Source organism: Neovison vison, chromosome 5 (genome assembly GCF_020171115.1).
Source record: "Neovison vison isolate M4711 chromosome 5, ASM_NN_V1, whole genome shotgun sequence".
NCBI classification, from domain to species: domain Eukaryota; kingdom Metazoa; phylum Chordata; class Mammalia; order Carnivora; family Mustelidae; genus Neogale; species Neogale vison.
In genome coordinates, this window is record NC_058095.1 from 19,678,116 (window position 1) to 19,744,707 (window position 66,592).

The 66,592-nt window shown below is 49.5% G+C and overlaps 6 protein-coding genes and 2 pseudogenes across 12 annotated transcripts; 3 read left to right on the plus strand and 5 right to left on the minus strand.

Annotated features, from left to right (window-relative positions):
- The first annotated feature begins 2,601 nt into the window (after positions 1–2,601).
- BECN1 (beclin 1) lies at positions 2,602–13,886 on the plus strand. 2 transcript variants are annotated; one of them, XM_044247857.1, is made up of 13 exons: positions 2,602–2,729; positions 2,998–3,126; positions 5,715–5,782; positions 6,861–6,919; positions 7,346–7,414; positions 7,566–7,656; positions 7,763–7,899; positions 8,055–8,249; positions 9,519–9,665; positions 11,017–11,166; positions 11,683–11,743; positions 12,188–12,330; positions 13,076–13,886. In XM_044247857.1, the coding sequence occupies exons 2-13, from the start codon at positions 3,000–3,002 to the stop codon at positions 13,242–13,244; spliced, it is 1,416 nt and encodes a 471-aa protein (XP_044103792.1). In that variant the 5' UTR covers positions 2,602–2,729; positions 2,998–2,999; the 3' UTR covers positions 13,245–13,886. The 2 variants fall into 2 exon arrangements, with proteins under 2 accessions (XP_044103792.1, XP_044103793.1); XM_044247858.1 differs by lacking the exon at positions 7,346–7,414.
- On the minus strand, positions 4,933–5,416 carry LOC122906176 (annotated as a pseudogene).
- Positions 13,887–14,348: 462 nt separating the features above from the next.
- On the minus strand, positions 14,349–21,813 carry CNTD1 (cyclin N-terminal domain containing 1). Its single transcript, XM_044247860.1, has 7 exons — positions 21,359–21,813; positions 18,373–18,448; positions 17,946–18,114; positions 16,809–16,971; positions 16,009–16,153; positions 15,281–15,377; positions 14,349–14,705 (listed from the first exon to the last, which is right to left on the minus strand). The coding sequence occupies exons 1-7, from the start codon at positions 21,525–21,527 to the stop codon at positions 14,535–14,537; spliced, it is 990 nt and encodes a 329-aa protein (XP_044103795.1). The 5' UTR covers positions 21,528–21,813; the 3' UTR covers positions 14,349–14,534.
- A 29-nt stretch (positions 21,814–21,842) lies between these two features.
- Positions 21,843–22,966, plus strand: LOC122906175 (cytochrome c oxidase assembly factor 3 homolog, mitochondrial). Its single transcript, XM_044247859.1, has 2 exons — positions 21,843–22,104; positions 22,454–22,966. Exons 1-2 carry the CDS (start codon positions 21,891–21,893, stop codon positions 22,558–22,560), a joined length of 321 nt encoding a protein of 106 aa, XP_044103794.1. The 5' UTR covers positions 21,843–21,890; the 3' UTR covers positions 22,561–22,966.
- A 783-nt stretch (positions 22,967–23,749) lies between these two features.
- WNK4 (WNK lysine deficient protein kinase 4) lies at positions 23,750–38,736 on the minus strand. 4 transcript variants are annotated; one of them, XM_044247865.1, is made up of 19 exons: positions 38,075–38,098; positions 37,330–37,407; positions 36,469–36,641; positions 35,271–35,491; positions 34,774–34,931; positions 34,177–34,265; positions 33,874–34,090; positions 31,393–31,660; positions 31,031–31,152; positions 30,754–30,812; positions 30,539–30,656; positions 30,150–30,266; positions 26,759–26,896; positions 26,149–26,203; positions 25,437–26,044; positions 25,296–25,356; positions 24,785–25,190; positions 24,502–24,701; positions 23,750–24,131 (listed from the first exon to the last, which is right to left on the minus strand). In XM_044247865.1, exons 3-19 carry the CDS (start codon positions 36,588–36,590, stop codon positions 24,022–24,024), a joined length of 3,069 nt encoding a protein of 1,022 aa, XP_044103800.1. In that variant the 5' UTR covers positions 36,591–36,641; positions 37,330–37,407; positions 38,075–38,098; the 3' UTR covers positions 23,750–24,021. The 4 variants fall into 4 exon arrangements, with proteins under 4 accessions (XP_044103800.1, XP_044103797.1, XP_044103798.1 ...); XM_044247863.1 differs by lacking the exon at positions 37,330–37,407 and adding an exon at positions 24,239–24,336 and having other exon boundaries at positions 24,041–24,131; positions 38,075–38,735; XM_044247864.1 differs by lacking the exon at positions 37,330–37,407 and adding an exon at positions 24,281–24,336 and having other exon boundaries at positions 24,052–24,131; positions 38,075–38,736.
- A 1,117-nt stretch (positions 38,737–39,853) lies between these two features.
- Positions 39,854–44,682, minus strand: VPS25 (vacuolar protein sorting 25 homolog). Of its 3 annotated transcripts, none has more exons than XM_044247866.1 (6): positions 44,466–44,592; positions 44,106–44,251; positions 43,356–43,409; positions 42,770–42,858; positions 41,923–41,998; positions 39,854–40,499 (listed from the first exon to the last, which is right to left on the minus strand). In XM_044247866.1, the coding sequence occupies exons 1-6, from the start codon at positions 44,516–44,518 to the stop codon at positions 40,387–40,389; spliced, it is 531 nt and encodes a 176-aa protein (XP_044103801.1). In that variant the 5' UTR covers positions 44,519–44,592; the 3' UTR covers positions 39,854–40,386. The 3 variants fall into 3 exon arrangements, with proteins under 3 accessions (XP_044103801.1, XP_044103802.1, XP_044103803.1); XM_044247867.1 differs by lacking the exon at positions 39,854–40,499 and adding an exon at positions 40,507–41,259 and having other exon boundaries at positions 44,466–44,682; XM_044247868.1 differs by lacking the exon at positions 39,854–40,499 and adding an exon at positions 41,401–41,552 and having other exon boundaries at positions 44,466–44,672.
- A 3,482-nt stretch (positions 44,683–48,164) lies between these two features.
- Positions 48,165–49,871, minus strand: RAMP2 (receptor activity modifying protein 2). Its single transcript, XM_044250405.1, has 4 exons — positions 49,756–49,871; positions 49,206–49,325; positions 48,733–48,841; positions 48,165–48,604 (listed from the first exon to the last, which is right to left on the minus strand). The coding sequence occupies exons 1-4, from the start codon at positions 49,853–49,855 to the stop codon at positions 48,349–48,351; spliced, it is 585 nt and encodes a 194-aa protein (XP_044106340.1). The 5' UTR covers positions 49,856–49,871; the 3' UTR covers positions 48,165–48,348.
- Positions 49,872–58,519: 8,648 nt separating this feature from the next.
- LOC122907972 lies at positions 58,520–58,633 on the plus strand (annotated as a pseudogene).
- The last annotated feature ends 7,959 nt before the right edge of the window (positions 58,634–66,592 follow it).

Consider the following 66,592-nt stretch of genomic DNA (forward strand, 5'->3'; position numbering starts at 1 on the left):
AAAATCATCTTCCTATAAAGGTTTGATCTTCTAAATGAATTATAGGCTTATTTAAAAAAAAATCCAGCAGGGACGCCTGGGTGGCTCAGTCGGTTGGACGACTGCCTTCGGCTCAGGGCGTGATCCTGGAGTCCCGGGATCGAGTCCCGCATCAGGCTCCCAGCTCCATGGGGAGTCGGCTTCGCTCTCTGACCTTCTCCTTGCTCGCGCTCTCTCTCACTGTCTCTCTCTCAAATAAATAAATAAAATCTTTTAAAAAAAAAAATCCAGCAGTACAAACTTGCCTTAAGTAGAAGAAAAAGTCTCTGTCCCATTGTCCATGTAACACAGGTCATATCATATGTCATGTTATTTTTTATACAAATAAAATCATACCATGTATACTGCCTATAATTTTTATTTCGATTGACACCTCTTGGCTCAATTCATGGAGAAACCTCTTAGCTAATCTCCCTAGAGCCACCTTTGCCCTTCTTCTATTATCAAAGTGGCCAAATTTACCAAATAAAAAGCAATTTTAGGGGTGTCTGAGTGGCTCAGTGGGTTAAAGCCTCTGCCTTCGGCTCAGGTCATGGTCCCAGGGTCCTGGGATCGAGCCCCGCATCGGGCTGTCTGCTCAGTGGGGAGCCTGCTTCCCTCCTCTGTCTCTGCCTGCCTCTCTGCCTACTTGTGATCTCTGTCTGTCAAAAAAATGAATAAAAAAAAGCAATTTTACTTTATTCTTTTTCATGGCTACATAGTACTCTGCTGAATGAATAATACCACAGTTTATTTAAACAATCCTCTATGGCTGAAGGACATTGAGCAGTGAACATTCTTGGACGTATATATTTGTGCACTTGTATATCTATTTGGTAAATTCCTAGAAAGATATTTTATGAGTCAAAGAATATGAACATTTAAGAAATTGATAGATGTTTTGGGGCGCCTGGGTGGCTCAGTGGGTTAAGCCTCTGCCTTCGGCTCAGGTCATGATCCCAGGGTCTCCTGGGATCGAGCCCCCACATCAGGCTCTCTGCTCGAGGGGGGGCCTGCTTACTCCTCCCTCTCTCTCTCTCTTTCTTTGCCTGACTCTCTGCCTACTTGTGATCTTGGTCTGTCAAATAAATAAAATAAAATTATTTTAAAAAAAAGAATTTGATAGATGTTTCCAAACTGACCTCCGAAAAGATTATACTAATTTACATTCCCAGCTGATGTTATTTTAGAGTTTCATGAATGTTCATCAGCATTGGATGTTATCAACTGGTTTAGCCTTTACCAATCTCATAAATCAACAATGCTGCCCCATTTAACTTCCATTGACTTAATTACAAATGAAATGAAACATCTGTTTCTTTATCAACCATTTGTTGTTCTGCGAGCTCACTTTTTCATATATTTTGCCCATTTCATTACTGGTCTTTGGTGGTTTTTTTGAAAAAGTTCTGTATTTTGATCAAATAGATCTCTGTATATTGAGGAAACTCACCTGTCTTATGAGCCACAACTATTTTCTACATTTTTCTTCTGTAAATTTTTTTTACAGTTTCATTGACAGTTCAGAAAGCTTTAATTTCTAAGGAGTAGAACTCCATATTTTCCTCTTTGCTTTTGATTTTCATCATACTTAGATCTTCTCCACTCCAAGATTATAAAAAATATTCACTAATGCTTTCATCTAGTACCTTTAACTATTGTGTTTTTGATTCTTAAATTTGTCACCAATTTGGAGCTTCTTTCGGCATAAACAGGGAGGTAGAGATTCAGCTCTCTGCTCTCTACATGACTGTTTGGATCCAGTCATCACTTATTAAGTAGCTCATTTCCCCACTGATTTGAAATACCAGCTTTTACAATATACTAAAACCCCTGTAAACTTGGTCTATTCTTGAACTATATTATGTTCCATTGATTGTGGTCTATTCCTGCACCAAGATAAAATGTTTTAGTTTTATAATTTCAATAACTGGATATTTGATATCTGAAACGCTTTATTTTCCCTAATAAATAGCTAAAATTTTTTTTTAAAGATTTTATTTATTTATTTGACAGAGAGAAATCACAAGTAGGCAGAGAGGCAGGCAGAGAGAGGAGGAAGCAGGCTCCCTGCTGAGCAGAGAGCCCGATGCGGGGCTCGATCCCAGGACCCTGAGATCATGACCTGAGCCGAAGGCAGCGGCTTAACCCACTGAGCCACCCAGGTGCCCCATAAATAGCTAAAATTTTAAAATATAAAATAGAACATGATAAAATTTACCTCCTCACCTTCCCCTCCCAAGTGTGTCTACCACTTTTTCAGGGGCATTTGAAAGAGAGCCCAGCTCCCCCAAGGAGAAAGTTTTAAAACTGATACTTCAAGAAGAATTAAAGTGGTTCTGCTCAGAAGTAACAAATCTAAAGAAAAGACACAGAGTTACAGATTGGGTGAGGCTCCTCTTTCTTTCCCAACTCATCCTTGCCTCTTCCTCACTACTATTGCCCACCCGCCAACGCCTGCCGCGCTTCCCAGATCAGCCTCTAGGCGGCGCGGCGGGGCCCGTAAACAAGTACGGCCCGACCGACCACCCAAGCCACAGCAAGGCGGTCATGACGTCACGTCCGGTCCGGGCGGAAGTCCTCCGCTGGCCGATAGGGAAGTATCAGAAGGCTGTGCTATGGCAGCTCTGGAGGCGTCCCTCCCGGGGAGACCTGACGCCACGGTGCCCCCGCGGTAGACCGGACCAGGGTTGCGGGCTCCGGGTCCCGAGGTGACGCTCGGGGGCTGAACCGGGGCTTTAAAATTGAGCCTGGGAACCCTGACGGCCCCTGTCGAAGCCGCTCCCAGACTCTGGGCTGGTAAACTGGCTTTGCCAGGGCTTTCCCGGAAACGGGTCCGCCTGATATCCGACCGCTCCTACAGGGAATGGCGTGGGCGAGGATTTCCCCCCTTCACTATACCACCAAAGCTGGTGGTAGCCCCGGACCTAGAGTTCAAGGGCGCTGATTCAACCTAACATCGCCTCTCTACCGCCGCAGGGATGGAGGGGTCTAAAACTTCCAGCAGCACCATGCAAGTGAGCTTCGTGTGCCAGCGTTGCAGCCAGCCCCTGAAACTGGACACGAGCTTCAAGATCCTGGATCGTGTCACCATCCAGGAGCTCACAGGTCAGGGAGACCCTTGGAGAGAGGGTGGTCAAGATCGTGGGAAAAGGGCAGCTTGGAGATGTAGGTCTTAAGGTGGCTGTCTTTGTAATCTACCACAAACTTGCTGTGAACTTAGGAAGGTCATTTCATCTCTCTGCCTCCCCGTTTTCTAGTCGGGAACATGAAGGAGTTCTGACAGTGTGTGCTTCTGAGAGCTTCCTATTTTAAGGAAGGATCCTTAGTTTTCTGCTCTTACTGTTTCAGAGTAAAGGAATATGTATATATAATAATAAACAATTTTTGTTGAGGGCTTACCGTATAGCAAGTGCCTTCCATGCATTATATCCCTGCAACAACCCCAATGGAGGAGTACAGTCATCATTTTATAGTTGAGGAATTGAGGCTCAGAGAGGTTAAGTGACTTATCCGGTGGCCAACATTAGGTAAATGGAGGAACAGTTTCTTAAAGTCCAAGAAGTGGGATGAAGTTAGATACAAAACAAAGAAAAGACTGAATAGGTAGTTTAAATAAGCTCTTGGGTCCAGAGTCAGCCTGTTTGGATTTAAATCATAAGTGTCATTTGCTAGCTGGATGGCTTTTTGCAAGTTACTTTTACTTTTTAAGCCCTGGTTTCTTGGTTTCTTTATCTGTAAAATGTAAAATGACCTCAGAGTAATTGTAAGGATTGGGTATGACGAAAACCATAAGTACTTAGGGATATACTGGGCAAATAGTACTCAAGTGTTAGCTGTTATCATTGCTACCAATTTCTCTCTCTCTTTTTTAAAAGATTTATTTATTTATTTGACAGACAGAGATCACAAGTAGGCAGAGAGGCAAGCAGAGAGAGAGAGAAGCAGGCCCCCTGCTGAGCAGAGAGCCTGACATGGGACTCCATCCCAGGACCCTGGAATCATGACCTGAGGTGAAGGCAGAGGCTTTAACCCACTGAGCCACCCAGGCGCCCTCTAATTTCTCTTTTTGAGTGGAATTAACATATATATATATATATATATATATATATATTTAAAGACTTTATTTATTTGACAGACAGAGGTCACAAGTAGGCAGAGAGAGAGGAAGGGAAGCAGGCTCCCTGCAGAGCAGAGACCCAGATGCGGGGCTCCATCCCAGGACCCTGGGATCATGACCTGAGTGGAAGGCAGAGGCTTTAACCCACGGAGCCACCCAGCCGCCCCTCTTTAATATATTTTTAACCTTTCACTACCGAAAATTTCAGTGATTTGGTCAAGGGAATAGCATAGTGAACTCCCTCATATCCATTACCCTGCTTCAACGATAAGCCACATTCGCCATTCTTGTGTTCTCTATATCTTCAAAAATGTCATGCCTTTAAATGTACAAATCTTAACTGTGCATTTTTGACAAAATGGATACACTCGTGTAACTCAGATCATTGGGATGTAGAATGGTTTCATCTCCCAGAAAGTTCTCTCGTGTTCCTTCCAAGTTATTCTGGAGGAGAGGAAATGTTAATTTTTGTTATGGAAAACTTCAGAGTATAAAAGGAACCTCATATACCCATCACCTAGCCTCGACAGTATTTAATGCATATTTAAATCCTGTTTCATCTATACCCCCATCTATTCCCCTCTCACCCCTAATTATGTTGGAGGAAATCCCAAACATAAAGATACTGTAAATGTTTTGGTGAGTATTTTTGAAAGATAAGATGTCTTTTTGTTTTTTATTTTTATTTTTTAGGACAAAAAGTTTGCTTTAAATACTTGTGGAGGGGAAAGGACACTATACTTCTGCTCAAGAGAAACATTTTTACAGCCTTGACGTCTTTTATTTTGCTTCAATTTTTCATGCCATGAATTCATAGGGAATGGGTTCCAGCAGCGCGGGCTCCTTTCCGTTGGTTCTCGCCACGTGGGCTTCCCTGGGTGGGGCAGGCTGACGCTTCAGTTGAACCAAGTACCTTTGTCTTTGACTTCCTTCTTTTTCTGATCATTTTCCGCCACAGGCTTCAGGAAGCTATCTTGGCTCTTGAGTGTTTAATATGCTCAACACGTACATTAATTCTCTTGGCAAGAATCTTGTCCTTGTTTGTTCACAACAACACCAACAGCATGCTGAGTAGCATTGTAGACTCTTCCAGTTGTGCCATGGTAACGTTTGCAGGGCGGTCCTTTTTGAACAGCGCCCATTCCCTTGGTGTCCACTGTATCACCTTTCTTGTAAATTCGCATGTATGTCGCCAAAGGAACAACTCCCATGTTTTCTAAAAGACCTAAAGAACATACAGCGGGTACCTCTCCTCTTTCCCTTTGTGTTGGTCATTTTAGCGAATTACTGGAAGATGGCGCTTCTGCTAAAATGTCTTTTTCAAAACACAATCGTGATATTACAGTGGGAAAAATTTTTTTTAATTCCTTAATCTAAAAAGAAAATTCCTTAATCCGATTTAATGGGGGTAAGGGGAGGAAGACAAAAGGTTTATCTATGTGCAGATGGTACTTAAAGGAAAAGGTGGAGGTGGCAGTGGTGATCAGGCTTTTTTTTTCTTGTTTTCCCATACTTTCATACACACTCCAGCTTTGTTAAGACTCTTTCTAATTTCTGATATTTTCCTTGTCCTTAGCTCCATTACTTGCCACTGCCCAGGTGAAACCAGGAGAGACCCAAGAGGAAGAGGCTAACCCAGGAGAGGTATGAAACACTGGAATGCAAACTGGGTTTCTGCAGGGTACTTGGTGCTTCAGGAGCCCCCAGACTTTTGGGATTTTTGGTTAACAAGAGATACTCTACATGATCAGGCCTCTGTGGGTCATGGGGGAGGTCCAGAAGTGCTTCTGAGGTCACATGATGACAAATGAGGCATAATTTTAAAATTTGGGGAGAGGCTTTTTATTTGAAGCAGAATTACCAGCCATTATAGGTGGGAAATGACCTGGACACACAGGTCATCCCAAGGCATGCCTGGTTTATATCTGTTGTCCTAGCTAATTATTAATGTCCACTCCTCTCCATTCTCAAAAGTAGCTTAGTTTGGACTAGAATATGACTAGTCTAGCTAGAAAGGATCATCAGTATTAGAGAACATGTCATTTTTATTTATTTAAAGATTTTATTTGAGAGACTGCGTGCACATGAGCAGGGGTTGGGGAATGCAGAGGGAAAGGGAGAAGCAGACTTCCCGCTGAGCAGGGAGTCCAACTTGGGACCCTATCCCGGGACCCCAAGATCATGACCTGAGCTGAAGGCAGACACTTAACTACTGAGCCCCCCAGCACCCCAAACATGTCATTTTTAAACTGTGATAACATCAGTGATAATTTTCTTTGTCAAAGGTAGATGTCTAAGTATTTGATCACACATAAATTATATCAAAGTATCAAAAGCATATAAATTATCTACTTTGCTGTATGCCATGGCAAACTTCATTGCAGTCTGATACGGCTTTTTTCTTGTGTGGTGTTTCAGGGCATTCTTCCCCTACCCCTAACTGGGAAGTGTTGAGAAAATGTAAACTTAACTACAATGGAGTATAACATAGTTGGGAGATGTTTCCCATAAAAAGTCACATGGGACTTGGGGTGTGTCTATACCAGGGTCCTCTCTTAGTGCACATATCTGAGGATGGGCTAGGTAATACCTATTTCTTAAGTGTCTGGTTTATCAAGTCTGGCAGTTATCAATCAAGGGTAAAATCAGATAGTTCTGAGGCTGTTTGGGACTCCCACCTCCAAGCTGCCAGAGTTCTAATGCCCTCTTATTTCCTTCCCAGGAGCCATTTCTTGAAACTCGCCAGGATGGTGTCTCTCGCAGATTCATCCCCCCAGCCAGGTGCCTACCACTCCCCAGCCCCCTGTTTCTTGCCAGAGGCCAGTAGAATTTTAATGGAACCCAGAATTGAGACCTGGAGCCAGGTGGTGGAGATAAATCACCTAACCTTTTGGCTCTTCCAGAAAAGATGTATTCTCTTATACCTGCCCAGCCCTTTCCAATATTGGTTTTCCCTGTAGCCATTCACACAGTGGGAAGGGACAATGGAAAGTCTGAGGGAGTGAATGACGATAAAAGAGATGGGCTCTTGAAAAGCTTTAGAGTAGCAGGTGTTGTTAGACGTTCAGGTTCGTAGTCGTTGATGCATGTGAAGGCTGCTGGCGAGGGGTATAAGATTTAAAAATGGTCTTTCCTGATTCTCCTTCCTTTTCTGCTATAGACACACACCCACATGTCAGTTTTTGATGCCCCCTCTCCCCTCCTTAGTCCATCCAGGCCAACCTTCGAGCTGAGTGCCCCTGTGGAAGACCAGCATGGCCTTCCCTTGGGAGAGAGGTACCCTTGGGAGGTCAGTCGGGCTAGGAGTGCGTATGCGCCTTGAGACCCCTCAGCCGGTGCTTGAGAGTCCCTGCCACTGACAACAGCAGTCGGTGGAGGAGGCCTCTCTGCTCCCTCATGTGGCCCGTGGGCGGGGGGCTGTCTGCAGGATGATGTCTACCGAAAGTGCCAACAGCTTCACTCTGATCGGGGAGGCATCTGACGGCGGCACCATGGAGAACCTCAGCCGAAGACTGAAGGCAAGTGGGCAGCGTCGCAGCAGCAGGCCTGGCTCCTAGAGCGGGTGGCCCGACAGGTCGCGGGCGCCAGGCCCTACCCTGACTCTCCCCCACCCCACCCTTCCAGGTCACTGGGGACCTTTTTGACATCATGTCAGGCCAGACCGATGTGGACCACCCGCTGTGTGAGGAATGCACAGATACTCTCTTAGACCAGCTTGACACTCAGCTCAACGTCACCGAAAATGAGTGTCAGAACTATAAGTGAGTTCCTCTAGAGCTGGCGCCGGGAACCTGAGGTCTGGATGTGAGAGCTGTCCCTATGCTGAGACGGCCTGGCTCTGACCCGGGAGCTGTGCTCAGGTAAACAGCAAAACGGGCTCCCTGCAGTGAGTATATTCTGCCTGTGTGCTCGGCAGGCGCTGTCTGGAGATCTTAGAGCAGATGAACGAGGACGACAGTGAACAGCTACAAATGGAGCTAAAGGAGCTGGCATTGGAGGAGGAGAGGCTGATCCAGGAGCTGGAAGAGGTGGAAAAGAACCGCAAGATGGTGGCGGAAAATCTCGAGAAGGTCCAGGCTGAGGCTGAGAGACTGGACCAGGAGGAAGCTCAGTGAGTGGTCACCCTCTTCCTCCGTCTTCCTGGCCTCGAAGCTCCAGGACAAGTGGCTTCTAACTGAACGTGTCTGTGTACTTTGTAAGCTGCAGTCACCTGTCTTTTGGCAGCTTGTCTGCTCCAGATCCTACATACTGTTTCCAGGCCCTGTTTCTTTCTTTCTTTTTTTTAAAGATTTTATTTATTTGACAGACAGGGATCACAAGTAGGCAGAGAAGCAGAGAGAGAGAGGGAAGCAGGCTCCCCACTGAGCAGGGAGCCCAATGCGGGGCTCGATCCCAGGACCCTGACATCATGACCTGGGGGCAAGGCAGAGGCTTAACCCACTGAGCCACCCAGGCGCCCCTTTTTAAATTTTTTATTTATTCATTTGACAGACAGAGATCACAAGTAGGCAGAGAGGCAGGTAGAGAGAGAGAGGGGAGGAGGCATGCTCCCCGCTGAGCAGAGAGCCTGATGCTGGTCTCGATCCCAGGACCCTGAGATCATGACCTGAGCCAAACAAACTGAGCCACCCAAGCGCCCCTCAGGCCCTGTTTCTTGAGGTCTGTTGAGAGGGTTCTATATGAGGGGGCATGTCCACGTAAGTGAAAACAGTGTGTCGGTTAAATAGCGGAGAAACGAGGGTTCTAGTTGCATTTCCATCATGTCGGGAACCATAAGTCAGCCACCCAACGCACATCCTGCTCTGGAAAGATGAGCATGGTGGCCTACGTTCGTTCTTTCCCAGCCCCAGAATTTCACTGGTGATCCTGCCCTGAGAGAATCCTCTGTCCAGGGGAGGAGACCCAGTGGCGGCACTAACTAAAGTCGGGGAGGTGATAGACAGAGAAAAAATTAATCTTTTCAAAGTAGTGAGCAAGTTTCCTTGGAAATGGTGTATCTAACTCTAAAGGACTGGTAGGTGCATAGAAGTGAGGTTCTGGTAGTTCAGTTACGGTCATTTCAAGGAAAAAGGCTCTCTTAACCCCCTCACCTCCCTTCTATAAAGGATCAGAAATACGAGAAGCGCTTGGCCCGGGTTTAGGAAAGTCCTGTTTTCCTCTACCTTTTGCATGTGGGCAGCTGGAATTTGAGACCTTTCGGTCCCTCGCAGGCAGAACAACTAGGGCCTATATGTTCCTTTGAATGGGATCTGTGCCAAATGGAAAGGATGCTGTAACTAGGTCTCGCCATAACCACCAGACTGAACTGTTAGGCCGGGTGGTGAGAGAGAAATTTCAGTCCTGAACCAGCAGCCTTCAGCGGCCCCTTTGCTGCTCGCAGGTACCAGCGGGAGTACAGTGAATTCAAGCGACAACAGCTGGAGCTGGACGATGAGCTGAAGAGCGTGGAAAACCAGATGCGCTACGCCCAGATGCAGCTGGACAAGCTGAAGAAAACCAATGTCTTCAATGCAACCTTCCACATCTGGTAACGCGGGCTGGAGGGTGAGGAGGGCCGGGGGAGCACTGCACGCCTGCACCTTAGCTGCTGACCACCAGGCTGGGGTGCCCGCCTCCCACCATGTCGGACTGTATACCGTCACCCCATCAGGCTGTGATGGGATAGGCACCTCTGGGGTTGGAACTCTAGAGCTTGGTGACATCCACTCCCCTAAGAAAAGGAAAAGACCTGAGCCCCCCAGTCCCACGAAAACCTTGTCATCTGCCCAGGTGTTCCCCCTAGGATCATTGATGTATTTATTCTACGTTTTGTCCATTTAACTAGTATCTGTTGGGCATCTCATACATGGCAGGCACCGTGTTAAGCACCCAAAGGGCAATAGCACACAGCGTGCATTTTACCTTCTGGTTGCTTAGAATCTCGTGGAAGGGATGGCTGTGTGATAGCCTGTTGTGATGCGGCGTGGTGACTGTGACCCCCGGGACGGCGTCGGGGGGAGCTCTCGGGGCCGTATAAAGGCACTGGGTGCAATTTGGGAAGGCCCCATGGAAAGTTTGCCCCAGGGGAGATTAATGTTTAAGCTGAGACATGAAGGGGAAGCCTGCAGGGGGGATTGTTCTTGGTGTAGGAACATCATGTGCAAAGAAACAGAGGAACATGGGGGTGGTGAGTCCAGAGACCTGAAAGGAGCTTATTGTGACTGGCAATTGTGAAGGGGAGAGTGACTAGATATGAAACTGGAGAGTAACCAGTTCTCCAAGGAGCTCATAGACCTCATGAAGGGATTTGGGCTTCATCCAAAGGGCAGTGGAAACCACTGAAGCATTTTGTGAGTGGTCGCTTTACCTGCGCTGTGGGAAGTGTTGGCGTTGTTTGTGGGGAGGGCAGTGCCAGGGGTAAGGAGCCTTGTTAGTAGGCCTCTAAGTGGGAAAAGATAGAGCAGCGGCACTGAGTTTGGAAAAAAGTGGACAGACTGGAGAGATTTAGGAAGTCCAGTCAAGAGGGCTTGGTGTTTTTTGAGGGGAGGAAACAGAGAGCGAGCGTTCAGGAATGATGACTCCTTTCTCCTTCGGCATCTGAGCACAAGCAGAAAGATGACGACTCACGTTTGGATGTGCATTTAAAGTGCCAAGTAGAGGGGCTCCAGGCTGGCTCGGTCAGTAGAGCACGTGGCTCCTGATCCTGAGGTCGTGAGTCCAAGCCCCGCGTTGGGCACAGAGCTTACTTAAGTAAATAAAATGCCCAGTAGAGCTGAGGTATGTGAATGGGGAGATGAGGTGAGAGATTTATGCGAGGGTTTAGGTGCGAGCCGGAAGCCTCAAATTGCTGAGTGTTAAGGTCTCCCTGTGTTTCCCCCCACCCTCCCGCCTTCCTCCAGGCACAGTGGACAGTTTGGCACCATCAATAACTTCCGACTGGGTCGCCTGCCCAGTGTTCCCGTGGAATGGAATGAGATCAATGCCGCCTGGGGTCAGACGGTGTTGCTGCTCCACGCCCTGGCCAATAAGATGGGTCTGAAATTTCAGAGGTAAGAAATGCCCCCCTCTCTTGGGGTGTGGCGTGTCCTTGATATAATCTATATCTCCAACCTGGGAGTCCTCTGCTGGGGCAGGAGCCCTTGCTCCCAACACAGTGAGGGTTTTCTGTCTGTGGAGACTCTGCTTCTGATCATCCCCCTTACGACAGGGCTCTCTCCACTCAGCCAGCAGTCCTTGAACTGCATGACCAGAGCTGTGGTCCCCAGCCCTGCTTCTCCAGAACCTTGGTGGTTCCTCAAGCTGTTTTCAGCTTTTGTTTTTTTCAGCCTAAACAAAACCTGCATGTTCCAATGAAAGGCTCCCCCCAGCCAATTATATAATAACTGTAGTTGGCTCAGTAAACAACATCTTTTAAACACGGAGTCTGTGGGGAGATAAGGGAGAGGGGTGGGAATAATAAAAGTTGTCCTTGGGAGGATGAAGCCTGAAAATCACTGGGTTCTAACATTCCAGTAATCACTTCAGCAGGAGTCCTGTATCCGTCTCCGTGTGCATCTCCATTTTAGGTATCGGCTCGTTCCCTATGGAAACCATTCATATCTGGAGTCTCTGACAGACAAATCTAAGGTATTCTGGGAAGCCCCATTCTCACTGGAAGGCAGAATCCTTGTACCTCCTGAGGGAATGGTTTCCTTTTGATAACAGCATTTCCTAGTTTCTTTCTTAGAGGTACCTCATGATCCCATGTCTTGTTTGGGGTCTTGTCTAGGTCAGGATTAGCCTTCTGGGGCCTGCAGACACAAAATAGGTTCTTACAATCTGTTGAAAAGGGCTAAGGGCAGATCAGAGGAGACATAGGCTGGGGTGGGAAAGGGATCACTGTGAGATCAAGGGTTTAATTCATTTCCGGTGATGGTGAAGCAGTTCTTGGTGGCTCGTATTGGCCCGAGTTTACTGCTTCCAGTGGAATACGGACAGAACACCACTCGAGGGATTGCTAGGCTGGGGAACAATCGCTGGAAGCCAGTCTCCGTGCCACCCCCTTAGCTGGTTCTCTCTCTTCCTGGGCAGGAGCTGCCATTATATTGTTCTGGGGGGTTGCGGTTTTTCTGGGACAACAAGTTTGACCATGCCATGGTGGCTTTCCTGGACTGTGTGCAGCAGTTCAAAGAAGAGGTAGAAAAAGGCGAGACACGTTTTTGTCTTCCTTACAGGTCAGTATCCCCTAATGTGGAATGAACATGGAGTAGGACCAAATTGAGCAGGATTGAAGGGACAGTAAGAATGGAAGCAAAACATAGTGTGTAAATGGTGGGAAAGCAGAAAATGCCGCAAAGTCACAGGACACTGATGGGCAAAGACGGAGTCAACATTCCGAGCAGGACTGAATGTGACCACTTGGTCCCTGAGGAGAAAGAATATTCTCTTCGGGGCTTTGGGGGGATTTTCTTAGCACAGAGGTCAAACCAGTTCTCTAATTCCCGGAAGCTTTTCCCCTTAAGCCCTTGGAAATAAATAAGAATGCTTCCTTTGGTCAAATTTTATAAGAGCCCAGTGATAGACGGAGACCTTAGTTCAAGAGAGTAAGGCCGAGCTGCTTCTGTCACCCCAAAACAAAGCATTTCTTTTCTTCTGCCTCCCTTCTCTCCCCGTGAGTTCAGGGATGCCTAGGAAAACAGTCAGGAGTACTGTAACCCCCACGTACCCTCTGCTGCAGGCTTCTCATTTGTTTGGGTGTGTGTCCTGTCCCTGTACTCTGCAATGACAATGAGGCTCTTGTGACAGCCTTCTTGATGTTTGGCTTTCAAGCAAATCCAAAATACACTACCATTCCTTGCCAAGAGTTCTTTACTAGATAAAATGACGTGAATGGTCCCATGACACAGTCCCTGCCCATTTGCCTGAACTGACTTAACTCGGATCTCAGTTACTAATGAGCTCTGCTGTGTCCGTCTGCAGGATGGATGTGGAGAAAGGCAAGATTGAAGACACAGGAGGCAGTGGCGGCTCCTATTCCATCAAAACCCAGTTTAACTCTGAGGAACAGTGGACAAAAGCTCTCAAGTTCATGCTGACGAATCTCAAGTGGGGGCTTGCTTGGGTGTCCTCACAGTTTTATAACAAGTGACTTTTTTTTTCCTGAGGAAGATAAGTTTGCCTTAAAGGCTTTAAATTTTGTTTTGTTTGCAAAGAGAAAAAAGTATTTTAAATTAAATTCGGGTACTATTAAACAGCACATGTTTACAATACCAAAAAGGAAAAAAAAAATTCACAAAAGCCACTTTATTTTAGGATATCATGTGACAGTTTCCAGAGCTACAACATGCCTTGTACAGCTACCAGCCTTTGTCATAGTTTTGACTCTTAACCCCATACCCCTCCCTTGCCCCCTTCCCCTCAAAACTAATTTAAATTTGCTTTTGTTGTTATTGTTGTTAATGGAGTTGAATTGAGATTGATGTGTTTTCACTGGGCTTTATCTCTCTCAACTTCCTGCACTTAAAATATGAACTAGAAACTTCGGTCTGCACTGAGTCGACGAGATGTGTGAGACGCACAGTTGGATAATGTGAGAGAGTGACACATCAGCCTTGGTCACCAGGTGGTATGATCAGAAGCTTGAAATTTAACACTTGTCCTGTCTCGGTTCTCGTGCTGACTGCCTACTCTGCTTTCTGTTAGAAATATGAAATGAAATGGTGTTTGATATTGTCTGAGACATTATGCAGAGATTTAATTATTTGTAATAAAAGTTTTAACTGCAGTCTGATAACTGCCCAGAGGGGTACTGTTGGGTTTTTTTTTGTTGACTAAGATAGAGTACTTTATATTCTGGGAGTGTTGAGTTCATGTGCAGTTTGTGGAAATTCTGTCGAAACATGTTTAGAGACGGATTAGTGTTATTTTTTAAAAAGACTTGTGGGGATAGTCAGCTGTAGAGGAAGCCCCATTTGTGTACATCTTGGTGACAGAACAGAGATGTTAAGCTAACTTGAAGGGGAGATAAAGGCTGCCTCCTTGATGATCAGTCAAGGTCACCCAAACAGTCCCGGTTTTCAAGCCCCTGGTTAATACTAATTTCCATGTCTGGTGTCCTCTCTCAATGAAGTGAACAGTTAAGGAAAAGCTATAAATATCTTGTTAAACAAAAACGAACCAACTTCACTAATGTTCTGTCTCCTCCCAGCTCCTTGGCATTTTCAGTCTTGATAACGGTGAAAAGGACCTGCTTGTCAACTTTAACGCTCTCTCTGGTGCAGAAAAAGGAGCATGAAGTTGGAATACAAAAACATAGTTCAAAAAGATACTCAGAACTTCTGTATCCTGAGTCGGAGAGTAAACGAAAGGAGGGCTGAGCGCGGTGAGGAAGGCTGTTTATACTTGGTGGGCTGAGCACACCTCTTGTGTTGGAGGCAGCTCACGTGTTGGAGGCAGCGGCGGCCCTCAGAGCTCTGGCCTCCAGGTGGGGAGGAGCCGGCTGCTGTCGTGCAGGCGTGTTGGCTCCCACGCTGTGAGTTAGGATTGCGTAAGAGAGCTCTGCGATGCTTTCCAAGGCAATGCCTGTGATGCTGTGCAAATGCCCCACAACCTACAGAAGGAGACAGATTGCGTATTACTAAATAACCTCACCGTGTTTTAGCGCACAGACAGACACATCCCTTGGCCTGTTCTCTCAAGCCATATGTAAATTTTTTTGTTTCTCTGCATTTGCAGAGGAGATTAAATCCAGATCCCAGTGTTTGCCAATGGCCAGGTGACATTAGGATCCCTTTACCCTGATAGTGAGAGCCTGGAAAGTTTCTGCTAGACATTTTATTCTGCTGGAGATAAGGTCTATGAAATATGAAGACGGCATTGGGGCCTAGACATTGGCTTCTACTGGGGAGCGCATACTTACTGGATCTGACCGTAATAGCAGGTTGTCATCAGAAAGGGAGAGGAACAAGCTGAATGTCACCCTTCATTTCCAGTTCCATAAGGGGAAAACGAGAGGGCTTTTCGGGCCTGCCCTAGTGCTCCCGCCCCCCAAATCCTGCTTACTCATCCTCATGCTGGGTCTTGACTTATTTTTTATAAGTTGTCTTCTCTTTTCCCCTAACCGATGGGAGAATGCTTTCTGTTGAGTGAATTCTGGCCATACCAGTCCTGGTCAGTGGTGCGCACCTGGCTCCAGCACTGGTGGTTTTGGATGAAAGCACTTGCCGCAATGATTCCTACTGCCAACAGCATGAAGTCTTCCTTCACCGAAACAAACTTTTCCCTGAGTGATTAAAACCATATCAATTTTGGAGCTTGAATGGAACTTGACCTTCCAAATCTGAGGGCCATGGGACTTCAACTATGAGTTGTTTATGTTGATCATCTTGGACTTTTTTAGATACCGAAGGAAATGCCCAAGTGATGGCTAATTGGCCTCCTCCCCCAACCCACCTGGGATCAAAACCTGAGCCTTCTGACTGGTTTATCGGCTTTTGTTGTCCCATCTGCCTCCCTAACACATGTAACTGTGAGCCTTTTTACCAGTCTGACTTTACAGTAATCAAACCCTTTTGTCTAAGTGGCAACCCTGTGACTGTCTTTTTTTCCTAAGGGACTAAAAGGCAGTCCAGTAATCTCAAATCGAAACAGCAGTAAAGGAAGAACTATGAAAGAAAGTATGTTAATTACCTGCAGTCATTTAAATTTAAAAGCAAAATCCTTTCCAGTTTTTGCTGGTGGGGCTCAGTCATCTGCATCTAAGTAACTACTCGGAGTTCATTAAAACCAGTGACCTGTGCAGGTTATCTGTGGACTGGATGCCTTATTGGGTAAATTCCATTACCGTGGTATGTTCTCGAGGTGTGCTTCAAACACTGTTTCTGGAAGGGGCCTACCCGAAGGAGTTGGCTTACCCTTGCAGCTGACTGGGTACAGAGTTTTCAATGGAAGCCCTCAGCAGGCTCTCATATATGGGTTCATGCAGGAGATAGACAAGGTCGAGCAGAGTCAGGCAGGTTGCGTGAAGCTGTGTGGCTGGGACCAAGCAGCCATTGTATCCTAGATGGAGTATGGGCATGGCAAAGAGCGGTAAGTGGGTCCTCTCTGATCACTATCACCGTTGACATGTGACACAAAGCTCTTGAGCTAATGTTTTCTACTGTAGGAAACCTCTTTAGTTGGAGGACTTTTTTTTTTTTTTTTTTAACAGACAGAGATCACAAGTAGGCAGAGAGGCAGGTAGAGCGAGAGGGAGGGGGAAGCAGGCTCCCCGCTGAGCAGAGAGCCCAATGCGGGGCTCGATCCCAGGACCCTGGGACCATGACCCAAGCTGAAGGTAGAGGCTTTAACCCACTGAGCCACCCAGGCGTTCCTAGTTGGAGGTCAGTTTTAAAGGATAAAGGGGAAGATATTGAAATCTCTATCTGCCGTGTACACACAATTAGAATATATTTGCTTGCTCCCCTCTTATCTCATCCCTCTCTAGAAAATCACCTCGTTGATCCTGTAATAAGAGAGTGCCTAGTGAGACCAGCCAGATGCTGAGACCAGAGTCTCCGTCCCTGACAGGTACCAAAGGAACACGGGATTCGGTCATCCCAGGCTTCTGGCCATTTCCCACTGGCGGGTTCTGCCCACTGCTTCCAAAGCCCTGGGCACATGCTTATTGCCTTCTACGGAGATGCCAACCCACACCCTCCGACACAGTAGATACCTAACACCTCTAGAAGCATCTCCACATATGCCAGGGGAGTGGGCAGATTGATCTGGAAGTTCAGGGACTTCAAAACATCAAGCTCTGACTCCAGCAGTTCTTCTTTACTGTGCACATACCCTAGAGTCTGGAGGAAATTCAGGACTGTAACGTTGCTGATGATCTGAGCAAAGAAAAACAAAACAGCGAGAGAGAGCGAGAGAGAGAGAGAGGTGTCAGACTAAAGGTTACGCATCTTGGCGTAGCATACAAAGCTTTTCACAGTCCAGCCCATGCCTTCATCTCGCCGTCTCCCTTGGCAGTTGGCCCCTCACGCCCCACGCCTGTCACACAGGATTACTTGCAGTTCCTGAGACCGTCCAGCTCTCCAAACCTGTACACGTGCTGCTTCCTGTGTCTGGATCTCCCTCTCCTCCTTTTCCTCTCTCCCTGCTTTCCTGAATGCCTCTCCCTCTTTCTTAGCATCCACCCATCTCCTGCCCACGCCTACCTACCCGCCTTCAAGAAGTCGTTTTCTTTAAATACACTTGCTTGACTTTCCAAGGCCAAGGAGGTACACGCATAGCTGTCTGTATTTACTCATCAGAGCGTGCTCCCACATTATCTGCCTGCATGTCTCCTCCCGTTGGATAATAAATTCCTTGAGGGTGCTGGCAATATTTTCACTTGTTGTACCCATGGCACCGAGTGCAGCCTCTGGCCACAGAAGACAGTGAATCTTTGTGGCGGGAATGATATTTTATCACACAGGCATCAGGTAGGGGTATGGAAACATTTTATCCCCTATAAATGTAACCGTTTGTCTTTAACACTGATAGGCCTGTTGGCAATTCAGGCACCTTACGTAAACTGTCCTTGAGTCCAAGGGGAGGAAAGGTGACCTGCATAAATGATGGCATCTGTCCAGCAATTACACTTTGGGAACAGAACCGTAGGCTATTAAAGAACTACCTGTGTGTGTGTGTGTGTGTGTGTGTGTGTGTGTAGGAGGTGTGCTTATTTAGGAAGCATAATTGCACTCTGGAATTTCTACAGGAGTCATAACACCTAGCTTAGGAGGCGGTTTCTCACAGTCGCCTGCGGACGAGCTGGTTTCTGCTACCACGCAGGTGCCCAGGAGGGACCCCCGCTCCTTACTTTGTAGTGGAAGGAAAGTTTGCTCGCCAGTTGAACACACGACACAAGACGCAGGACAAACTTGCTGGAAAGCTGCTCTTTCAGAGCTTTCCAATTCTGAGGCTCCTTCTTCTCACTCAGCTGGACCATGGCTTGCCGGTGCATATTCTCTGCCTGCTTAACCATAAACCTAGAAGGGAGGGAAGGGGAGAGTAATCAATCCACACTCACTCAAACTAAAGGAAGTTTGTGCAGCAAGCTCTACCCTATCTCCAGTCTCCAGTCTTAGTCCCTGGCTGAGAAACTGGACATTTGCAAGCAGTAGAGGGTGCCAAAGCAGGTCTCGTGCTGAAGGGCGACTGTCTTTCTTTTTTTTTTTTTTCCTTTTTAAGATGTTTAAAGGGTACGTTAGTCCTTCTAAGAGGTACCACTATGCCCAGGGCTTTACCTTTCTAGGATTTCTACAGCCTGGTAGCTCACGGATTTCTCCAGACACCATTGTTCAGACAGGAGAAAAACAAACTCTGCCGAAACAAGAGAGAAGAGACTAATTCACAAGGTGCAACCAAAACCATTCTGTGAACTCCTGGCATTGTGTAAAAGCCATGATGGGGCCAAGGGAAGAGGGTCAGGGGGTGAGAAAGGGGACTCAAACAACCCAAGCTGAGCTGAGTTCCCTTTCCTGCCAACAAGCAGATCAGAGGCACGAAAAGGAGACTGACTGAACACCAAAGACAAGGGCTTCCCAAGCCCCCTCAGTGACCCTTGAGCCTTCCTGTGGGTCCCAGCTGATAAAAGGCTTGGCCAGCTACACACAAACATACCAGCTGGCTGAGTTGGCCTCTACACCATGCTGCGAACCTCCAGCTTCAAGGGAAATTCTTGGATGGATTAAAAACCCTAGCCCCTATATTCTGTTTTCAGTGGAATGTTGACAGGAACAGAAAAAGGCCCTCCTGGAGTTTCAATATTCTTTACAACAGTGTTTGTTTAGTAACCGCCCTCTAGAGAACTCCCATTGCTTTACAAACACCATTCACCTTACAGCTGGACACCCTCTCCCCACCACCAGTTTGTTGGGTGAATCTGTGGTGGCTGAACTTCTCCCCAGGAACAAGTTTGTTACTATGGAGTGGCTAGTTTGGAAGAAATATCCCCTAGATCAGGGAATATAGCCCACTTTGGGGGAGGGGGGGCAAAGTCAATGGGAAGGTGGGAAGGGCAAGATACCTTGGCAAGATCTTAGGCTGCCTCTGTTTCTCTTTGAAAGAACAGCCCCAGATAGAATTCTGTTTAGTTTGCAATCTCATTAAGAGGGTGGAAACAAGGGTAAATGTTAGTTCTTAACAAAGGAAGCTCCTGTAGAACTTGGGACTTTTAGCACTGATCAGTAAAGAATTGTGCACAGTTGAATGACCATGTGTCTTCAGAGAAAGTTCGACTTTCTTAGGTACATGGAAGTCATGCTAGCACAAAGCTGAACAGTCCGTTTGATGTGTTACACATATGTATAAAACTTTACTGTTACAGAAACTAAAACCCTGCTAGCAGTGGCCAATCAGCAGATTAGCTTAAGCAGTTAAGCAAAATACCCTAAAACACATAATTGTGTGTTATTAGTCCTTTTATTTGCTGGAGTTTAGGCTTCCTTTCTGTTTTGTTTGTGAGTATACAGTTGTTTGGTTTTGTTTTGGTTTGGGTCTGAATTATCTGGGCAATTGTTTCTATTTTCTAGTTTAACTTGCCAAGAAAACTGAGGTAGGGTTAGGTGCAATGCATAACGGTTATGCCTCCCTGCCCTACTGGCTCTCCATCCTGCACTTATAAACACATCTATTAATTGAAAGACTCTCCCCTTCTATCCTCTTAAGCTACCGCTCTTTATTTCCCTAGTTTCTATCACTGTTAACCTTCTTGAAAGGCTGGCTTAAACCTGCTGCTTCCATTTCCTCATGAATTCCCTATTGTTCTGCAGTTTGGCTTCTACTTTTCCCAACTTGCTACAACAATGATCTCAAAGGCCAGCACATATGTCCAAATTATTAAATAACATCACCCTTTTGCAACCTTTATTCCATCGTTCATATCCCTGAGGCATGTGAAACAGCTGACCGTCATCCTTCTGGAAACTCTTGGCTTCCCAAGGTGTCTTGGTTCTGTTCCTTCCTCCCCAACCATATTTTTAGTTCCCTTCATGACTCTTCTTCCTACTCCAAGTGCCTGAACACAAAATGTCTCCTAGGGAACATTTTGACCTTGACCTGCTTCTCTTTTCTTTTCTCCCTCTCAGACTCATTCTCTGCCAGTTTTCAACAGTATCATTATGAAGATAACTCCTAAAACTTTATCTCTAGTTCTGACTTCTCTTCTGACTTATTTTTTAAACAGCTCATCAGAAACCCCACTTTAGATGTTCTACAAGCACTGGAAACACAGTAGATCCAAAACCAAATCTGTTACCTTCCCAAACAAAGGTCACGTTTCCTCCTGGGGTTTTTTTTGTGTTTTTGTTTTTTTTTTTTAAATGAATGTGTGTGTTTCTCTTAACAGCACCACTATACTCCCGTTCTCTTAGGCTCAACCCTTTCGCACAGTCATCTTCGCCTTCTTCACCTCTTAAATTCATCCACTGCAGAGCTCCAGATTTTATCTCTGAAATGTTTTAATCCATCCTCCCTTGTCATTCCGTCTGCCCTGTTGCCTAACTACTGACACAGACTCCTCTGGTCTATCTCCCTCCTCTCTCTCTACTCCAAACCATTCTTTACATCAGAGCCAGCATAATCTTTTTCTAGGGCAAAGGCTAAAGTCACATCACTCCCATATTTGAAAACCTTCAATGCCGTCTTGTTTCCCTAGTAAGCTATGTATAAACTCTTCCCCTTGGCCTTCCACACGGAAATGTCTCCAGACTTTTCTGGTCTTAATTTCAACTCTTCTTCCACACTCACCCCAAGCTTCTCTATTTCCATAGCTTTACTCGGTTATCATACCCTTTGGGTAGAAGCGCTGTCCCCCTCCTCCACCTTCGCCAACCCAAATGCCATCCTTCCTCAAGGTCTACCTTAATTCTTCTTACCCTCACTTCTCCCTATCACTCCTTTCAATCCCCATAAAAGCTTCTTTTATCTGGTACGTCACTTATCTAACCGTCCTTGTTGTCAGTTACAGATTTGTTCGAATCTGGATCTCGGTTCTACCCCGCTCTCCCCCAAGTGGTGTGGGTAAGCACTCTGTAGGGGCTGAAGACAAGGGTGGGGTGCTGCGGGGTCTCGTCCGTTCCCACATCCCCTGGACCTGGCATCTAGTAGTTACTAACAACACTTATTTGGATGAATAAGGTAAACGGAATCTCCAGGTCGGTGACTCAAAGACGGGTGCCCCCCCCCCACCCCGTCTCCCATGAAACTTGTTCCCCAGCCCGGCGTCCACACCCACGATCCGGGTCTCCCTGAAGCTGCCCATCCGGCCGGCAGCCTCCTGCACGGCTTGCTCATTCTGCTGCGCCAGGTGGAGCAGAGCGTCTTCGATCGTCTCTGTGGCGACAGCTCCGAACTGGAAATCACTGAGGGAGGCCAATCTTGACCTCACAGGTCTGTCCATCTTCAGAAGCCTCGGGGGACACCTGGGCGACTCACTGGATCCATAAACCCACCCCCTGAGCTTCACTCCAGACAGAATCTTTCGCCTTCCGTGTGCTTGTCTTCACCTCAAGAGCGAGGAAAACCCAATACCCACTGCGGCCTCGAGCCCTCCACAGCCTTTTCCCGCCCCAACGGCCGCGGACCCCTCAGCCAATCAGAAAGCTCGGCCGCTTGCCACCTCCCCCTTCGCCCACACGGCTTTTCCGCTAACGCCAAGAGCCGCACTCGCGCCGGGAAAGAAAACGCGGACTACAACTCCCAGGATCCCCTGTTATTCCCAGCAACCCTCGCGCCCTGGGAGTAAAGAGGGCGGAACCGCAACATGGCAGCCCCAGGAGCTGGTGACCCTCTCAATGCAAAGAGTGGAAAGGGCCCTGTGGCTCAGCGCATCGACCCGACTCGGGAGAAGCTGACTCCCGAGCAGCTACAGTTCATGCGGCAGGTGCAGCTCGCCCAGTGGCAGAAGAGTCTGCCACAGCGGCGGACCCGGAACATCGTGACCGGCCTGGGCATCGGGGCCTTGGTGTTAGCTATTTGTATCCGTCCAGACTGTAGGCTCAGTAGAAGGCATATGGGGACAAGGGAAGGGGAGCAGAGGCGCGTAGTAGGGCAATGTGGGGTGCTAAAAAGAGCCCGAGCTGTGAAAATCTTGGCCATTTCTGATGCCGAGCCAAGCGTTTGAGGTACCTTATTTTGTCATTTTAAAATGCTCTTTTAATATGACTTATTAGTAATAACGGAATCGGGGTCAGGGCTCAGAAAAGCAGAGGGCAGAAGATCGAATCACTGATTTGGGAGGGTGAGAGAGTAACAAGGGTGGTGGAGAGAGTCTGGGAAAAGGCAATATGCGTACTCCCAAGAGATTTCCTGAACCCACTTTCCCAGATGGCTACACCTTCTACTCCGTGTCCCAGGAGCGTTTCCTAGATGAGCTGGAGGACGAGGCCAAAGCTGCCCGAGCCCGCGCCCTGGCGAGAGCATCAGGACCCTAAACCGGATGGGCACTGCACGTCTCCAACCTGCTGGAGCCCCTTCACGTGGTGAATGATGCCCCATGACCCTGTAGAAGTCGAAGCCTGCACCCAGCATTGTTGGCCTCAACCTTGGACGATGATTGAGCCCAAGAATTTTTTGCATTTGGCCAGGTCAAGGGAATATTGCCCAGTTTACACAGACTGTGTCCAGTCACTGAGCCCTTCTTGTATTTTGTTTCTTTGTTTGAGAGTTATGCGACCTTGGCTTTTCTCAGGATTTCTGACTTTGTGGTTTTACCCTCTTTACCTCCCAGGGGTTTAGCTGTTGTGGGGGTGGGGGTGGCAGCTCTATGTAATGTTGGAGCCTAAAGTAGGAAAGATGGGAGTTAGGTTGAGAGTAATAAACTGAGTCACCTCTCTTGGAGCCACATGAGTGTGTTAAGGCTGACGAATGACATGACTTGGAAAGCTCCACAGGCCATAGCTGCAGCAGTGGCTTTGCCCCAGGGAGCTGTAAATGTTTAACTAGAATTACTTTTTCCGTGAGATCTTTTCCATTTGATTTAAAGGAGAGATCATGGTTGGGGGGGGTCACTGGGTGGTGTGAGACTGAACCACGTCTTGGGGGAGGGAAGGTCACTCTTCTGTCCTCTACCCTTAAAAACAATACATCCTTACTCCAGCTTTCCTCCTTTTTCCCACTCAGAGAGAGGGGTAGATGAAAGATGAGGGACAGTCTTCCTTCTTTTTACACTTGGACCTGCCTCTCTAGGCCTAAGTTGGGGTCTGGATGAGAACTTAGTTTGGTTGAGTGGATCACTGACCTTGCAGTTTCCTCACAAACTGCTGGCAGGAAGTCAGAAGAAGGCTGGGGAGCTGCAAGCCTTGATTGCCATTGTGAGGAGAGTCCCTTCTGAATTTTCCCCTGCCGTACCCCACAAGGCTTTACCCCCAGTTCTTTTTTTTTTTTTTTTTAAGATTTTATTTATTTGTCAGAGAGAGAGAGGGAGAGAGAGCAAGCACGGGCAGACAGAATGGCAGGCAGAGACAGAGGGAGAAGCAGGCTCTCTGCCGAGCAAGGAGCCCGATGTGGGACTCGATCCCAGGACGCTGGGATCATGACCTGAGCCGAAGGCAGCTGCCCAACCAACTGAGCCACCCAGGCGTCCCTTTACCCCCAGTTCTTAAAGGCACAACAGATACGGTGTCACAGAATCCTAATTTCCAGCAGTTTTATTGACTGTTGCGAATTCTAGAGTGAACACACCCCCTATACTTGCTCAGCTAGAGTGTGCCCTCTAGAAGCATCAGGGCTTGAATGGGATTGCTTAGTGGTTGACCCTGGGCTGGGGAGGTGGAGGCATGAAGATGGTAGGCTGCAGAACTGGCACCTTCTACACACAGTAAACAGTTCCCGCATGTTTGGCTCTTCCCTACAATGGAGCAGCATTCTCCATGCCCCTTTGGCCTTCTACTCCCTCAGTACTGGGGTCTTCTTGCAGAGTTGTGTTGGTCAGCAGATTCTGAGAGCACAAGCTCCATGGTGGGCCCTGGTGTGGGGGAGACACATGGCTTCTGTTCTGAATTCACTGGAGGGAAAAGAAAAGACACTGAAGAAACCTCCAGAATGGGAGGAGGGTGAAGCTGCAGTCAGCTACCATTCCCTGGGCTCGCCCTCCCTTGGGCCCGCCCTCACCATCCTGCCAACATCCCCGGCGAATGTCACCCCCTTGCTTGCCCGCTGCTCCTGGGAGCCGGTGCTGCTGCCACTCAGGGAGTTCCTTCGCATGATGCCTGGTGCAGGATGGGGAGGGAGAGCACTGAGTGAGGGAAGGGGCCATGGGGAGAGGGGGGCTAGTCCCCCCACACCAAAGGGCAGACCCCCAGGGCCTGGAAGAAAGCCAGATCAGTAGGGAAGGGGACCCGGGAAAGATGGGAGCTGGGCCACTGCAGTCTCACCAGGGCCTGGGGGCTCAGAGCGCTGCAGGCTGTTGCGGCGGGAAGTGGGGAAGCTGCCCTTGGAGAGGCGGCGCTGGCGGCTGGACAGCATAGCAGCGGGGGCCACGATACCCGGTGGGGGCTGCTTCCCAAGCCGGCTGTACAAGTCCTCGATTTCCTTCTTCTGCAGTGTCTGTAGGGCCTCCACCTCTGACAAGTGCCTGAGGATACACCAGGAGCATGAGCGCTGGCCACACGCTTTGCTCTCCCGAGTCTACCTCTTGTCCTTCCTCCCCAGACTCACTTCTGCCGAAGACTCTGCAGCTGAGCCCAGAATTCCTCATCCTCCCCACTGCTCTCGGATTCCTCACTGCTCAGGCACAGGCTGCTGTATGAGTAGTTCATCCATACCGGGCTGGGATGGCTCTGGGGTGGGGGGCTGCCCCCAACTCGGGGTTCCTTCCCATCGTCCCCTTCCTCAACTCCAGCCCCTAGGCCTTCAGCTGCACGGTCACTCTCAGCCAGAGCCTCTCTGGCCTCCGGCCCGCTTCCAGCACTGTCCTCTGTGTCTGAGCTCTCCGAGGTCAGCTGAGGGGTTGGAGGCTTTAGGGAACTGGAAAGAGCTGGGAATGCTGGTTGCAGGGGAAGAGGCTCAGCTGGTTCCTTGGATGAAGTCACTTGGAAACGCCCCACAAGCTGCGGCTTTCCCTCTGTAGAGTGACAAGGAAGGAGTTATGGAAGGAGGGAGAGAAAGCAGGGGCAGGATATGAAATGAGAAGAACGGGCGGCGGAAGGTCAGTGATCAGAAGCCTCACCTTCAGAGATGGGCTCGAGTCTGGCTTCACCCAGAAGGGGCCGAGCAGGATTTGGCAGGGCCTACAAAGTGTGGGTCCGTGAGGAGGGGAATGATCCAGAACGAAGTGCCCCTAACCAACCCCTCTTGGTTTCCTACTCACCTCATTCTCCATCTCAGCCGCTGGAGGTGAAGGCCTATCCTGGTCACAAGGAGCAGGGGGAGGAGGTGGGGGCAGACTGGGTAGGGGAGCAGGGGGCGCTGCAGGAGACTGGGACAGGAGCCCAGGTGAGGGGGACAGCAGGGACTGGGCCACAGTCATCACAGCCAGTGAGAAGGCACTAGCCAGAGAGAGGAGAGGGGCGGCTGTGGTGGAGGGGAGGGGAGATGTGGAGGGGCAGGGGGGAAAGGAAGGAGGAGTCAGAGTGACCTGGGAGCCACTGGGAGAGAAGGCAGGTGGAGACGGGAGGACAGAGCTCTGCAGAGAATGAGAGGCTGGGTCAGGGACCTGGGTAGCACTGGGGGAGAACGCAAGTGGAGAGCCAGGGGAAAGTGGCGAGAGATTTGAAGACACTTGGGAGAATAGGGAGGGGCTGGAGTACGGGGGAGAAGCGATAGGGAAGATAGGACTTGGGGAAACAGGGGTTCCGGGGGAAAACAGGTTTCCAGGGGAAAACAGGTTTCCAGGAGACAGAGGGGTTCCAGAAGAAGAGGAGGAGGTGGAGAAGGCTGCCCAGCTCCTCTGCTCCAGGGAGGTGCAGCTCTGGAGCTCTGCGGGGGAGGAAGGAGTGTTGAGTTCCAGTCCCCCATTCCTTACGCCCTTCCCAGAAGCAATCCCAAGGATTGTGAGAGTAGGGACAGAACTCTGTACCTACCACGGGATGGGTCTGGGAGGGGGCCCGAGACGGCAGGCAATGGTGCTGGCTCCTCCTGAGGGAGAGAATGGGGCCCATGGTCACAGTGGGGAAGAGCTGAGTCTTAGATGGGACATTCAGAGCGGGCTTCAGCTGGGACCCATGAACCTCTAGGAGTCCATAAAGGACTTTCAAGGGACTCAAAAGTGTATGTGTTAAAATATTTACAGGTAAAGGAGTATCATGTCTATAATTTACTCTCAAGTGGTTCAGAAAATAGTAATATGTGCACATACATGTAGAGAGGGGAGGGAGGAAGCCAGTGATAAAACTAATGTGACCAAACACTGACAACTGGCAAATCTGGTCAAAGGGTATCTAGGAGTTCTTAGCACAATTCTTGCAGCTCCTCTCTGTAAGTCTGAAATCCTATCAAAATAATGAGTTGAAAAGTATGCATTGAACACATTTTTCTAGAACGAGGGCCCACAGCTTTCATCAGATTCTCAAATGGGGCAAGAGCCATCGTGTTAGGGTCCCAGAGATGAAGGAGTTACAGCCAAGGGCACTGGCAAAGGCAGAGAGAAGTAAGTCTGGAGCAGAGAGGTGGAGGTGACCTGAGGGGTCTGACCTGGGGGCCCAGAGGGTCCTCAGCAGCCTCCACAGGGCCAGTGTCTCTCTTCAGCAGGGTCTCCACTCGCTGGATAATCTCCCGAATACGGCTCAGGAAGCCGGCTCGCTCCGAGGGCAGAATGAACTCGTTATACACCTAGCAAGGGGTCAGCAGGAAGGGGAGAGAGGGCTCAGTGATCCCACTTCTCCCTCCCCCCTCGCACTGATCTTTAAAAGCCAACCCTTCACCCCACTGCTCTGCCAACCACCAACTTGCAGTGTAAGAACGACAGCTTGGAGGACAGGAGCTAACATTCCTAGGATGCATTCTACCCCAGATCTTTCCTTCCAGTGTCTTATCTCATTTAATGATGACAATGGCTCCCGAGACTCTGTATTCACAGCCCCATTTGAGAGTTCAAAGATAACCAATGCTCAAAAAGGTTCAGTTCAGTCTGCCTAAAATCACAAAATTTGCACCCAGATTTGTCTAAAGCCAGAGCCCGAGTTCTTTGCACTGTCCCATCTGCTAAGTAAAAATAAGGCAATGGATGGTAAGTGTTAACATTCGATCTCACAAACACTGAGCACACAGTATGTACCAAGCATTATTCTAGGTGAGGAATACAGAGAAGCATAAAACAAGGTCCTGACCCCGAAGAAGCCCACAATCTAGTGAAAGGGAGACTCATACATAATATAGGGCAAGTCAGCCTGTGGTAGGAAAGGCATTGTGATCAAGGTATAGAGAAAATGGTATCCCAGCAGGAAGAAAGGGAGAGTTAATGGTACAGAGCTTCTGATTTGCAAGATGAAGAGGTCCTGGAGATCTGTTTCACCACAATGTGAATATACTTAACCCCACTGGACTATATATTTAAAAATGGTTAAGATGGCAAATTTCATATTATATGCTTTTTGCTGCAATTTTTTAAAATGCCATTCCCAAGAGAGAGCAGGTCATGCCATCCAGGAGGATAAGGGAAGCTGGGATGGCTTCACAGGGCTGAGCCTGGAGGATGAGTGAGAAAGCAACCCTTCACTGAGGACCTATCATGGGTGGATACTTCTCACATAATTTCATTTCTCATACATCTATCACCTCTCATAAAGTATATGCTGTATCAGAACATCTTGGCAAAATGAGTATTATCATCTACATTATTGAGTGATACAAAGTTTATTGAGGCACAGTACAACAAATCTCCAGAAGAGGGCGGGGACTGGAGAGGGTTGCCCTTGAACTCAGGTCTTATGTGAAAGCCCAGCCCTTCCTCGGTTCCATGCTGTTCATCGGGAAGAGAAGAGCAGGGAGAACATATGAGTAGTAGCTCAGAGGCATGAAAGGACCTGGCACATTCACGATGCAGTGAAGACCACAGCAGAGCTGGGAGTGCTGTGGATTTCAAAGGCCATGCTCCAGAACTGGGACCTTACTCTAACCATAGGTGGTTAGCCATTAATGGTGTAGGGCCAAAAAAGCCAGAGCAGATCCAAGCCCCAGGAGAATTCTGCTGCAGAGGAGTGGAGGGTACAATGGTAGGGAAAGAAAAGAGAGCAGAGGACCCTGTGGCCCATTGGGGGAGGGGGTGTCCCATTTTCTGTGTGGGATCTGAGTGGGATTAAAAGCCTGGTGAAAGAAGCCTTTCAAGGCAAGGCAGCCCTGAGCAGACGGAGACAGAAGTTGGAAAGGCACCCAGCCTCTTCAGAGGACCACTCAGAACCCAGTATGGCTAGAGGGAAGACGATAAGCCTCTGCACCACATGATATTTTGTCTTTGTCCTTGATACGAGGTGAGTGACATGATGATGGAGAAGCTTTAAAGAGAGTTCCTGAAGCCTGATGCTTCTCTCTTTCCCCTCTCTCCTTCACTACTGGCATCCACTGCCCCCCCCTCCACTGAAAGCTCTCCCACGAAGACCTTCTCCTGACAAAAGCCAGTGTGGTCTTGTCTCGGGCTTCATCCTATGTCACCTCCTTGAAACTCTCTGTTCACTCAGTTTTCGCTAACATCTTAAGGGGCTCCTCCAGCCTCTCGGGCTCCACCTCTGTGTCTTCTGGGGACTCACTCCTCCCCAGCCCAGAAAAGAGGGTATCCGCTGAGACCCACTCTCAGACCCTCTCTGCCTCTGGCTTTGCAAGCTCATCTCCTTTCACTCTCCCTCCTGTTCTGGCAACTCCTAGATCCACTTCTGGATCCTAGATCCAGCCCTGCCTGAATGGATCCTGCTCCTAGGGAGGCTCTTGCCGGCCCCTCTGTTATTCAAGCTCATCGTGACCCCTAAGAAAACATGCTTTCATTTTCCAGCTTCCCTCTCCTTTAACGGTCTGCTCCCACTACGACCACTACGATCTTCTCCACACTACAAGTCACCCATGAAATCCCTTCTTCCTAACTCCCTATCATTTCCACTCCAGTGTTCACTGAGCATCTACTATATGCCCCATACTACATCAAAAAATGACTGGATTACAGAGTAACGTATTTTCCCAAAACAACTCTCAGATTCGCTCCTTTTCTTCTTCCCTTTCCCTATAATTCATTTTCTCCTCGGATCACTTGTAGTTTATCGTATTCTTCTGCCAACTGGACTCCCTCCCACCAACCATCTCCTACTTTCCCTGGCAGAATGGTCTTCTTAAAACCTATTCTCACCATACTACACTCTGTCTAACTCTTTCTGCCCAACCTTGCTTCCACATTTCTCCTCTAGGAACCCTTAGTTCTAGTGACCCAGGTTTCCTCATAAACCCCCCGGCAAGCCCCACATTCCAAGTCACTCCCTACTTCCATGCCTTTCCTTATGCTGTACTTCCTCCAGACCTGCCCTTTCTGGTCTTCACTGCTGTTGTCAAGACCCAGACTAAGTTCTGCCTCTTCCCCCCTGCTGCCCCCAGGCCACCCTTTACCCACAGACACAGGATCACATGTGTAGCGTGTACTTGACCACAGCACTTATGGATACCCTCATGTTATCCGACTGCTCCAGCTGAGGATCTGAAGCTCACGAAATAAATAAAAATCTCCCCCACCTTCCAAGGGCAGAGATGTCTTCAGTGTTACTGTGCTTTAAAAACCCTTGAGGGCGCCTGGGTGGCTCAGTGGGTTAAGCCACTGCCTTCGGCTCAGGTCATGATCTCAGGGTCCTGGGATCAAGTCCCACATCGGGCTCTCTGCTCAGCAGGGAACCTGCTTCCTCCTCTCTCTCTCTCTCTCTGCCTGCCTCTCTGCCTACTTGTGATCTCTCTCTGTCAAATAAATAAATAAATAAATAAAATCTTTTTAAAAAAAAAAAAAAACCCTTGCTGTTGGGCGGGAGGAAGGGGGAGTTCAGCACCAGGGGACATCAGACAGGAGATTCCTGTCCTGGAACCAAAGGCTCTGTCCCCTCCTCTCTCTCCCCCTCACCATGGCAGCTGCAATCTCTTCCGGGCTGTCCCCATCCAGATCGAAGCGGAAGGTCACCATCTTGCTGTTGTGCGTCTGCAGCTGGCACTCAACCACTCTGTCATTCTGGTCTGAGACCTTCAGATTCAAAGACAGCAGAGAGGGGAGGATGTCAGGCCCTCCTCATCACATGTCCCCAGCCTACTCCAACCAAGTGACAGGGGGCAGACTGGAACTGAGAGAAGCAGACTCTGTTCCCAAAGCCTGGTATCAGAAACCAGACTGGCTGCCTTTAGGGTACCAGTCACATACTGCCCTCTCTTTTTTGGCTGGCCTCCCTTACCCACCCCGCTGGCAGTTTCCATCTTGGTCCTGTAGGTTATTCCCCATCCCCTGTACCCCTTTCTCACACTAGTGACCCGCAGCCGGGATCGCGGTCTGCGCCGGGGAGTTCTCCCTGGGGGTCTCCTCATGCGTCCCATCCCTTCTCCCACATCACTGAGGCCTGACGCTGCATCCGAGGCATAGCTGGAAAAGGAAAGGAGATAGGAGTGTCAAAGTGGACACCGGGACCCCAGAGCGCCATGTGTGTCACTCCAGCACCCCAGCTCCTACCAGAACCTACCTGTCTCCTGGGGAAAAGTCACTGCCAGGGCCAGAGCGTGGAATGGATAGGGCAAAAGCCTAAAATAGGAAAATTTTCAGGAGGTCAGAGGACAATAATCATTGGGATCCAGGGTCAAGGGTGCTGGGGCACTAGGTGGAGGGAACTAAGGAAGATGAAGACAGAGTGCAGGACTTCCAGGGACATGGGGCCAGGTCACGGGGTTGGGTTTCACAGGGAGAAAGATAGGTCATAGGCTTGGAATGGCTGGGAGCCCCCCTCAGTGACCCCCTCTCACCGAGGGCAGGCAGAGATGGGACTCAGCAGGGCTGGATGGCACCCCCCCAGGGGGCTGAAAGGCAGGGTCTGAGGCATCCAGGAAGCCAGAGGAGCTGAGGTAGCCATCAGTCTCGCAATCCGCTGGTGGGGGAGGGAGGGGATCAAAAAAAGGGGAAATAAAGGGGAATGGTGGCAGAGCAGGGGGGCTGCCTGAGCAAGGAGGGGCCTGGCGCTGTGGGAGTTCCTTCCCAGAAGGAGTTCACAGCTAGACGCGGAAGGCAGGGGAAGTGACTGCTGGACTGAACTTCTGGGCAGGGGGCAGAGGCCAAGGGTACTGGGACCAAGGTCACACCCCAAATCCCCCAGTCCAGGGTGACTTACAGGTGGTAGATGAGTAGCTAGCATGGCGGAAGAGGAAAGGCTGGTGCTGGTCCGCCTCGGGCTCCTCGGGCTCCGGGGGGAAGCTGCTGGGGGGACCACCAGGAGTCATGGGGACAGCTGCTGGTGGAGGTCCTGGTGCAGGGGGGAGGGCCTCCAACTCCCTAGCTTTGCGCAGCTTCTCACGCTTTCGCTGGATGGCAGCAACTCGTTCACGTACTGCGCGGGCCACTGGCTGGTAATCAGCTTCGCAGACTAAACCCAGGGCCACCTGGAGTTAAGAGGGGGAGGAACACAGTCTGAGGTGAGGACTCTGCTCCAAGACACATCAGGATGCCTTCTTGGGGGCTCTAGAATATTTCTCCAGGAGAAAGAGCACTAACATTCGTTGATGAGGGACTGTGTCCATTAACCAGCAACTCGTTACATCACTATCATGAAATCCACCCCGCAACTTGCCAAGGGAGGTCTTAGCTCTGTTTTAGACATAAGGAAAGCTGTGACTAGTTCATGGGTATCTAGTAGGTCAGTTGCACTCAGGGGGGAAAGGGGAACATGTGGCAATATCTGGGGACATTTGTATTTGTCAAAACTCAGTGTTACTGGCATCTAGTGACCAGAAGCTAGGGATTCTTCTCTACATCTTTACATTCTCTATAGTCCCCTAAAGATGTCACTGGTGTCATCAAGAATCCCTATAAAGGATCAAGGTCAGATCCCAAGTCAGGTGTGAGCTGTGCTATGGAGACCCGCTCTTTCTTATGCCACATTTCACACACATTCTCAGGTTCCTGACCCAGACCTAGCACAGATGATCCCTACCCTCTTAACTGCCATCTTTCTTTCTTTCTTTCTTTTTTTAAAGAGTTTTGTTTTTAAGGATTTTATTTATTTATTTGACAGAGAGAGAGAGATCACAAGTAGGCAGAGAGGCAGGCGGTGGGGGGAGCAGGCTCCCTGATAAGCAGAGAGACCAATTCGGGGCTCGATCCCAGGACACTGGGATCATGACCTGAGCTGAAGGCAGAGGCCTTAACCCACTGAGCCACCCAGGCGCCCCTCTTTCCTTTTTTTTTAAGGTTTTATTTATTCATTTGAAAGAGAGAGCATGAGCAGGGTGAGCAGGAGAGGGAGAAGTGGGCTCCCTGCTGAGCAGGAAGCTTAATGTGGGGCTTGATCCCAGGACCCTGAGATCATGACCTGAGCCAAAGGCAGACACTCAACGGGCTGAGCCACCCAGGTGCCCCTCAATCACTATTTTTCTATCAGGAATCTCATACTCGGGTGCCTGGGTAGCTCAGTGGGTTAAGCATTTGCTTTTGGCTCAGTTCATGACCCTGGAGTCCCAGGATTAAGTCCCGCATCAGGGTCCCTCCTTGGCAGGGAGTCTGCTTCTCCCTCTGACCCTTCTCCTTCTCATCCTTTTTCTCTCTCATTCTCTCTCAAATAAATAAGTAAAATCTTAAAAGAAAGAAAGAAAGAAAGAAAGAAAGAAAGAAAGAAAGAAAGAAATCTCAAACTCTTTTCCCGCCCCGCCCCCCACCTCTGGCCTTCCTAAACCAGCTCTCCATCTTCTACCTCCTAGGTATGCCTCTCTTGGTCTGGCAGCTTCTGTTCACCATGCCCTTATTCATCTCAAGGACAAGCTTCGCTGTGCATGTAAGGGAGGTGGGGTGGGGGTGCTCTGACTTAAAATCTGAGCAACCCAAGTTTAAATCTAGCTCTGCCACTTACTCGCTCAGAACCTTGGACAAGATACTCAACCTCTTAGAGCCCTCCATCTCCTCATCAGTACATCAGGACAGAATCACTCCACGCAGGGTTGGTACCAACACTGACAGGCACGTGGAAGTGCTTGAAGCCATATACAAATGTGGGATTATTAATGAGCTCCAACCACGTGCCATGCACTGTCAGAGACAGAAAAATCAATAGAACACAGTCTCTGCCCTCAAGGAATTTACAGTCTAGTAGAGGAGAAAGACAGGAATGTCCTCTGGTATAAAACAAGACCGATGGTGGGTCCTGTAATGAAAAACCTGTTGAAGTGGAAAGAAGCATTTAATTTTGACTCTAGAGGGAATGGGTTTCCTGAAATTCATGGTTCTGAGCATGGAGGAAGACGGAGGCGAGGGGAGGGGTGGACACAAGGTTGCTGGAGGGTGAAAAGGTGAAAAATAAATAGATAAATCGGAGAGAAAAGCATTCCAGGAAAACTGGATCAGCAGAAAGTAGAGCACTGGAGGAGTGGAGGATGGAGAACCCAGGGCTTGCTCTGGAAAAGGAAATCTTGCAGCGAGTCCGCATACTGGGTGTGCGTGTGAGTGCGTTAAGGCGGGAGGGGCCAGGAGACGCTTACAAAACACTCTGCGAGGGGTGAGCTGGGAGCCAGTCGCACCACCGAGGGACCCCACCTGGGGCCCTCCAGTCGATGCCCACAGCCCCGCCCAAGCTCAGCGGCAGGTCAGTCTGTCCCCTGCTCACCATCTCCTGCGCCACCTCCTCTGCGGCATCCCGGCCCAGCTGGAACAGGAACTCTATGGCCTGGTTGTCCCGTGGGCGCCCCCCACGCCGCGCGTCCTCCATGCGCAGCCAGAGCTTCAGGCCGGGCTTCTCCCCGTCGTCCTCCTCCGCTAGCTCCACGTGCACGCCGCGCTCCTCGCGGAAGAAGGCGTGAGCCAGGAGGTCCTGGATGGTGAACCTGAGGGCGGCGCCGGTGAGCCGAGCCTGGCAGCCGCCCGCCCTCCAAGCCTCCCCTAACACCCACCCTGCGGCCCTCCACCCCACCTCTCGTTCTTATCCGTGCGGATGCAGCCTTCGATGATCTCCTTCACCTCGGGAATCTTCACCTTGTAGAAGCTGTTCGGCTTTGTGCCCTGGAGGAAAAGGGTTTTCATGAGGCCTCGGACCTCTGCGCCCCAGCTCTCTGCTTCCCCCCCACACCCCACCCGAGGCAACAGAGCGTGCAATCGTCAAAGCCCCGCCACAGCAACTAGACGGTTCGATTTCGAATCCCCGTCCCGCCACGTATCGACAGTATGACTTTGAACAGATCTCCCTGAGCCAGTTTTCCCGTTTGTAAAGCGCAGGGCACAGCCGAGGCCCTCCCTGCTCACCCTCCGCAAGAAAGATCAGATGTGAAACCGTTTGTAAACTTTAGGGAGCGCTACATACATCATTATTCTAAACAGCTAGTACTGGGGAGGGGGGCCGGGGGCGCGGGGGTGGGGGGAGCGTGTGTGCATCCGCTATACTTCGGTGTTTACCAGAGCATCTTCGCGTCTAGCCTGTTTTCTTTAAGGGAAACGGCATTGACCACAGGCTGACTGGGGCAGGAAAATGGGAGGTGACCTGGAATTCTCTGTCCTCCCCACCCCCTCTCACCGAAGTGACCTTGCGGTAGATCTGCGCGGCATTCTGGCACTCGGAGTAAGGGTACTCTGAGGTGGCCATCTCCAGCATACACATGCCAAATGCGTACACGTCCACCGCCTCGTCGTACTTTTCCTCGTACATCTCAGGAGCCATGAACTCCGGGGTCCCTGTAGGATCCACAGTGGGCATCAGGCTACGGAGCCTTCCTCTGGCTTCCTCTCTCCTCTTGGGCGTACCACCAGCTAGCCAGGGGGTGCCGGAAGGCGCAACCCCCCCCCCCACCCCGAGTTCTGGAATACTAGTGAGGACCCTTCCCCACTGTGTGTGTTGGGGGGGGGGGGAGTTGCCATAGGTCTCCCCATGTTCCCCATGCTCTCCTAATTCCGTGCAACTCAAAGGGCCTTTATGGGAAGTAAGGGTCCCCGGGGTCTCTTCTGACGTTGTTGGAGAGGGGGAATTGGGGCAGAGAGAGGTAGGAATAGCAAGGACCTCCTGGAGGGACGCACCGATCACGCTCTTGGCAAAGGAGGCGCGTTTGAGCGTGGCCAGGCCCAGGTCGCCGATCTTGACCGAACCTGAAGGGCCCGTGATAAAGACGTTGTCGCACTTGAGATCCCGGTGCAGAATGGGGGGTACCCGGGAGTGTAGGAAATGAAGCCCCCGAAGGATCTGGCGGCTCCAGCGCTGAAGGACTCGTGGCTTCATCTCGCGGAACCGCCTCAGGTATCTGGGGGAAAGGCACGTTGCCAGGGTCGCGTCGGGAACACGGAGGCGGAGGCGGGGGGAGGGGACCCTGGCTGGGAACTTCCCCGGCTCCCACCGGCACTATCGCCTACACATCTTCTGCCAGCATTACTCTAGCTCAGGTCCTCGCGGCGTTCCAGAGAGAAACTGAGTCGGGGGCGTGGTGGCTAGACGTGAGAGTACAAAAGGGATCCGGTGGTGAACTTGTAGATAGGGCAGCGCCGAAGGGGTTGGGGAGCGCGGGAAGGGATGACTAACCGCCTTGGGCATGGGGGAGGGCTTCAGAGTGGAAATAACTTTTATGTTTCGTCTTGAAGGAGGAGTAGGGGTTCAAGGGTGAAAAGGGGAAGGGATGGAGACTTTCCAGGCGGAGAGGACACTGGACTCAAAGGCACCGAAACTGCAACAGGGTGGGGTGGGAGGAGGTAGTGGGAATTCAGTTCCTGTGGAACCTAGGCTCAAGATGAGGCTAGATCCTAAGGAATCTGGGCATAGGCAGAGTGCGGACCTTAACCTGAGAGCGGTGGGAAGCCTTGAAGGAATGGAGAGATTCCCCAGACTGTAGGAAGATAGGATAGGTTGGAAAGGTGAGGGCAGAGTGGGGGAAGGCCTGTGAAGGGGCTGCTGCAGGGCTCCAAACCAGTGAGTGCCAGTGGATGGAACTGGGAAGGCGGAATGGGGAAGTATAAGGAGGCCTTGGAGACAGACTGATGGGGGAAGACAGATGCAAAGAGTGGAGATAAAGGAGGCATCTGGGGAGATCGAGTTTTGGCTGCAATGCTGGGTGGACACTGCCACTCACCCAGGCAGAGACGCAGTAGGGGTGGGTGAGAGGTAGTGAACCCGATCTGGAACCTAAATCTAGAGTTTGAGGAGCCTGGGAGAAGTTCCAGAAGCAGTGGGGACCTCCCACCAACAGCTCTCCCACCAACCAACACTACCACCAGGCACAGAGCTCACGTCTTGAGGGTGCCGGAGGTCATGAGTTCGGTCACCAGCACGATGCAAACCTGGCCCCTCAGCACTGACTTCCATGAGTCATAGAAGCGGACGATGTTGGGGTGCTGCAGGCCCTTGAGCATCTCCACTTCCTCGGAGAATCGCTGTCGCTCGGTTCGAGACAGTTTCCGAGTCTGTGGGGTAGGGGATGGGGGTCAAGGTCACAACAGGCCCAGGACTCCCATGGAGAGGAGGAAGGGACACATGGGGAAGTGCTGAGGAGCAGTGAGGGTTGGAACCCACAGATGAGGCTAGGTCATCACTTGCCCAACAGGCTGTATACCCTGAATTCTCAATCCGCCCCCTTAGGCTGCTGCAAGGACTCGCCCATCCTGGGCCTGGGGCCACCCTTGGACCCCCTGCTGGACACAAGGGCCTTTATGCAGCCCGGTCCAGGAGTCCTGAGCTCAATAGCGCCTTTGTGGCCTCCCAGGCCAGCCGTGGGGCGGGAGGGGACGCCCCGGGGCTGGCAGTGGGCAGGCAGCAGGCAGGCAGCAGGCTGACAGCAGGCAGAGAATTGGGGCCTTCAAGGGGGTTGGCCCGAGAAACTGGGAACTGCTAGATCCAGACAGGAGGCAGGAGCGCTGCAGAGGGAGAAAGATCCAGGACCAGGCGCCAGAAGACCGCCCCCTGCCCCATGGCTGTCCCGCCCACCTCTCATCCCCCACCCCCCATTTGGCTGCCTTTCTGTTCCTGGCCTGGAGCCTGGGGAGCGGCACTGGCAGGCGCAAGGGGTGAGTCCAGTGCCAGGGCTGGAGGGGAGGACCCTTACCCAGGCTTTGCCCCCCAGTTTGAATCCAAAGCTGCTGGCCCAGACTTAACTGGGTTCTTCCTTCAGTGGAAAGAAGGTCCTTCACACCAACATCCCCCTAGAGCCCACTGGGTTCAGTGCCTTTGGGTCTGGGAAGGGAAAGCCCAGGTAGACAGTGAGATGAGGAGCAGGACTGGACTCGGGCCAGGGCTGGAGCACTTGGTCTCCCCCTCCCCCAGCTGTGGAGAAATCTAGAAGTCTGACTGCTCCCGAAGGGGCCTGGGAAGGCCGCCGCATCCTGCTACCACCACTCTAAATCTTCTGGAAGTGAAGAGGATCCTGCCCCAGCTCCCAGCCTCCATCATCCCAGTCTCCCACTCGGCAAAGATCCACGGTGGAGGAGGAGGAGGACCAGGGTCATACTGAGGGTCTCAAGACTGAGAGGAAAGGGAAGGGGAGAGACAGTAACCACTGCAGGAGACTGGTGAGGCCAGTCACCCCTCAGATCTGAACTGACTCCCTAACGGATTTTTGCATCCTATCTTCCAACTCTCAGAGTTGAGTATAGAGACTTTAAAGTTAGGATGACCAAAACCCATAGGGGATCCACCCTATGCCTCTGCCTCAGTTTATCCTTCTGCAGCCCAGAATCAGCCAGATCCATTGATTATCAGAGCAAGGGGGAGTGGGCAGGAGTGTCCCGACATTTGACAGGAAAGATAGATCTCTCCCTTGCAGCTGTCTCCTAGATTTCTCATCCCAAAACCTCCACAGGGTCCCATCCCGAGGTGCCACAGAGGGGGCGCCCAGCCGCACCTGCAGCTCACACCAGGCCACCTCCACCGTGGTGTCGGTGTCCAGCCCTCGATACACCGTCTTGAACGAGCCACGTCCAATCTCGATGTCAAACTTGAGGTATCGGCCGTCTGGGGACGTTGCCACGGCCTGGGTCTCCGTATCTTCCTTTTCCTCCTGCTCCCGCTGCCGCTCCCGAGCCGCGGCTTCGGGGACTGTCGGCGGATCCCGGGACCCCGGGCCTCCTGCAGAGCCCGCGAGCTCTGGACGCGCGGAGTCTGCAGCCTTCACGGGGGCTCCCCCGGTCCACGTGCCCTCGGGGGGCTCTGGACAACTAGGCGGTGGGCTCCTCGCGGGGCCAGGACCAGCAGAGTCCGGAGGAGCGGGGGGCTCCGGAACGGGTGAGGCTGGCTGGGACCAAGAGCTCAGCAGCCCCAAGTCGACTGAGCTGCGGCGGCTGAGACGGGAAGAGCGCGGCCGGGGCTCAGCCTTCCCGGAGAAGCGGCGTACCCGGCGCGGAGGGGGCCCAAGGCGGGGCGCACCGGCGGCGGCGGCGAGAGGCGGCGGGGGCCGCAGGGCTAGGTCGGCCTCCGCCTGGGACATGGGGATCGCAGTCTCAGGGGTCGGGGGTGCCAGCATGAGGAAGGGCCGGCGCCACAAGGCAGTTAGCCGGGCGGCTGCAGGAGGCGGCCTGACAGGCGGACTGGCCGGGTGCGCGGCGCTCCGGCTGAGCTCCCGGGGGCCCCCAGTCCCTGGCTGGCTCTCCCCGAAGCCCCGCCCCCGGTCCCGCCCCCAGCCCCACCGTCCCCAGGGCCGCCCCCTCCGAGCGGCCCGCAGCGCGCAGAGCGGGGCGCGCAGCCCCTCACCTCAGCCGCCCCGCCCCGCCCCGCCCCCGGCCGCAGGCCCTCCCGGCCTCCCCGCCTCCCCGCGCGCCCTCCTACAGGCTCGTTCCGAGGCTGACCGGGTGCGAGACGGAGGTGTGTCCGTTCGCACTGAGTGCGCAAACCTGCTTGGGGGCGGGGGGGGGCACGATGCTGGGGCTGGGAGAGGAAACGTGACCGCGACTCTCGGGCTCTAAAGAGGGGGGAGGTTCAAGGGAAGGTTACCACCCGCCTGCACGCCCCAGATAAGGTAGCGCCACCCCCTCCTGTTTGTCCGGGGTAGCCCCAGGCCGGCAAAACAGAGGTCAGTGGAAAGGTTTGGTTTTCTCCCAAGCTGCTGTCCCTCCGGGCGGGACAGGGATGGGTGTGTGCACCCCAGGGCAAGCCCCTCCCCCAAGCTAGGGACCCGGTCACCCATCCCCTCCACCTCCTACCTTGGCCGCAGCCTGGCCCTGGCCACAGTAGTTGGTTTTTGCTACGTGGGCCCTCCTTCCTCCTCCTTCTGTTTGCCAAAGTTCCCAATAAACCAAAGTCCACATCCGGTCTACACCTCTTCAGCTCCCCTAGGCCTCAAAGACCCCACCCAGACCAGAAGGATGGAGGGAGGGGCTTCAGAGTGGTTCAGGGTTTTCATGGGGTGGGGGAGAGGTGAGGGAAGGGGAAGCCACTAAGTTACTCCAATTCAGAGAAAGCAAGCAGTCTGTCCCCAAGCTGTGTTCCATCAGCACGCCCCCACACAGCCCACCCAGCAGATGTAAAACCACAGGCGCACTGGAGCCCGCCAGCACTGGAGGACCTTTTCATTTACCAAGGCCATAGGCCTCTTCCCTCTCCTAGGCTGGGACTGACTCAGGCGGCAACGCTTCACAGCCCTCCCCATGCCCATTCCAGTAGTAACTTCCAACGGCAGGCAGGCAAGTGGGGTTGAGCTTTTTAATATCGTAAATCACATAAATCAGTGTCCAGCCTGGCCTCTCACTGCCAGGCCCCTTCCTGGGCCTCCTATCTTCATATTGCCGGGAAGGCTGCCTGCAGCCAGGGCTTCTCCCATCCCCTAGGAAGGATCCAGCACCAGCCTGAGAGGGGAGGCAATAGCAGCTAAGGGGGTGGGGAAGGGGCAGGGACAGAAGCTTGTGCAGGAGCATGTGTGTATGTACTTACGTGTGTGAACACATGTGGAGTTAAAGGTTTACAGACCCTGCCTGGCTCGGGGACAGTCAAGGATGGGAGAGGAGGTAGGGCAAAGAGAAGCACATCTTATTTTTCCCTGGCGCCTCAGCCTCACCCTTCCTCAGGGACAGACGCACCGGGTAATTGGGAAACCCATCCCTGGACTGGAGCCCTTTTGAGTCTGGTGGAGTCACAGATCCAGTCAGTGGGGTCACTGGGTCTGCCTCCTTTTGAAAGCCCTGGAAGGGTGGGAGGTAAGAAGTAAAAGGAGACAGGTCTCCGCTAGAAGAACTTGACGCCCCGGCCATCGCTGACGGTGATGATCTCAGCCTTGTGCTCCTGCTGTAGGGCCTGCAGAGCCCGAAGTAGGGTTGCTTCGTCCAGCCCATGAAACTCTGGATAGGGAGAGATGGGGATCAGGGATACTCTGCTTCTGTGGGCTCAAGGCCCCTGAGGAGCAGAGTCTAGCTGGAAGCTGAGACCCTGAAGCCAGGGGAGACATGTGCCATCGATACTGCTGTGGCTGCTGCCAACTATTCCTGCAAACTCCTTAGAGCAAGGGCTGAAAGCAAGCCTGAGTCAGCATGAAATGAGAATTCATGCTTATTCTCCCCGTCCAGGTTCTTCTGTCAGACTCAACCCTCATATGTGTCCCCCACCCCTGCGCCGTGAGTGTCTGATGTACAAGAATGACACTACCTGCTTGTGGACCACAGAGCGGGGGACAGTGAAGCCTAGGAAGGTCAAGGTCCTTGTCACTGGATTCTGACCCTAGTTGGACCCATTAGGGTCCAACCCTAGTGTTGCCATCAGGAGCACCTGTCCTAACACAAAGAAGTGTAGCCACACCTCTGACCAAGAGACTGTTAAGATCCAGCACAGGTATCTGCCCTTACCTAGTTCAAAGGAACAAAGCTGGGAGCCAAGGGCCAGCTGAGTATCTGAAGATATGGCAAGATACTGCAGGGAGAGGTGAGAAGCAGGTAGCAAGCCCGAACAGGTTCGCACACCTCACCCCCCCTACGGGGGCCTACCTCTTGAGTCAGGGAGCTTGCTTTCTGAGGAAGCCTTTAGCTTTGCCCAGCATGAGTGGTGGGCTGGGCAAGGCTGCAGCACTGAAGTCATGGGGTGATGGTGGGAGTAGCAAGCAGAGGCCTGCAGGGCAGGGGGGAACAGCCAAGAGCTGTAAACTCTGTTATGGCAGCCAGGGCCTGGCAGAAAGGGGAGGTGCCCTTTTTTCCCCAGCTGAGACTGGAACTTTTGGTGAGCCTGGGGATCAGAATGTGAAGCCAGAGATAAAAGAGCTAAGAATATATTTACACTATGTAAAAATCAAACAGTATACAAATCCTTGCCTGGCCAGAAACCAAAGTATTTAAAAGGCCTGGGGGTGGGGATGGGGGTGTTGGCCCAATCCCTTCAGCTGACGCCCACAAATCTTGAGCCCTCTGTAAGTATAAAGGGTGAAAGAAAGGCCTGTGTCAGCAGGGAATGAGATCTTCAGCTTAATCCCCTGCCCCGGTTCCTCATTCAGCATCTACACCAGTAATTCTTAACTTTCCATGGGTCACAGATACCCCTGAAAATCTTTTAATATGGACTCTACCCCTAGAATAATGCACATACAGCCCCACAGACAAAATCTGGGGGTATTATGCATATAAATTCAGGTAGTTTAGGGAAACCTTGGACATGGGTTAAAAGGCCTTGTATCATGCAGTATTTGGAATTCAGAGGCAGGGATGGGAAGTCTGACTATCAAACAAGGACTGGAGAGGCTTCAGATCACAAAACTGGGGGGAAAGGGAGAAGCGTTACCCTCATTCTCTGTGTCGTCCCCATTGGTCAGTTCATACAGGGTAAACACGGAGTTGTTCTGGCCACTCCTGGAAACCTATGGACACAGAAAATGCGGGTTGAATAAGGACCTGAAATCCCAGGGAGAAGGTGAGCTCACCAGCTCCACCTATCTGACCCAGGAATGGTACCTATTCCCAAACCAGGCTCACTGTCACCTCGGCAGGAGTGGCCCAAACACCACAAACCCCACAGGTGCTATATTTATACATGTACACACATACACGGAACCACTAAAACCACAGGCCTTCACATGTCTGAGCAGTGACCTCTCATTCTGTTTTCCTGTTCAGAAATAGGTGGCCCGAGTTTGTTATATTTGGGTTGTTGATGCTTCTTCCCCTCTTCTCTCCCTTGGGAAAGTTTAGGGCTGGTGGTGGCTGTGAATGTGGGGGGAGAGTTTGTCCCCACACCCATACTGGTTCAGAATGTCTCATTCATACGGTGGACAGCCCCAAAGGGTACAGAGGGGGAGGGGCCCCAGGCTTTTTTTTTTTTTTTCTCTTCCTTCCCTTCCTTTCCTCATTTATCTTCTGTGGCCAGAGACTCCAGCCAACAATAGCACTCATGGTTCCAGCACTGCATTCTCCAAACATGGCCTCATGTAGCCTCTGGCCTCCTGCAGTCAAAGGCAGGAAAGTTCTACACAGCCAGGGAAATTGAGTCACTGAAAGAGGCATGCCTGAAGACCTATACTTCCTCTTTCTGCCCCTGCCCACTTTGCTCAGTCTAGACCTGGGAACACCAGGTATCTGCTGAACATAGATACAATTCTCTGCCAAGAGTCACCATGGCTGAATAGTCTCACCCACTGATAGATGAGTTTCCCCCATTCTTCTGGCCTTCGCCACATGATCAGGAAGCTAGACTTGTTCTTATCCAACCACTCCAGGTTCCCTGCAAAAAAGATACTTATGAAAGCATCTTGTGCTAAGAAGGGACAGAAGGCAAAACCAAGGTGGAACACAGTGGAAGAGACCCAGCTCTCAGGAAGTGAAATCTGTTTTATTACTAACTGCAAGGCATCAATTCTCTTCCTTTCTCTCTCCAGGTCTCAGAACACAGATGGAGAGATTTCAATGGTGAATACCAACAGGGAAAAAAGACCCGGGAATTGGACTACCTATTGTACAGAACACTATGGATTCCAAGCCAGGGGAGAGAAAAAGAGTTGTTAAAAGCAAAGACTTGTGGGGCACCTGGCTGGCACCGCTGGTGGAGTGGGTGACTCTTGATCTCAAGGTTGTGGGTTAGAGCCCCTCATAGGCTGTACAGATTACTTAAAAATAAAATCTTAAAAAAAAAAAAAAAAAAAGGCAAAGTCTTATGGCAATCTGCCCTCAGGAAAAGCCAAGTAGGAGGAAAAATAAGGAAATCTGAGGCCCTGAACCCACCTTTCTTCCTTAGTTCCTCTAATACAACCTGAATTGATTCCACAGGAAGCTTGCCTGGTTTGAAGTTAAGGGAAGGGCACTGATGGACTGAGTTGGGTAGGATAAAAATTCTCATGGCCAATGTCATGTTGAGAGCCACCTGTCCCCTTCCTCTCTCTCCCACACACGTATATGTGCAATTCACCAACAGGCTATAAATTGGCATTTCCTGGATATTGGGAGGAGGAAGGCAAAAAGCAACTAGTTCAATTAAAGGGAATAGTTTTAAAAATGAACGGTACTACCATCTGTCACCCTCTGTCCTTTCTCCTTCCTTCAGACTTTCTCCACAGATATTTTAGATATGAATCAGGCAGCAAAAACAAATGACCTTTACTTCCTGGGAGGAAGAGAGTAGGTGGAGAAAGTTAGCAAAGGTAATACCAGAGCTTGAGCTTCACTCAGAAGGGGACAGGAGATTCACAGTCAAAAGGGCTTGGGTTGAAAAGCTTGGGACCTGGCTTCAGGGCAGAGATTCTAGGACACCCAGGTCCTTGTCACTAGCCAGGGCAAGGGGGTTTGAGGTTGCATTTAGCGTTGGGGTTTGGGGATAAAATGGAAGACAGCTATAACACACACACCGGCTCTTTCCCAAGTCCAGTTTGGGTGGGAACCTGCCTACTGTGGGTGAAAGAGGGTATGAAGTCTGGGCATGTGGGAAAGCGTGGAAGTGCATGTGTGTGGGCTGTGCAAGAGCCTGAGGGAGGATACGCTGTAGCTTCACGTTGTTGAAGAGCGGGCTCTCCTGAGCTTCCATCACCGTCATGCTGGATTGTTTGTGCAGGCGGCAGAAGGACAGGACCAGCGAGCACCAGGCGGCCAGCTGCTTCTGCCGAGTGTCCACGTTCGGCTGCAACCTGCCGGGTGAAGGGGGTGGGGCGCAGAATTAGAGGGAGTGAGAGAGCGAGAGGCAGCACTTGCCGGAGGCGCGTCTGGGGGACAAAGTAGGGGACTGGGAGCGGTGGCGACCGGATCCTTTCTCCCCCTCCCCATTTGAAGTATCAGGGCTGAGCCCGGGGTCTGGGGCAGGGGAGGGAGGCACAGCGGGGCTTCTCGGGGTCTCAGCCTCACGTAAAGAAGGGCGGGAAGCGATACTGCCACGGCCACTCGAAACTCATCGCCATTGTAGTAGTCCAGGAAACCCGGAACCTCCGGGCAAAGGACTTCCGGCCTCCGCTTCGGCACGTCCGGGCAAAAAGCACAGCACAAAGGTTCCGGATGCCTCTTCGGAGAGGGACGGCCCAACGGAAGGGGTCTCGCTGAGCAGCCAGTCCCTTGCCGTTATCCTAAAAATTCTTACCGTCTAGAGCCCCGAGAAGTCTTCTCATTCAGTTCTAGAGAAGGGCAGTGACTTATCCAAAGCGGCACTCTTTGACGGTAGAATTGCCTAGGCTTTTCCCCCCTCTGGGCTTCCTTTAATATTAACATTCGTGTCGGTTGCATTTAGCAAACGCCTTACAATTCCCCGGTTTCCTCAGTTGCTATGTCCTTCGACTCCGCCATTCCCTGGTCTCCTGTAGCCCCCGTGGAAGCACATCTGTAGCTTTTATCTCTGGAAAAGGTTCGGCTTCCGTGATTCAGAGCTGCCCGCTTTGACCACAGCTATCTATCTCTCACGTTCTCACTTTCCTAGTCTCAAATCTCTGGACACGTTTTGGTCTTACTTGATTCCTTACCCAGCCTAGACTACCCCATTCTGTCCCCCTTGCTTGTCTACCTGCTGGTCACTTAACAGACCAGGGTTGTTGCTTCCTGCCCCACGTCCATTCCACACCCACCTTCCCCAATTCCTGGGCCGAGTTGTATTACTGGAAAAAATCACAGAACATGCTGGCTGAGCCCCAGGTTCCTTGACTGACTTCACTGCTGGGCTCTCAGTGCAGCCCAGCACTGTCTTTTATTAACTTCCTGTAACATCCCTCCAGGTAACTAACTCTTCAAATGTTTCCATTCAACAAGTCATTCCAGGGGTCTCCATCTCCTTTCTGCAGAAGGCCCCTCCTATTTTGTGAACTTGAGGTCAAATATTTGAACCTCTTAATCGTTCCCCCTCTGTCTGTCACCACACTTGATTCTTCCCACAAGAATTTCTTTCCACTTCAACTTTTTTTCTTTTGGACTCAAAGGAAGAAGTGTCACTCTTCCTTTATAAGACCAACGCTTTGGGATATCTTCTTACCTCTCTTTTCCAGTTGCCTCTTCAACTACTTTGTGCATAATCTTCCCTCTTTTCCTTTCCTCTGTCTCCTCTCCCCTAGTTGACAAACATGCTCAGGTCATCCGTATCTGAAAATATGTACCGCTTCCTTGACTTTGTCACCCTCTCAATTTCCTATCTGATCTTTAACCTTTCTCCCACTCAAGTCCATCCTTCATTGTGCACGGTTCCTGACCTACCAAAATGCCGAATAAATATTTGTTGCATGAATGGATGAACCATTCAATTTATAATGTTCTTTTAAAGGGCACGATTTCCTTTGCTTCCAGGGGACTGCTTTATCCTTATTCTGCTACTGTCTCTCTGATCTTTCTCTTTGTTTCATTGCCCCCCCACCCCCCATTCTTTAAATGTACATGTTTCAGGGCACCTGGGTGGCTCAGTGGGTTAAAGCCTCTGCCTTCCGCTCAGGTCATGATCCCAGGGTCCTGGGATCAAGCCCCACATCGGACTCTCTGCTCAGCAGGGAGCCTGCTCCCCGCCCCCACCCCCGCCTGCCTCTCTGCCTACTTGTGATCTCTGTCAAACAAATAAAATCTTTAAAAAAAAAGAAAAAAGGAAAAATATATGTGCATATTAAGAACGTAACTCAGCTTTTTTTTTTTTCAAAACAACATCTGTCTTGAGAACGTCCATCCTTTTCATGGCTTCGCTTTGCATTTCTGTGCAAAACACTAATAAATCTGTATTTCTGCTGCCACCACCACCACCACCCCTCCCATTTCTAACTCTCTGTGGGACATAAAAGCTTGTTCTGTTGGCAGCTCATATTGTACATCCTTTTCTTCTTGCCAGCTCCTCTTCCTAATAGTAATTTTCTATCATTACTTCCATCATTGTCCTAGTAACTCAGATTCAAAGCCTGAGTCAGCCCTAACCTCTCCTCTCCTTCATGTCCAAAATCCTGGCATTGGAGGATTCCCTCCCCTGTTTTTAATCATCTCCTTTTTATTTTCTACTTCCTCACTCATCACTTCTTTGGCCCATGTCCTCTTTTTCTCAAGCCTAGAATATTACAGTAATTTCCTAATTCACCTTTTTTTTTAACTCTCTTCCCTAAGGGGAATGCACTCCATCTTAAGGCCTAGTCATGTACTAACTCCACAATCACCCTCCTGTGATCACACCTCAGCTAGATGTGACCCCTCCTTTTTTTGCACTTAGATAACATTTGGTTTGTATCCTTTGCAAGACTCTCATCACACACTCCACTGCTTTTGTTTATTTGTGTACCTGTGAGCTCCCTTATTAGATGGAAGTCACTGAGAGCAGAAACCAAGGCCTATCTTATTTTTTCAACAAAATTATACCATACACAGTATCTTATACCAGCATACCCTTGATGTACATTAGTAAAACACATGAAGGCAAATATGGGCCAAGAAGAGAACAGGTATATCCCTGGGGAAGACCAATGCATTCATGGAAAAATAGCAAAGGCTTATCTCAGGAAAATGCCCAGGAAACAGATATGCCTCTAGAGAGACAGACATGTCCTGAAAGGAGAAGTCTGTCTCTGAGGATGAACAGATAGATTCTAGGAAGCACACAAATACATATCTATGGAATAGATTGGCATGTCCCAGCAAATGGATATGCATGTCCTCAATGAGGTAAATATTTCAGAAAGGAGGGAACGAAAAGTCCCTGAAGAGACTCCAGGTGCCATAAAGAATAAACAGGTGTCTTTATGGAGAACAAAGTTGTTCTCTCATATTTGTGATGATCTGGAAGAACTGGAGGTGAAGGTCCTCTGGCAAACAACTGTGCCTCACTGTCTGAGGAACATATAAGAGTGTCTAAATATGAAATGATGAGTTCAGAGGCTATGTCCCTAGAAAAGTGGGAAGTGTCTTAGGGAAGTATCAGTATGGCTTAGGAAGCTGATAGAAGGATTTAGCTAAGAACTAGTGAGTGCTATGGAGATGACAGATGTCTGATCCCAGGGTCCAGTCTCCTCAGCCTTGAACTTCCAGATCGGGTCCATCTCCGGGCTGTTAGCTCTAGTGGACACCAGGGGGCAGTGTGCTGCCAGGCTGTAGGCCCCACCCCCAAGGGTCCAGGACAAAATAGGAGGAGGCCAGGGACCTGGAAGGGGAGTCCTGTGGTGGACTTAGTAAAGTCCCCACTGCCCTTGCCCTCAATCCTTGGACTCTTTTTGGTCATATCACAGTTCCTATTCCCAGGCTGTGGGAGTAAACTGAGGCATGAAGAAGAGGGAAATTCAGAGCTCCTGGGTGGTCCCTCTTCCTCCTCACAGGAGTCACAGCAGAGATTCCACCCTTGCTCCTCCCACCCCCACACCTCCCGAGCTGCTGTCCAGACCGGAAGGGAGTCTCTTTCCTGTATATTTCCTGGTGCTGGGTTTGGATATGGACAGGAAAGGCCCAACCTTGGGAGGAAGCAGTGGGTGGGTGGGGGGAGGCTTCAGGTGGGGGGAGGGGGGTAGTGGGGAGAGCAGGCAAGCGAACAAAACAGTGCTGCTATCCAGATTCTTCCAGCTCTGCTGCCCAGCAGAGCTGTGAATGGCAGAAACTCTGGGATGGGGCAAGGACAGTACAAAAAAAGTTTTATTTTGAAGATTACAGAACTTGTGCCATGACACCACTGGGTTTCCACTTTCATCAGTCCAAGGATCTGTGGTAGGTGTGGGACTGACAGTAGGAGGCAGGGAGGGGAAGAGAGACCTGGTGGTGGCAAGGAAAAGGAGTAAGATGGCTGTGGAAAAACTCATACCTAGGCCTGGGCTTCACTGTCTTTACTCCTCCACACCACAAGGGTGACGAGGAAGGGGATGAGGCAGATGGGGGCTATGATCATGGCCAGGAGCACATCCTCCGGAGGGTCTGATAAGGTGGGCTGCACAAGGGAGCAGTTGGCAAAGTGGATCTGGTGAGTCTCAAAGATGATCTCTTCTGCCCAGGGATTGGGGAAGCCCAGATGAAATTCTTCTGCAAAATGCTCCAGGCAATACTGTAGGTCGCTATAAGGTCTGGGGGTAAGGGAAGACTACAGTGAGTATGGACTGGGCCAAAGAGGGGAATGCCCCTCACTCACTCAAGGCCCACCCAGGAGGAGGAGGCCCCACCCCTGGCCCAAGCTGCCTGACACTGCCCCTACCTGCTAATCATGGCCCAGTCACACCAATCCTTGGGGATAGAGTCCATCTCTTCCTTATAAGATTGCCAGCAAATCTGGATAGTCCTCTCATAGCTCTCCATCTTGTCCTCTGTGGGCACAGATTGCTTCACACTGACCACAACCCCGCGCCTCCCCCCAAGCCCTCGGGTCCAGGTATTTCCACTGCTCCTGTCTTCAAACATGGCAAACACCAGGGGAGTCTCAGAAAGTCTTCCAAGGAAAGAGTCTCAGTTCAGAAAAATGTTAATGCCTTCCATGTGCCAGCCCCCAGGAGAACAGCCACACTCTTTTTCTGGGGTCTTCTAACCCACCCAGGAGGTGAGCCAGCTCAGAGCTGGGGGCGGGTCACGTGGGATGAGAGGGAGAAAGACCACAGGAACCCCAGGAGAGAACAGAAGGGGGTTTAATGGGCTGTCAATTGGGGTTGCGGGAAAGGGACCCTCCCCACCGACCTGGCTCTTCTCGCTGTCCCAGGTCACCGTCCCAGAGCCGTGGCGGGTACACACCTTCTGGCTTCAAGCTGCTTTCAGTGGAAGGAACCTGAGCCAGGGACTCCTGGGGCTTCAGGACAGCTGTGAACAGAAATGGGAGAGGGAGGTGGGATGGCGGGGATCTAAGCAGTGGAGTCTGGAGGAGGGGTGTGAGACCCTAGGAAGTCAGGGCTACTTTCAGTAGAGGAAAAATGAATAATCCAGGCCTCCAAGGGGTGCCTCAGTGACTGGAAGAGAGGGTTGATACCAGCTCCCTCCCACTCACATCCAGACCCAAATCCTCCTCCTCCTCCCCAACCCCCAAGACCTCTCCGCGAGGCCCGGACCCTAGGTTCCTCCAAAAGTGGGAAGCAGCTCTCGCTGAGCCCTCACCGAAGTGGGGCCAGGGACCGCCCGAGGACAGCGCTGACCCTCCCGCACCCAGGGCCCGTTTCTCGGTCTCGGCCGTCCAGGCCCCCTCCCCTATGGGCCTCCCGCGCCTCCCACCCGGGCCCCAGGGCGCCGCGCTCACCGCCCAGCAGGAGGAGGAGGCGGAGCGCAGCCGGTCGCCCCGCGCGGGTCGCAGGGAGCCGCGGGCCGCCGGCTGCGCGTTCAGCCCGGAGCGAGGCCATCGCGCCGCGAGCAGGCGAGGAGGGGCGGTGGCGCTGAGCCGGGCCCGGGCGGGGGCGCCTATATCCCCCGCACAAGCCCCAGGAAGCCGCGCCGCTTCCTCGCAAGGGCTGGGACGGCTGCGGCCACGTGGGGGGCGGGGGCGACGCCCGGGGCCGGCAGGCTGGAGGGGGAGTCACAGCCCCACCCGGCCCTGGCGCCCGCCGCTCCCTCCGCCGTGTCGGCGTTGGCCCACTCTCTCTTCTAGCTCACCCTGCGGGGCTGGACAGCTCCCCTCGTAACCCCAGAACCGGGATGCATTTCCTGGGCTCAGCTGCGTGGTGCCCAGGGCTCGCCCGGATCTCGGAGCATCCGCCCCCGGGACCCTATTGCCCTTTCTCCTCTCGCTGCGGGGGCGAGGAAGGGGGTTAGCGACCTGCTCTCGCCGACCTGGAGGAGGAAGAAGGGGCTGGGAGTTCAGAGGGCTCTCCACCCGCAGTATCTAAGGCAGGAGGTTGGGGCTGCCCTGGGTCGTGGGGGAAAGGGCGCTTGGAGCTGGACTCAGAGTTCCCCTTTACTGGGAACACCCACTGATATCAGTCCGCCTGCCAAAACTGTGGAGGAGGAGATGAGGGAGCCAGCTCTCCAGAATCGGGAGAAAGCCTGGGGATGGGGCAGAGGGGAAACCAGAGTCCAAATACCCTCCCTTACAGGCACCTCCTGGGGCCTAGATCCTCAAACGTGGTTGAGGTAAAGGGCAAAAGTAAGATTACTTCATTCCTAGTAAGAAGGTGCCCACCAACGGGATTGGGGGGAGGGGCAAAAGTTAACGATTACTCCATTCCCAAGAAAAAGGTGGCTACGACTCTTCAAGACCCAGGTTGGGAGAAGGGTAGGGTTTAGAAACTGCTATGGGTGACTTCATTCATAAGGTGGGTACATTTTGCTCCTGTTTTACATGGGAAGAAGCTAAAGCTCGGGAGAAAGAGCCCAGAAGTTGAGCTCAGAGGCTCTAAATCCCACTTCTGTCTTCCTGCTCCCTAACCAGATAGCCCACAGGGACTTTGGTTACCTGGAGAATGTTTACCCCCATGGAACATAGGGACATTGTCCTTCTCCTTAAGCAGTAGTGAGGATGACACATGAAAGGGCATGGCGCTCACTCAGTGGATGTTTCTTTTTCTTCTTTCTTAAGGACTTGCCTAAGGTCACACTGCTGGGAAGCAGCAAGGCTGAGCCTGGGGCCCCAGGGACCCTGACTTCTGCCACACCACAGCTGTCTCTGTGTCCTGAGCCAGAGCTTCATTAGCTTGAAGCAGCCGAGCAGCCCAGGAGCTGGTTTGGCCCTGACGCTCGCCTCCAGACACAGCTGTCAGCGCTGAACTTTCCTAAATTACTCCCAGACACTGACCCCTGGATTCAGCTGCTGCTCTTGTCCCAGTTCACTGATTTCTGCCCACGACAAATTATCTTTCGTGATCTCTCTTCCAATCTTCAGCTCAGGGTCTTAGGCTCTTGCACAATGGTCACTGAAAGAAAGCCTGTGGTCCTCCTCCATCGCTAGGGTCAAGAGGGTGCCTTAGTAAGGCATCCGGAAGAAGAAAGGAGGTGGCCCACTTGGCATGCACCCCAAAGCCCTCCTGGTGATAGTCGTTGAGTTTCCTCAGAGTAACTTCAGGCCAGCAAACAAATCCATTCGTGTCCTCCCACCCGAGATTGCCCTTTTCAAGAAGGAAACATGGTCAGGAGGGAGATTTCTTTTTTTTAAGATTTTATTTTTATTTATTTATTTGTCAGAGAGAGAGGTAGAGCGAGCGTGAGCACAAGCAGACAGAGTGGCAGGCAGAGTCAGAGGGAGAAGCAGGCTCCCCGCAGAGCAAGGATCATGACCTGAGCCGAAGGCAGCTGCTTAACCAACTGAGCCACCCAGGCGTCCCAGGAGGGAGATTTCTGGTTGATGAGACGGGAGGGGGACCCATACAGGGACAGAAAACAAAACTAGCTGCTTCCACTGGGCTGGGGCCAGAAACTCCTGAGCCCACTGTGATTTAGGACTGGGGTTGGGGTCAAGATGAAAATTGACAAAAACAAATGTTGGGTTTTAAATAGGGCAGTATGGTATCATTGATTAAAAAAAACAAACAAGCAAGCATTGGTTAGGATTCTGAAGGCAGATTTTGTCTCATCTTGGGCAGGTCATTTCATATCTCTGGAGCTCAACATTTTCACATGACGTTAGAATCAAAAGGGAAAATATAGGTGACTCAGTAGAAAGTTTTATCTTTAGACTGGAGCTGGGGTTAAGTTTGCAACAGGATGTGGAAACCTCCTATGAGGAGCTTGTTTTAGTCATTGCTGAACTTGGGAGTCTAAATAAATCTTCCTATTGGAGAATCTGGGAATTTTCCCTCCTCCTGATATTCCTCTTTCCACTTTTCCTTACCAGTTGGATGTTTGTCTCTTTCATGGATCCCTGGGGGGCATCCTGGTAACTGGGGTTTGGCTCTTGGGGTCCTTTGGGACTTAAAGAGGACCAGAGACCTCACTTTTCTAAGTTGCCATATAGAAGATAGTCCCATGTTCTGCAGTGAGGAGACAGAGAAGGGTTTCATCAGGGACAGAGGCTGGTTTGTTCATGGAAGTCCTGTTTTCCACCCCTAGGGACCCCCTCCTCTTCCCTTCCCAAGCCTACTTCTGCCTTAAAATATATACTTTTTGCTATAAAAATATACTTTTTAATTGCAAGTAACACACAAGTTTATACTCATTGCAAAATATTTAAATACATTAAACTTTATACCCTCATTCCTTTCTCACTCACTTCCCTAGATTTTTTGGACTTAAAAAAGCATAAATGGGATTTAATATCTCTGTGGTTTGGTGATTTCTTTTTTTACTTAATATGTCTTGGGCTTTCTTTCACATTGGATATATAGATGTGCTTCTTTCCTTTTAACTGTAGTATAGTGTTATCTGTAGTCTTTGTCTTATATCCAGTGGAGTCTGGTCTTTGTTTCCTACACACCTCCTTTGTCCTCTGTCCCTATCCCACACCCACTTCTAATGCTCTAGAAGAGAGGGATCTGTTTCTGGTCCAGCTGGACATTGACCTGAGATTTCTGGCCCCAACCTAGATTGACTTCTGGATAAGGATCCTACTGCCATGTAACTTTCCCTTCTTCTTTCAGGCGAAGGAACATCTTGCCTGAAGTAAGAGGAGAGGTGACTTGATCCCAGGAGTGCCATTTCTAATCTTCAGCTTTCCTCCCTACACATTCACATACAAGTCCAGAACAATATACAGGGGAGTAAAGAGCACTGGGGACCTCCTACACAATGAAATTGCATGCAGAGCATCCTGGGATTAGCATCTCTACAATGCAGAGAGACATTCACACGTGCTGGCCTCTTTCCCAGCTATCTGCAAAATAAAGAACAGAGCACAGGAGAGGATGTGGGGGAGAGTCAGGGCCAGGGGAGCCAGAAGTCCTGGTTGGGAGGGGCTGATTCTTCCAAGCTGGAGAGAGGAGACAGATTTCTTTAGAGGGCAAGGAGGCAGCAGGGACGACCAGGAGAGCTATAGTCAGGGAGCCAGCTAGCTAAAGGAGGAAAGACAAAGGTGTAGGGACAAAACAACTCCATCTCTCTCCATCTCCTCATCTCCAGAATAATGGCACACTCCGTGTGAGAAGCCTGGCCATCTCTCAGAGGCAAGATTTTTTTTTTTTTTTAGGATTTTATTTATTGATTTGACAGAGAGAGAAGTAGGCAGAGGCAGGCAGAGGGGCGGGGGTTGGGGAAGCAGGCTCCCTGCTGAGCAGAGAGCCCCGATGAGGGGCTGAGATTATGACCTGAGCCACCCAGGGGTCCCAAGAATGGTTTTTGGAGAAAACTTTGGCTCTCAAGTTGGTAAAAAGCAGAGAAAATAGTCAAGCCATATTCCTCATCAACTGCCAGGGACCTAATAGTAGCTACCATTTATTACCAATTACTATGTGATGCACAGTGTGTTCTCTGACACATGTGCTGAATAATTTGCAAGTAATTTTTAAAACCTTACTGCCATAACATCAGAATTATCTTGTTGGTGGGTAAAATGGGGAAACAGAGGTAATATGCCCAAGGCACCAGAGGTAGTAATTGGCAGTCAGGATCTGAACTCAGGAGTGCTTGATACTAACTAAGCTTCATGTCTTAAGTCTTATGATTTATCATCTCCTTCTCACTCTATATCCAAATACTGATTTCCTACTGGGTCTTGAAAATGGGGTTGAAAGAGGAGAGAAGGATAGAGTTCCTTCCAGGACCAGATAGACCCCTCCAGAAAAAAAAAGATTCTATTTCACCCAACTGTGTATACTCAACCTCCTCCTCCCTTCCTTCTCTGACCCAGGCTAGACCATGACATCACATGGTAGAGGCTGTTTTTCTGAAGGAAAAAAAAAAAAGACCAGATTTATAAGGATGACATTCAGAGAGCATGACTGAAGAGGATCATGGCCAAGTGACCATAGCACACGCCCAGCAGTGCTGAGAACACTGCTGGTCCCTCGGCACCTGGGGCTGACTCATGGTTGCTGTCAGGACCCAATGCCAGATGCCAGGGTTGCTTTTACTCTTCCTCCATTGCTCAGGACTATCCTATGAAACATCCCTGGGAACCCTTCTACCCACTCCCAGCACCCCAAGAGTTTTGATGTTATATAACATGGGGATGCCCCAAGGATGCCTGGCAGAATGCTCAGATTGTTTTGTTTAAAACTCACAACTCTACTAAATTAGGTGCCATAGCAACCACTTTACAGATGAGGAAACTGAGGCTTAGAAAACTTAAGTAACTTGCCCAAACTCATGCAACTCATATTGGCCGACATCCAGATCTTGATGCCAAAGCCTATGAACTTAACCTCTGTTCCACAATACCTGATAGACATCAACTTGCTAGCCAACCTGCTAGAAAGAACCAGATAAAAAGAGTAGGAGAAGTTGCAGAAACTAGAGAGAACCAGATAAATCCCAGCCCTCCTACTAACCAGAAGACCAGCCAGAAGGGCAACCAAGGAGAATTGCTTGTGGCATGGGAGGCCTTCTTCTCTCTGTGCAATCCCTCTCCTGACTATGACTGCTTCATTTATAGACAGTATCTTTTCACATTCTTGTCCCTAAGACCTTAAAGCATTGGGCGGACAATGAAAAACACTCATGATGTTACAAAATAGAATATTTTCTAGATCATAACATCCAGCATGTATTAAGCAAATATGACAGTAGGAGTATATGTTTGTTTAACGTGTGTGGTATCTGTGATGTGAGCTTAATTATACTACAGAAGACAATATTTTCCTCACCTGCAGAATGGGGATAATAAAAATACTTATAAGTTACAAGATATAAAGCACTTAGAGCAGGATATTATTATTATTTATGATGATGATGATTCCCATTATTTTAGTGGTTAAGAGCACACACTTTGGAGTCAAGCAGACTTGAGTTTGGATCCCAGCTCCATCTGTATGTGACCCTGAGCAAATACTTAACTCTTCTGAACATGTCTTCTTATCTGCAAAATGGGGCTACCAGTGTGTATCTCACTCAGCAGTAAAGATAATGCAAGTCAAGCATTTGACCCAATGTCTGGTGCTAGAAACCCTGTGATAAATGGTATTTACCGTCAAAGTGTGTAACATATATACTTATGACAACTGCATTTCCAAGATATTCTGGGATCCTTCCAGTTCTAAATTTTGTTCTTTTCGTGACACAGCACTCCTTTTATTTAAAAGAATATAGTCTTTGGAGCCATATAGAATTCCAGCCCTCCTACTAATCAGCCATGTGGCCATGGCCAATGTTCTCAGTCTCCCTGAGTCTCAATGCCCTTCGTAAAATGGGACTAACAATGCCCATCTCTTGCAAGGATTACATGACTCATGGTTGCTTAACATCTTGCAAGGATTACAAGAAATAATGTAGATTCACGCCCAGTCCAATGTCTAGTGATTACATGAATGTTAAAGATGATTTGTTAAATGTGTAAATAAATGTGATTTATGTTTGTTCCTTTATGTACAGTGGCATGGATATAATCTGTAGATGTATGTATTGTGCTTTTCTGCTCCAAAAGCATCTCTGTAGCCTGGTATCCCATCCTAGCTAGAGTGGGGTTCAAAAGGCCATAGCATTAGCAGTGTGGGACCCTGCTGATAAGCCAGGGAAGAGAGTAGGGGAAGTTGCAGAAACAAGAGGAACTCCCCTTTCCTGTCTGGCTAGGATTTGTTTGTCTTTCACACAGACTGTTCCCTACTGATATGGGGGTCTGTAGAATGTCCAGCTTTGATTGGCATCTCCAACACAAAGGGAGTAAGGAACCCCTTACCCTTCAGGAACTGTTTTCCTCTGAACTTACAGAGTCCCAAACACATTTCTCTTTTCTGGCACCAATGGGGAGAACAGCAAGCCATGGAGAGAATCCAGAATCACGATATCAGAGCTAGAAGATCTCATAGAAAGGAGGAGGTAGAGGGATGGGGTTCAGAACATGGGTTTGGGTATCAGAATGTCTGGACCCAAATCCTGACCACACCACTTACGGGTAGCCTTGGGCAAGTTCCAGAATCTCTTTAAGCCTTAATTTTTTTCAGCTGTAAAATGAGAGAAAGAATATTACTGACTTCATATGAAATGAGGTGACCCATTGTAAAGCACTCAGCACAATGCCGGGCACATACTGAATGGACAGTGTTTGAAGGCTCTTACCAGTTTTCTAGTTCTGCAGTTTTATAGTTGAAGACCCTGATGGCCAGAAAGGAAGCACGGCTCATTAGCTGTCCACCCGTTCAGGGCTACTTCCCAGGCAAGGCTGTGCCAAAGGCGTTCCCATGAGATCAAGGCCCTGCATTCACTGTGCCAAGGAGCAAGAATGGGTGCCACCACCCTAGCTGTGGGGTTGGAGCTTTCAGAGTATGTGCAAAGCAAGGCATGAATCCCACCCAAGTAATCCCCAAAAGAGAAAGTCCCTTCCTGCTGGCATTATTCATTTTGTAATTAACAAAAGCTAGGAGGCCCTTTCTAAATTTTGGCTTGGAGGCTCAGAGTTTAGACTTATAACAGCCACGAACAAGAGTTTATTGTGAGCTTGTTCTTACTTGCTGAATTGAATGCGTTATTATGATCCCTGTGCAACTAGGGGTCAAGAGCTAAGTACCTGGGGCAGAAAGCTGTGTTTTTGAGATCAGGGGACAAAGTGTCCAGGAGTGGAGAGACTTCAAAAATTGAGCCATGTTTCCAGGCTCAGTAGTGTCCAGACCGCAACTTGATTTGGAGCTGCCTTTGCCTCTAAATGTTCAGGGAGGGGTCTGGCACTTTAGCTGGCCCCACCAAGGCCTGGGCAGCAAACCCAGTTTCTGGTGACCTTCATGCAGGCTTTTAGGTTGTACTTTGCTTTGTTTCGTTGTTTGTTTCTCCAAAGCCGGGTGGCCTTTCCCTACTTCTGGGTGGGGACTGGGGGAGGGGGGAGGCGAGAGGGAGGATAGTTTGCTCCCATCTCTGCAGCTGTGTTTACACTTCCCTGTCAGGGACTGTCTGGGGCCCAACCTTCCTTTGGTTCCCTGTGTCCCCTTGGAGAAACGCTATTTGATATCCCTATGGGCTTTACAAAGGAGAGGCAGAATGAGCCCAGGGGTCACCATTCAAAGGGACCTGGAAGGAGGAAAGGAGGAAGGTTGGAAGGGAGAAAGGAATATTGCAGAAAACAGTGTTTTGAATTCTGGGAATTATCATCTTCTTCCCTTTCTACCAGTGGCCTGAAGACCAGCAGGGGACAAAAGTAAACTTAGAACTCGACAGCCCCAAAAGGAACAGAACACATGACGTGTCATTTCTAATCACTGGATTGAAAAAATCTTGTTTTATGACGGGGATTTGAGTGCACAGAGCAGAACAGTCTTCCCCAGGCTTCACTTGGGGCCAGTGGTCAGATACAGCAGGTTAAAGCCAATAAGATCACGTTCAAGTACACGCAAATTAAAAAGGATTTAAGAAAATGGTCAAGTAAATAATGCTCTTCTTCTCTGGGGAGCAAGTTGAGCTGGTATTAATCAGTAGTATTGCTGGACTTTTGGCCAAGCCTGGGAGAATGGCTGCCAAGGCAAATCAGGCATCAGGTTACAGAAATTAAACACATAATTTTATTTTTCCGCAATAAGGAACTTTCAGAAAAAGAACCAGCCCTATTGGGCTCCTCGGCACACTTTGTCCAGTTTCGTTCAGCCCCAGAGGCCTCCAAGTTTAAGAGCAAGATGAGCAACTGGAGTCCAGGAGTGACACAGTTATTCCTTTCTCCTATTAACGGCCTGGGGGCGGGGCTGGGAGGAGTGGGGCAGAGGTGATGGTACTGTTTTTCAGAGGTCCAGCTGCCACATTTGCCAACAGTTTTTCTGTGAATTTATAGGACAAAAACCTGAAGGGCTGGGAAAAAAACGTTTTATAGAGGAAGAGCTGGCCAAACAAGCACTGGCCGATAGTGTGTCATGGCCCACAGTCTTTAAGGAAGAGCCGGGTCTCAGAAAACAAACAAACAAACAAAAAACTCTCTCCCATCACAATGAGGAAGACCCAGTCAACAAATTTTCACCAAGAACCCCATGCTTAATGGCGATATGGGAACTTGATTTTAAAATCTTCCAGTGAGCTTTGCGCAGTGGCAGTATCGTAGCCAATGAGGTTTATCCGAGGCGCGATTATTGCTAATTAAAATCCTCCAGTGATCAAGGATTACCAATGACTGATTTAGTCCTATGTCAGGTATCATGGTGATTAGGAAAGGGATACAGCATGGGAGTGAACATGAAGTGGTACTGGGGTTGAAGCAGGGGGAGATCCAGAAGGGCTGGGAGGCTTAGTGAGGAGGTAGAGCTTGAGCTGGGCTGCATGACTCTGATCTACAACTTTGAGGTAAACCTGGTCACCTTCTTTCCTTCCTGCTTCAAAATATTTCTGTAGCCATATATTCTTTGTTACCACAAAATTTTTGTTATCCTTCCTCTTGTCACTTGGCTTACTCTCCTGAAGCAATGCTAGCTATCCCTTCACATGGTGTTATATACCAGCAGTGAGCCGATGGTACCCATATCTCTTCCCAGTCTCAGTCCTGACATTCAGATCTTCTGAACATTTCTTCTTAGATAACCCCTTTTTTTAACCTGCTGCCTCTCTCTCCCTCTATTTTTTTTTAAGATTTTATTTATTTGAGAGAGAAGAGATCACAAGCAGGCAGAGAGAGAGGGGGAAGCCGGCTCCCCGCTGAGTAGAGAGCCCGATGTGGGGCTCAATCCCAGGACCCTGAGATCATGACCTGAGCCGAAGGCAGAGGCTTAACCCTCTGAACCACCCAGGTGTCCCCCTCTCTCTTCCTCTTTTAACCTTCTTTATTTCAAGAATTATTTATGTGGCATAATGATTGTGAAGTTGGTTACACAATGGGATCACTTGGCATTCTCTTAGAACTCTTAAACCCAGCTCATACCCCAGATCAATTAAACAGCCTCTCTGGAGGTGGGAGACAGGCATTAATAGTTATTAAAGCTACCCAGGTGATTTAAATGTGAGTCATACTTGAAAACCACTGATCTAGAAGGCAGGGGGGAATGGAAAGGAGTGTTATTGCAAATGGCTAAGTATGAAAGAATATTTGCTTTGATTTGGTAAGCAGATGGAGGCAAGAGAAAAAAAAGCACAGCTAAAGTTTCTGATATAAGGAAAAGAACACTAAATCTGGAATCCAGAGACCTGAGTTTAAGACCTGACAGAGAAAGTCTTTTAAGTCTTTTAAAGCAACTCTTTTAAGTTCTTTAGGCCAGAATAGTCTTGTGTTTAAAACTGAAATCCTCCCTACCTATTTCATAGTTATAAAGATTATTTGAAAAAAAAAAGAATATTACAGTCTTTTATAATTATGTACTTGGAGACAAATTCAAGGTAATGGTATTTTGCATTTTAAGTTTTATTTTTCTAACTTTATATTTTGAAGTAACTTCAGGTTTATGAAAGATAGTTCCCATATACCCATCAGCCAAGTTCTTCAAATGTTGAGGAAGTACAATTGCCAAAACCAGGAACTGAGATGATAAACTACTTTTAACTCGTCTACAGACCTTATTCTAACATCATCAGTTATCCCACTGGATAACTCCATCAGATATCCCACTCTCCCCCTTCTTCCCAACTAGGATTCAATCCAGAATCACACATTACATTTAATTGTCCTGTTTCCTTAGTCTCTTTCAGTCTAGAATAGTTCCTCCCTCCTTCCTTCCCTCCTTCTTTCTTCCTTCCTCCCTTGCCTGTCTTCCTTCCTTGTCTGTCTTTGTTTCTTTCTTTCCTTCTTTCTGATTTTATTTGATGGAGAGAGGGGGGGAGCACAAGCAGGGGGAGTGATAGGCAGAGGGACAGGGAGAGGGAGAAGCAGACTCCACACCAAGCAGGGCGCCAGACCTGGATGGTCCTGGGGTTCCATCCCAGGACCCTGGGATAATGGCCTAAGCCTGAGGCAGACACTTAACCGACTGAGCCATCCAGGAGCCCCCTCACTCTTTGTTTTTCATGACCATCATATTTTTTAAGATGCTGGCCAGTTATCTTGCAGACCACCTGTTATTTTGGATTTGTCTAATGATTCCTTATGATTAAATCAAACTCATCACTAGTGATATTAACTTTGACCATTTGCTTAAGGCGATGTCTGCCAGCTTTCTGTCCTGTAAAGTTACTTTTTTTTTTCCTTTGTAACTTATAGTTATCTTGTGAGGAGTTACTTTAATACAAGGCTATTCATTTGAATCTAAGCGATGGGAAAACTTTTGACAGAAATAAGGAAGCAAGGCGTAAATAAAGCAAGAAGGATAATTTAGAGCTCGAAGACGGGTGTTTAGCGGTATGGGTAGGTGTGAGGGATCAGCGTGAAGGGCTTCCGGGTTGGTTTCAAATGCTGAAGTGAAACGTGGCTTGTCGCCAGCCTTGAAGATGGTGCAACCTCTAGAGAGGGTCTCCAAGATGATATCAGTAGCTCTGGGAGCCTCCCGGAGAGCCCACAGCGCCGCCTTGGAAACTGTCGGGCTCGGGCGGCATCACCTGGAACTCCTGAGTTCGGGGTATTGGCGCCAAACGACAGACGTGCGAAGAAGGAAGCCCAGGTGGCTCTACGGGCGGGGCGCGGACGGTGCAGTGCGCAGGCGCCGGGAGGAGGTGCGGGGCGGGGCCGCGGCGCGGGGGCGGGGCCGCGGCGCGCAGGCGTCCTAGCGGCGGGTCCCTGCGGCTCGGGATGGAGGGTGAGTGAGTAAACAAGCCCCGGCCGGGTGGTGGGGCCGGGCCTCCGCATCTCGCCACCCGAGGTCTGAGGGAAGGAGAAGCGAAGGGGTCAGAGAAGTGGGAGGAAGCGAAGGGGCACACTACCTGCATGGCCGGGGGTAGCGGGCCGCCCCCTCCCCGTCGGAGGGCTGGAGGAAAGGGGGAGACGGGACGAGCGAGCCCCCGGCGAGGACGGCGTCTGAGGCGGGGAGGGCCGGCGGTGTGTCCGGGAGGAGGAGCGGCGGGGGCGGGCCCGGGGATGGGGACTCCGGTTGGAGGGCGGGGTGGGCCGGGTGGGCGGGAGCCCCAGAGCGGAGAGGGCGCGGGTGGGCGGTGGCACCTGCGGGGGCCCTTAGCTAGGTAGACTCCCAGGGACTTGGGGCTGTGCAGGGGGAGGGTTAGACGCGGGGCTGTTTGTGATGACCTTGGGGCGGGGGGGGGTGTTGAGGAAGGGGTGGCAGTAAAAACTGGGCTGGGACCAAGGTGAGGCGAGAGAGGTTCCTGGGCGCAAAATGAAAGGGGAGCTCACTCTCGGGGTCCAGCGGGTGCAAAGTGCCTCTTCAGTTTCTGCGCGCTGGGCGCTTCGCACGCTTCTCTCCAGTGCCGCCCCGAGTAGCAGGCTGGCTGCTTCTCTCTAAATTTGGTCTCGCGCCAATCCTTGCCCACCCCAGGACTCTTCTGGGGATCCAGGGATAGAAAGGGAAGCGCTTTGAAGCAAAGGCAAGGTGTTGTATTTGGGACATGGCAGTAAGGAAATGCGGGACAAACTTACTTCTTACTGGAGACATTGTTTCGAAGAGGAAGGGATGTAGAAGGATGTTAGTGCCCCGGTGGAATATAGAGAGTGGGCTTTTGATTAGGTGGCATGTAGAATTGTAAATGGGGTAGCCGGGGGTGGAGCTTGGCGATAGAGGGGCGCGGGTGAGGGTGAGCCGAGCCCGCCGAACAACTGGGTGTGTGCAAAGACAGGCGTGTAAAGTGTGGTCTCTTCCTCCACGGTGATCACTGCTGTGATGTCTTTGAAGAGAAGTCCCACCCCCAGCGGAGCTTTTAAGTTTAGGAAACCGGCACTGAAGGAAGTTCCAGCCGGAGAAGGTGTTAACTCTATCATAGGTTTCTGTGAGAGCTTGTCTATTTTAAGCCTTGGAATCCCCAGGGCTGAGATGGTGTGGCAGTGATAAAAGAGATTACTTACTTAACACAGAAGATGGTGTATGTTCAGAGTTGAGTACTTTTTTTTTTTTTCTTTTAAGCACACTTAGAGGAAAGGACCATCTATACAAATGTAATAATACTGTTATGATGAGTGTGTGTCTTGTAGCCACTATGAATTAACTCTCCGGAGGAGAGCATGTTTGCCTGTTTTATTCACTGATATACCCTAAGCATGTAAAACAGGGCCAGATACATGGTTAGGTGCTCAGTACATATTTGTGGAATAAACAAATAGTGGGTAGATCTGTGGAACTTGGACTGCAGAAATCTGGATCCTAGTTCTGCTACTAACAGGCAGAGTACTTTTAGACCAATCGTGGAATTTGATGCTAAAGCACAGCCTTAAAACTCCCTGAAGTGGAAATGACCAATTCACTATGGCGTTACTTTTTTTTTTTTTTTAAGATTTTTATTTATTTATTTATTTGACATAGAGAGAGATCACAGGTAGGCAGAGAGGCAGGCAGAGAGAGAGAGAGAGGAAGAAGCAGAGAGCCCGATGCAGGGCTCCATACTAGGACCCTGAGATCATGATCTGAGCAGAAGGCAGAGGCTTTAACACACTGAGCCACCCAGGCGCCCTGCTATGGTGTTACTTTAATTCTCTTTGAAACAGCAATAGAATAAGGACCCTTGGGTTAAACAGTGAAATTTTACTCCCAAGAAGACTTTTGTGAGAAGGGGAAAGTGAGAAAATGTGGTCAGACTTGTTTACCTTATACTTAGTTGCCTTTGAACTAGCATGCCTTTTTAAAAACAATTTAAAATCAGTTTTGTCTAATTCTTGAGATAAAAAGTTTAGTTTCCTTAGTCCTGTGGGTAACAGTTCCTGCCCTTGCTTTCTGCCTAATTGAAACATGTAACACTTCATTTATTAAGTGTATCTTTTTATTGTCTTGGACTAAATGTAAAAAGTTTCTACTTGTTGACTAGCAACTTCCCAAAAAAGATTTGAGGCAACAACACTAAAGACACATTACATTTTCTACATACAACAGTTAAAAACTAAAAAGAAAAGAGAAAAAACTATATGAAGAGAAGGATTAGGATTCAGTGGAGGTGGGGGGAGGTTTAAAAAGGAAAAACTACTCTTAGGGAATGCCTCCATTCCAGAAAGTCCCTAGCTCCCCCCCCCCCAATTTGTGCAAACGTAATATCTGAATATTGGTTCCTTCCTATCTTTTTACTCCCATCAGCCTGTCATTTGGGACCTCAGTGCTCCAAACCTTAAAGTCATGAATGAATAGTTGGAGTTTAGTGCCTCTTGTGTGTTGTGTTCTCTGACACACTTGCCTTAATACTTTGATTTGAAATGGAATAACTAAAAAGTCTTCTTATTAAATGATAATAAGCAATCACTAAAGATTAGACTTTGTGCTAATGTAGTACAAAACCAGCAACGGTAAGGTTCTAGCCTGTTAGGGCACTGCTTTAGCTCTTCTAAGTCAGCATTATATATCCTGAGAGCCAGCACTTTTCTATGCGTCTCCTAAAGACTAATCCTGCTTTGAATTTTTTCACCATTGTCTCCAATGCAAATGATCTGATTCTCTTAATCAAGCAATGGTAAAATTAAAAATAAAAAAAATTAATGCTATAATTTTCTTTTAAATGGAAATTTAGGATCACAGTTTCCCATTAGTAGAGTTCTTTCTACATGCAGAGTGCCCAGAAGCTCAAAGTAACAACAAATGTAAATACCTTGGAGACGTGGGAGGGCATAAATTAAGGATGTACTTAAAAATCCTAATTGCAGGGTCTGTCAGGCTGTGTACTTAGCCACAGAGTTGATGTTAATGGAACATTGATGAAATTGGTGATCACCAAAATGACTCAGTTGTGTGTTTCTAGTGCTCTTTGCAGAGGTAGGTTCATCACTATCATTTGTTTCAACTCCAGCGTGAGCTAAAAAGGAAAGAATGAGATGGAAAAAAAAATTTTTTTTTAAGATTTTATTTATTTATTTGACAGAGAGAGATCTGCAGATCACAAGTAGGCAGAGAGGCAGGCAGAGAGAGAGGAGGAAGCAGGCTCCCTGCTGAGCAGAGAGCCCGATGCGGGACTCGATCCCAGGACCCTGAGATCATGACCTGAGCCGAAGGCAGCGGCTTAACCCACTGAGCCACCCAGGCGCCCCAGAATGAGATGGAAAATTTAAAAATCTATAGTGCCATCTGCCTCTGAAGCCTTACTTAGCCTGCTGTTTGATAAAATTACTTGTTGTAAAGTAGTAAAGATAATGAACGTGCCCCAAAGAGAAGCTTTTTGTGCAAAGGGTCACTTTATGTGGGTAAAAGAACTTCATAGTTTGGAACTTTTATATTCTGATCTTAACCTCTCTAAATTTAAGAATATTGTTCTTTAAATGTCTTATCTCCAAACATTTCAATAAGGTTTTCCCATTTCCAACTAGTGACAGACTATATTCCAGTTTTAGCCTTTGAAACATATTGAGATCCAATTTTCTGGGGAAAGATTTCCATTTTTACAAGCTTTCTTTTTTTGGTGGAGATTTGACATGTAAATAAGGTAGTTTTTTTTTTTTTTAAGATTTATTTATTTTGAATCTCAAGCAGACTCCCTTCTGAGCACAGAACCTGACAGAGGTCTTAATCCCACAACCCTGAGATGACGACCTGAGTTGAAATCAGGAACCAGTCCCTTAACTAACTGAGCCATCCAGGTACCCCAATAAGGTAGTTCTTGTTTCCAGTTAGCAATTAAAAACAAAAAAAAACTTAATTTTTTAGAACAGTTTTAAATTTACAAAAAATTATAAGGATAGTAGAAGGAGTTTCCATAGATTCCATGTCCAGTTTCCCTTATTATCAACATCTTACATTAGCATACAGGTAACATTTTTTTTACAGTTAATGAACCAGTATTGATCATTCTACTACTGTTATTCATTGTGAAGTCACTCAAAGTTTTTTTTCTTAAGATTTTCTTTATTTATTTGAGAGCGAGATCATGAACAGGGGGAAGGGGTAAAAGGAGAAGTAGTCTCCCTACTGAGTAGGGAGCCCAATGTGGGACTAGATCCCAGGACCCTGGGATGATGACCTGAGCCTAAGGCCAATGCTTAACCTACTGAGCTGCCCGGGAACTCTCACTCAAAATTTTTTAAAAGGTGGAATTGCCTACTGATCTAAAAAAATATATATATATTATTTATTTATTTATTTGTCAGAGAGAGAGAGGACAAACAGGGGGAGCAGCAGGCAGAGGGAGAAGCAGGCTCCCTGCTGAGGAGCCGGATGTGGGGACTTGATCTGAGGGACCATGGAATCATGACTCAGGCTGCAGGCAGATGGTTATTGACAGAGCTACCTGGGTGTCCTTGCCTACTGATTTTTTTTTTTTCTTAATTGCTTTTTTTTTTAAAGATTTTATTTATTTATTTGACAGACACAGATCACAAGCAGGCAGAGAGAGAGGAGGAAGCAGGCCCCCTGCTGAGCAGAGAGCCTGATGTGGGGCTCGATCCCAGGACCCTGGGATCATGACCTGAGCCCAAGGCAGAGGCTTTAACCCTCTGAGCCACCCAGGCGCCCCACCTACTTATTTTTTAAAAAAGATTTATTTATTTGAGAGAGAGAAAGCAGGGAGGAAGGGCAGAGGGAGGGAGTTTTAAGCGGATTCTGAACTGGGCATGGAACCCAGCGTGGGAATGGATCTCATGAGCCTGAGATCACGAGCAGAGCTGAAACCAAGAGTCCGACATTTAACCCTTCTGTACCACCCAGGCACCCCTGACTACTGATTTTTAGTAGTAAAGTTCTCTAGAAAATTACTGGATTGATGTATCATCAAGAAAGACTTATTTTTTTCTTTAATCAACTTTACTGAAGTGAAAATTTACACATGATAAATTCTCATTTTATATATACAATTCAGCGAGTTTTCATAAATGTGCGTCATCTAACCATCTAACCATCACCACAGCCATGGTATAGAATACTTTCAGAGTCCCCAAAAAGTTACTTTATGCTTCTTTCCATGTACTCACTCTCCCCAGCCTCAGCCCCTGGTAAGCACTGAACTGCCTGCTGTCACTGTAGATTTGCCCTTTGTAAAATCATTCTAGTAGAATGCAGTGTAAGTGAAATAATCTAGTACATAGTTTTTTTGTGTCTGATTTTTTTCACTTAGCATAATGCTTTTCAGTTATATTGTGCATTTGTCGGAAGGAGGAACTCCTC

What these genes read in the sequence shown, in the direction of transcription:
- BECN1 (XM_044247857.1), top strand. Translation starts at nt 3,000, where the DNA reads ATGGAGGGGTCTAAAACTTCCAGCAGCACCATGCAAGTGAGCTTCGTG. An exon ending in CTGGACCAGGAGGAAGCTCA is followed by an intron (nt 8,250 to 9,518) that starts GTGAGTGGTCAC and finishes TGCTGCTCGCAG; the next exon opens with GTACCAGCGGGAGTACAGTG. An exon ending in AATGCAACCTTCCACATCTG is followed by an intron (nt 9,666 to 11,016) that starts GTAACGCGGGCT and finishes GCCTTCCTCCAG; the next exon opens with GCACAGTGGACAGTTTGGCA.
- CNTD1 (XM_044247860.1), bottom strand. Translation starts at nt 21,527, where the DNA reads ATGGACAGACCTGTGAGGTCAAGATTGGCCTCCCTCAGTGATTTCCAG. An exon ending in GCTGTAGAAATCCTAGAAAG is followed by an intron (nt 18,115 to 18,372) that starts GTAAAGCCCTGG and finishes CCTCCCTTCTAG; the next exon opens with GTTTATGGTTAAGCAGGCAG. An exon ending in GTACCCAGTCAGCTGCAAGG is followed by an intron (nt 15,378 to 16,008) that starts GTAAGCCAACTC and finishes TTAATCACTCAG; the next exon opens with GGAAAAGTTTGTTTCGGTGA.
- LOC122906175 (XM_044247859.1), top strand. Translation starts at nt 21,891, where the DNA reads ATGGCAGCCCCAGGAGCTGGTGACCCTCTCAATGCAAAGAGTGGAAAG. An exon ending in GGCCTTGGTGTTAGCTATTT is followed by an intron (nt 22,105 to 22,453) that starts GTATCCGTCCAG and finishes CCACTTTCCCAG; the next exon opens with ATGGCTACACCTTCTACTCC.
- WNK4 (XM_044247862.1), bottom strand. Translation starts at nt 38,692, where the DNA reads ATGCTGGCACCCCCGACCCCTGAGACTGCGATCCCCATGTCCCAGGCG. An exon ending in CTTTGCCAAGAGCGTGATCG is followed by an intron (nt 34,932 to 35,270) that starts GTGCGTCCCTCC and finishes TGGATCCTACAG; the next exon opens with GGACCCCGGAGTTCATGGCT. An exon ending in AAGAGATTGCAGCTGCCATG is followed by an intron (nt 26,897 to 30,149) that starts GTGAGGGGGAGA and finishes ACCCCTTGCTAG; the next exon opens with GTGTATAACGAGTTCATTCT.
- VPS25 (XM_044247866.1), bottom strand. Translation starts at nt 44,518, where the DNA reads ATGGCGATGAGTTTCGAGTGGCCGTGGCAGTATCGCTTCCCGCCCTTC. An exon ending in CAACAACGTGAAGCTACAGC is followed by an intron (nt 43,410 to 44,105) that starts GTATCCTCCCTC and finishes ACTTCAAACCAG; the next exon opens with GCAAGCTTCCTGTGGAATCA. An exon ending in GGACGACACAGAGAATGAGG is followed by an intron (nt 40,500 to 41,922) that starts GTAACGCTTCTC and finishes CTCCCTATCCAG; the next exon opens with AGTTTCATGGGCTGGACGAA.
- RAMP2 (XM_044250405.1), bottom strand. Translation starts at nt 49,855, where the DNA reads ATGGCCTCGCTCCGGGCTGAACGCGCAGCCGGCGGCCCGCGGCTCCCT. An exon ending in GGGACAGCGAGAAGAGCCAG is followed by an intron (nt 48,842 to 49,205) that starts GTCGGTGGGGAG and finishes CTGTGCCCACAG; the next exon opens with AGGACAAGATGGAGAGCTAT. An exon ending in GACTGGGCCATGATTAGCAG is followed by an intron (nt 48,605 to 48,732) that starts GTAGGGGCAGTG and finishes CCTTACCCCCAG; the next exon opens with ACCTTATAGCGACCTACAGT.